Raw genomic sequence first — 70754 nt, forward strand, 5'->3', positions numbered from 1 at the left:
GACATGCTGCCCTGTCCCTACTCCATAGGTGGTATCAGCTGTCCAGCCCTCCTGGTAGGGGCGTTTGGATGTAAAGAAGGAAATACGAATGTTTCCATAGCACACGCTCTTTGCCATGTCTGCCTCTTAGGAAGGTAAGGAGGCTGCACACAAGGCTGTATATACTATATAATGCCCCCCGGTGGCTGCTAGCAGCAGTCCTGGACCTGTGGGTGCCAATGTCTGAGCCATAGGTGATGGCCCTGATGCACTTAAGGGAGACAGTGACAGGATCATCTCCTCAAGCAGCAGCTCCCACTCCGTGGAGCACAGCCCTGCAGAGCCCTGGAGCCTCTGCAGTGGCAATGGGGGTCTGGCCTCCTGTGGGGTAGATCCACGTGTCCACTCATTTTACCTAAGGAAAAATCTCTTCATGTCTAACTTCCCAGGCTGGACTGCTCTCTTGCATTGCTGCTGTCATGGGCACCCCCATCCAGACCTTCAGGAATGGTTGTAGGTCTGGGACACCACAGTCCTCGTACCTTCCTGTTGTCAGAGGCAGCCCACTGAAGCCCACAGCATCCACACCTCACACCTCCCACTATTTCTACCACCACCAGTGAATAGCGCAGCTGCAGTCACCAGCACAAAGCTGTTGTCTCACTAATAAAAACAAATCCTTCCAGCCTTAAAGATAATTGAAAAACAGTGATCTAGGTCCAAGCAGGGGGACAAGTGCTACTGCCCAGCAGGGAGCTCGCTTGTAAAAATGGGAATGCTTGCAAATAAAAAGCCTTCAGAGATGGAGAAAGAGCACGGAAGGTCCCACATGAGAGAAACCTTATTCTGCAGCAAAAGCAGGTGAGTGCTTAAGCAAAGACTGGTTGGAGAGGAGCTGTGGTTGCATTGATTTGCTCATGATATGGAGGATTTTTCAATGTTTTCTCTCATTTTTTACAACGAAAATTGTTTCTGCTTTCGTCACCATTTCAGAAGGTCCCCAAGATGCTGCTCTCTGAGGCCCCTAAGCAACATCTACAGCACCTTTTTGCTTTTAACAATGAGCCTGTATCCATTCTGCACCCTTGTCACCTTCTACCCCATGCTTATGGGCTCTCAGGCCCAATTCCTAACTCATTTCTTGAAGATACTGCTCTCACCACCCGCACAGCTTTTGTTCCTCCTGATCCACGGCAGGGAGGGAAGACATGGATGTCCCCATGGCTCATCACAGCCGCTTGCCACTAATGTGGAGCAAAGAGATTTGCAGCATTGCCCTAGGAGCTTCTGCACTTTATAGGTCTTTTATTTCCTGTCATTACCAAGAAGAGCCTAGTTGTAATAAAAATCTGGGCTCCGATCCTACAAACACTTATGCCTGAGCTTAACTCTAAGCACGTGAGCCGTCAAAGGGGACTATTCAAGTGCTTAAAATTTAAGCATGTGCTTAAGCATCTGTAGGCCTGGAGTCTGTCAGTGTGGGGATTTGTCCCTTAAGCCCATATTCTGGGTCATTATCCTTTTCATGTCTTCTCTGGCATCTCAGAAGATGCTTCAAAGGGGAATTTTCAAGTTCTTCAATAAACTTTGCCTTCCCGAGCAGCCTGGATTCTTGCCTATTCTGTGGGGCAATTCTCCTCCGTTGCCTCCCCTCCCCCTGTTAGTGATAATCCTGTGCTATTTCATGCTTGGCCAGACAATTAAGCCCTCTTGCTGCTTGGCTCTGTCTTTGTTATGTATAATTGTTCCAAATAATTAGCCACTATTGCATGCTATTCTGAAACTACTTTGTACTGCATTTATACTTAGAGGGTGAGCATCAGCTTGGGGAGAATCCAAGCAGCAGACAGCCTGGAAAGAAAGGGCTTCGAGCCAGGGGAAGATGGATACGAGCTTAAACCAACACTGCGAAAAACCTAACAATAAGTAACCAGGCAGGAGTAAATGTTGCTTGGAGGGGGTCTGCGGCTGGCGGGGTCTGGGCAAGAGAGCCGAGGGTGGGCTATGGGGTCTTGGACAGGGTGTCACCTGGCTGCCACCTCGTGGGTGCTGGCTACAGTGCAAGAGGCAAAACCATAAACTTCCATCACTCCCACGGTGACCTGAAGGAGCATCTTGGCCAAGTGGCTGGTTTTGCCATCTCTTGACAATGTAGAGAATGGGGAGATGTGCTGGGAGGTGTTTGGGGTCTGGCAGGAAAACGTTTGCTAATTGTGTCTTTGGGATGGCAAAACTTGCTATTTCTTGAGGGTAAAGGCTCCAAACGATGAGATCAGTTAAGCAGCCTTCTGTTTTCCCACCAACAAACACATCCTTTTCATGGACAAGTGCTGGATGGCATGCTCTAAGGAGTTACAGCTCCATGTAAGCATCTTTTTGAACCTGAAAATCTTGTGGTGTAGCAGAGTCCCCTTAGCACAAACTGCCTCTTGTCTTTCAATCAGGGAACATCTGAAAAGGATATAACCAAGACCTGACCTGCACTGGTGGATTAATTCCTCTGCTGAAACCCATGGCCTTCTCTGAGCAAAGAGCCAGGATGGCCAGAGACAATGTGCTTGGACAATTTTGTGCTTTTTTGAGATCCATTCTCTCCAGCCAGGTTAAGCCACTTGAAGCCTCCTGATATGGATCTACAAGCTCAGCTTGGTTTCTAGCACCTGGTCAGCAGAAGGAGATTTAGAACTGAGATGTCTGTGGTGCAGATGGAAAGCACCCAAAATGCCTGACACAGTTGGGCCCGTCCTTTGCAGATGTTGTACTGCTTCTTTTGACTCAGCAGAGCTGATGCAAATGGAAAATGGACTTTTTCCAAGTGCGTACGTAACACCCCTCCTCTATGCAGCACCCCAATGTGCTACAAGGCAGGCCTGATTGTTAGCATTGGGATGGCACAGCGTGTTCAATACATGCATAAAACCAACTGTTGCAGTGTAACCATTCCAGCAGTCCCAGTGCAAATGCATGGACCGTGGATGCTCTCCTAAGACCCTGTAGGTGTTACTTAGCCAATGCTCAGGCTCTGCCACTTTGCTGCCTGACCACAGCCCTGCTTCTTGGGTGCTGTAAGAGTCAGGCTAGCCCACAGCTCTGCCATTCATATACACAGCACATTTCAAACACAAAGTCAAGCTGCCAATGAGGCTGGCTGCTGCAGACAAGTGTTCCTTCATTACCATCCCCATATCTCACTGGGAATTAAAGGCTCAGATTCTCACTGTGCTTCCACCTGTTTCCATATTTTTCACTCTAGGGAGAAGAACTGCATGGGGGCAGCCAGCATCATCCAGCCCTGTATCCTGTATCCAGCGACAGCCCGCAGTGGGTGCTTAGGGAGAAGGTAAAAGAAGGCATAGCCAGAGAAATCCTTCCTTTCTGAAACCTTCTCAGAGTCAGGAATTGGTGGTTTAGGGATTCCCCAGTCTGGAGGCTGCACCAGCCCACCGTGTTTAATAAAGACCCTCACCCCGCTCTCACTCTGACCATACCCCAGGCCTCCACGACATCCTGCCTCCACGCAGCCATAAACAGGGCAGACCGCAAAAGCCGGGATGCTGCCGGTACATACCGTGATCTACCCCGGGGGCCTGGGCCCATGGCGGGGGCTGGAGCGGCTTCCCAGGGCTTTCCACTGGAGGTCAGTGTTGGCCTGAGCACGGTGCCTGTGCCCCCTTGGGCCATCGAGCCCCGTCGTTCCTCTCCCAGGGCAGGGCTGCTCTGGCCCTGTTCAAACACAGCGGCAGCATCAGCACCTCCTGCCCGAGTATGAAGGACCCACATGTAAACGACCCAGATATAGTGTAGCAGAGGTGGGGACAGAGCCCTCATAGCCCGATACGTAGCTTAGAGCTTGGGCAGTGCTAACCCATGGCTGCTAGTTTATTAAAGCAAATGAGTCCCACTGCACCCACTGCCCATCTCCCCATCACCGCCTGACTTCATTGCCTCAATCTTGACCTCAAACAAACACCACTGGCTGGTTTCAAGCCACATATTTGCAAAGGGCAAAGCATTGCATAGAATAGAAGCTACTTATGGTATAAAATTCCCAACACTGGGACTGCTAGTGGGCAGCTGGCAACATCCCGGCAAAATCTAACACTACCAGAGGGACCGACAAGTTCTTCAGGAAATGTGCTTTGACTAAAATTCCAGTTAATGCTGTGTTTGCTAGCAACAGGATGGAAAAGACTACTTATGGCTTGGGAATATCGGCTCTTTCTTACTGTTTGTTTTAACCCGTGGGGCAGCAGCAGAAAGGTGGTACAAGCATGAGACACACAGAACGCTGTCATGTGCAGACAGACGTGGCAGCTTGGATGGTTCTCCCTGCACAGTCAGTATTTCCTAGAGGAAAAGAGGAGTCTTTTTCCAAGTGGCACCTCATTTTGGTTATTTGTTTCTGATGTGCAGGCTGAGAGATCTGAATTCAACCTGATCTTCCCTGAGTAGTCAGACTGTCTTGGCAATAGCCCAGATCACCACCCAAATCTCTTCAGTGCTCAGGATCAACTTCAACCCCTGCTTCATGGGCTCAAGTTGGAGTGCTGTGTACAGTTCCTGTGTTCTCAATATAAAAAGGATGTGGAGCTGTTGGAACAAGTCCAGAGGAGGCCACGAGGATGATCAGGGGACTGGAGCACCTCCCGTATGAAGACAGGCTGAGGAAGTTGGGGCTGTTCAGCCTGGAGAAGAGAAGGCTGCGTGGAGACCTCATAGCAGCCTGCCAGTACCTGAAGGGGGCCTATAGGGATGCTGGGGAGGGACTCTTCGTCAGGGACTGTAGTGACAGGACAAGGGGCAATGGGTTAAAACTTAAACAGGGGAAGTTTAGATTGGATATAAGGAGGAAGTCCTTTCCTGTTAGGGTGGTGAGGCACTGGAATGGGTTGCCAAGGGAAGCTGTGAATGCTCCATCCCTGGCAGTGTCAGGTTGGACAGAGCGCTGTGTGACATGGTTTAGTGTGAGGTGTCCCTGCCTATGGCAGGGGGGTTGAAACTAGATGGTCTTCAGGTCCTCTCCAATCCAAACTATTCTATGATTCTAAATTGGGGCTCTCCCCACCATGGGATGTCCAGAGGACCCCTTGCCATCATTCTGAAGGGTGACGCTCATTCCACAATCTCTGAGAGTAAAGAAAGTTTTGCTTTTGGCTTTTGTGTAAGATCGAGATAGCTAAGGCTGTCATTACTCAATACTCCCTAAACTCCCCATGTAAAGAGGGGAGGATTTCAAAGGAGCCTTGCCTTCACAGCTGAAATCTGGGTGATAATTACTCCTGTTTCATTCAAATCCCTGTTATTCACTAAACAGGGACATTGAAAAGACGCTAAAACACATGCAGGGTTCAGGTATAAACTTTACAAAGCTTAAAACTACTCTGTCCCAGCAAGGCTCATGCTTTACATGACACTTTAATCCTACTCATTTGCTAGATTCACCCTACCTGTAAACAAAGCTTTGAAATGAAAGCTTAAAAGCCTGGTTGGGATACATTAAGTTAACCAAGAAGACACTCTTAAGGCATTACTTTAATGACAATCACAATACAAGTTGCCAGAGGTTTGTGAGTGTGAGGATTAATATCTACAAGAAAAAGAAGAAAAGGGGTCTATTCCCTGTGCTTTCCACCCTGTTTGGCACCATAAGGCCATGGTGAGGGTGGTTTATTGTTGCTCACATGGGGCTTTGGGCTGGGGCTGTCTGGAAGACAGGGAGACATAGGGGCTCTGGGGAGATAGGGAAACCCAACACTGCACACCAGGGTTTGTGACACACCAGGATATGTTCATCCACTCTCTCCGAACCAGGTTTTCAGGGATCCAGTCCACTGCAGAGACTCCTGCTTCATGCCAGAGCTCCCTTGGCTGAAGAGAGCCCTCTTGCATAGGCACTGGGGTGTGGCATGGGTCTCCTGCAGAACCCCCAGATGTGAAGCTGGGTGCTGCTCTCCAGAGAACCCTGGGGCAAGAGGATGCAGGTGACTGGGGGGCAGGAGCAAGCCCCAGCCCAGCCCTTTAGGCACCCTGATCCCCACGGCTCCACTAGCACTTAACACCCAGAGATGCCAGAAACTTGGAAAGCCATTTCTGACATCGGTTTCCTGCTCCAGCAGGGCTCCAGGGTGACTGGCACAGGCTCAGCCTGGTCTGAGATGTCCCGGCTCAGCCCCCTCTTCACAGTGCATCCCACCTGGGCAGAACCGCAGTATCTCCTGCACACCCCTTCCACCCAACATTGTTTACTTTTCATGCCGGTACGTGATTCTCCTCTACCTCAGCAGCCATCCTGTTTGTGGTGCAAACCCAGCAGAGTCCCAGCCCAACACCCATTGATGCTGGAAAGAAGCTGGCGACCCCAGCAGTTTGGGAATATGTTTGGCTCTGACTGCCTGGATACTTGGACAAGGCTTCAGAAGCGCTTAAGTTTGCAAAACATTGCAGGATCAGGTCCTGGAAATGAATGTGAGCTATGACAAGTGTCCTTTCTACTGTCCTTGCAAGTGACTATTTCAGCATCCCCCCAACATCTATATAGACAGTATGCTACAGAGAGGAATGTCACTCTGTAAACTTTTACTACATAGATCTCTGTCTATGGATGTCATCTGTAAAGACCCAAAGTATTCGAAGGGATGAGTTTTTTCACAACACCCATTCCGAGCAGGGCTATCACTAAGGGAAAAGCACAGAAGCTACTACTGGAAACAGTGTGAAAGCTGAGGTGAAGCTGGAAGGACCAGAGAGGAGACCCAGAGCCCATTGCTCAGCTGAAAGCAGCAGACCGGGGCTAGATCAGTGTTTTAGAGACAGATGAAGCCCCTATTTTAAGAAGGCAAAGAGGAAAAAAACATTTTCTTCCCTCCCCACTCATACTGGCCTCAAACACTCTCAGTTTCTACCGACCGCATAGGAAAAAAGAATGGAAAACCGTAAGCTTCCAAGCTGTGGGCAAAGCTGACTCCTTGGGTACCCGCCTGTACATCCTGCTTTCAGTCATGACCAGCAGACAGGGAATGAGGTGCTCAGTTTGCCCCAAAGCCCAGCTGACATCCAGCTCCCCCTTAAGCAGGAGGAAGATGCAATAAGGACCGCAAACTCCTCTGCTTCAAAGAACACCCTTGAAAAATGGGAAAGAATTCCTAGCAGTCATTTTTACCCAGAGGATGTTTAAATTTGAAAAAGCTAAATCCAGGGATGGGGAATTCTGCCTTCAAAACCTGGCGAGACAGTCTGGCAGGCAGTGCTGTAAATACAGAGCATCAGCCCGGCCAGTGAACAGGTTGGAATGCTGATTGATTTTGTTGCCAGGAAGGAAAGCTATGATCTCCTAACGGGATGTGCTAAACCAGAATTTCACCTGCAAGGGATTCCTTAAGGGAAGATGCATTCCCTGTTGTGCAAATGGAAACCATCAAGTCCAGTAAGAGCTGCACAGGCAAGCTTTGCAGGTGATGGGGAGCTTATTTCAGCCTTTGCATGGCTCAGCAGTGGTTAGTTACCATTCACTTTTTAATAACCCATAATAAAATAGTGTGACTATCAATGTAAGACATACAAAGTGTTACAACAACAGCACGAGCCTGTCTGCCACCAGTTACAAGGTTGAACATTTCCGCTCTCCAAGGTCCAGCCAAAGCCAGAGGAACAGCAGCACTGGGCATGTTGAAAGGAAAAGCTTTATTTTAATAAAGTCTTTTCTAACAATAGAAGTATTTGTTAAAATAGCAAAAAGAAGCAGTCAGTGTTGGGGTTTTTTTCCTACAGGGAAACAAAAATATAAACATCTTAAATATTCGTTTAAAATCCAGTGTATTGGTTTAGTGGTTGTTTTTTCGTCTTTTTAGTAACTTTCATTCCAGTTACACAGGAGGAACCCAGGAAGGAAGCCCGTTTGTGAGATAGTTCCTGTAGTTACACCATGCACCCACCTCCTGGGTGTGCTCCTCCTTGCTCCAGAGTTGTCCCGGGGTGCCTTGCTGCAGACAGCATCCCTGGGGTCAGGCTGTGGGCAATGGACACCCCTCGGGCATGGGGAGCCCTGCCTGGCAGACAAAGCTGGAGAGCATCTTTTCCAAGAGGGGATGGGGCAGGAAAATAGATCACCTTTCCTTCAGCTAAACATAAGCTGAGAAAGAGATGAGTTAGGTCCCCCCATAAGTGCATGTCTGCACACAGCCAGAACTTGGGGACCCCCAACCCTACCCCAGCCGATCCCCATGGCAAGGAGAAGTCCATATGTCCAGAGTTGCCTATAGGAGCTTGGGTTCATCCAGCCAAGCCTCCCCTGACCACAATCACATGTACCGCTCCAGGCCAGCAGGAAAATTGGGCTGCCTCATGTAGGAGTTGCTGGAGCCAAATTGGCCAAGGGATGATGCGGAGAGACCCAGGAGCTGCTCACTGTGCTCGGCGCAAGCTGGGGGCCGCATGGCCGGCAGGGACAGTCTGTTGGGAGCCCCATAGAGCTGCGGGCTGCCTGGTGAGTAGCTGCCCTGTGCCACGGGCAGATGTGGGGGTGAGGCAGCATAGGGGTAAGCCAAGGTGTTAGGGCCAGCCCGGCCCAACAAGCTGGGACTGACAGGCTGCGCCTGGAAGCAGGGAGGCTCGGAGCTGCCGGTGGAGCAGGTAGGAGCCAGCTCAGCCCCAGGCAAGCCCAGTGATGGGTGGCTCAGGTCAGACGGTGGTGAGGGCTGCAGGGCCTGCTGCCCACTGATGAGGCTGTCGATGCTGAACATCCTGGGATGCTGTGCTGGAGGTGCTGCCCCGGCCGCATAGGGGTGGAAGACAGTGCTGGAGAGCTGGGGGCCATAGCCAGGCGAGCAGAGGGTGTTGGGGTAGGGGGCTGCTGGTGCTGCAGGGCGGCCGGCGGGTGGGGGTGTGAAGGCACTGGAGTTTTGCATGTAGCCGGGGTAGGTGGTGATGTCGGTGCGCTTGAAGCGTTTCCTCCGGCGCAGGAAGCTCCCGTTATCAAACATGTCCTCTGCAGCCGGGTCCAGCGTCCAGTAGTTGCCCTTACCGGGGTGGCCAGGCTCCCGGGGGATCTTGACGAAGCAGTCGTTGAGGGTGAGGTTGTGTCGGATGCTGTTCTGCCACTTCTTGGGGTTCTCCCGGTAGAACGGGAAGCGCTCGGTGATGAACTTGTAGATGCCCCCTAAGGTGAGCTTCCTCTCGGCGGCGTTGGCGATGGCCATGGCGATGAGGGCGATGTAGGAGTAGGGGGGTTTGCCCCGCTGCACCGGCCGCTTCCTGCGGCGGCCACCGGCTGGAGGCGGCGGCTCCTCGGGGGGCGGCGGCGGGGGGCTGCTCCCACCTCCCCGCGGCTCCGGCTTCACCGACGGAGACCCCCGGGGCGGCCCGGGGGAGCCGGGACTGGCCGCAGCGGCGGGGCTGGGCGCCGGCAGCGTGCACATGCCTCGCAGGCAGGGGAAGTCGGCCGCGTTCATATACGGCCCTCGCCTTCCTCCTCCTCGGAGAATGGGGGGGGGGCTGCGGGAGAAAAAGCCCCCCCAAGGGAAGGGAAGGGGGGAAAGGGAGGGGACGGGGAGGGGGGCAGGCGCCGCGGCAGCTCCCGGTGATAGGGAGGTCGGTCCTGAGCCGTTTGGCAATATATAGGGTGGCCGCCCCCCCGGAGGGGTGTGCGGTGCCCGGCCCGCCCCGGCCCCTCTCCCCGGCGGGAGGAGGAGGCCCCTGGGGAGGGGTCCTGAATCCCATGGCTACATCCCCCAGCCTCTCCATAAGGCTCTACCCCGCAGCCATGCCCCCGAGCGGTCCCTCCCCGAGGTTCCCGGGTGCCAGCGCTGCTGCCGGCTCCGCTCCCGGGCCGTCTTTTACTTTCTTTCTAACTGGTGTTTTCTCCCAGGGGAAAAACGGAACGAAGCGAGTCCCCACGGCCAGACCGGGGCGAGACTGGTGCGGCAGGCAGCCCCCAGCAGCACAGCAGGTAACCCACCGCCGGGATCCCCCCTCCGCTTGGATTTCGTTGTCTTTCTTACCCTGCGAGACGCGCTCAGAGGCGGGCCCAGCCGGGGGTTTCTCTCCAAAACTAAGCCCCTCAAGTTTAGTTACTTCGCAGCCTGGTGAGACCTCTTGGGTAAGGAAATCCAGAGAAAAGGTTGGTTGGTTTGGTTTTTCTTTTCCCTTAGGAGAAAGGAAAATGGTCCGCAGAGCTTGGGGGTGCCCGCAAGTACCTCCTGCAGGTTGAGCAAGGGATGCAGGACAAGGATGGTATTAGAGGGCAGACAGAAATAGGAATTTCTCTATCACTGCAGAGGGGCTGAACCCAAGGCTGAAGCTGAAGGAAGACACCAGCCTCAGAAAGCCCTGCTGGGTTTCAGGGAAAAGCTCTTTGGATTTCATCCCATACCCCAGAGCTGGCTGGCAGAATCACAGCCTCCCAATCCACAATATAAGCCGATACCAGAACTGGAGTGCTGCTGGCTGCTTTACTGGCACCAAAACAGTCCATGGGCTTTCACACCATCCTCATCCATTGCTGCCACGCATGGCATCACCTCTGAGACAGATGCCCATCCATGGACAGCCCGGCCGGCAGCAGGTAGGGAAGCCGCTGCAGGAGGGTGGGCTGGACAAGCCAGGGGGACTTCCATAGCCAGATCACAACTTTGTATGTAGCTACGTGTCTGTGTTCAGAGAGGACAGATGGAAATGTCTAGACCATTAATGCAGTAGCAGATCCCTCGATATGGAGTAAAAATCACAGCTTTTACCCCTGTAATTTGGTTGAAAGTACTTCCAATTGCAGAGCAGGATAAAAGCCATTTTTCACAGAGGTGAGTAGGTGATCCCACCAGGTCGTAGCATCTCCTCCCTTCATTTTTAAACCGAAAACCAAGCCAGACTTTCAGAAAAGACTCTTCAGCTGTTTAAGCATGTCCTAGTGGTTTTGAATTCACCAACCAGGTTGTTTCCCACCGTCGCTCATTCCCCTGTTTGCATCTGCATGTGGTTTTGTTCTTGCTTCATTTTGCCTGCAGATATTTGTGGTTCTTCTTCCATCCCCAGGTCTCAGGCAGGGAATCGTGGGTCTAACAAAGCTGTGTCGGGTCCAGTCCTGGTCTGCTGTTGGAGTAAACTGCTTCAGATTCCCTTCTGCTAAGTGAGGATAGCAACAGGAGCACAGGCACTGCTTGGAGGACAGAGATCAGGTGACAAAAGATGAAACAAAGCCTTAGAGACACACATTTCCAGGGAGAAAAGTATACCGAGGGCACAGCAGGGACCATTTCTTCACCTTGGGAGAGCTGATGGGAAAATGGATTCATACTTCACACAGAAATTGAGCACGTATCTAAATGTGGCCAGTTAGTTCCAATCAGGGGATCCAACTTTTTCACTCACTACAGAGGGCAGCAGCAAAGATGCCCAAGAAGGGAGTCACTAAATATCATTCCGGGATGCATGAAGAAAATTCCCACCTAAGGGGAGATGGAAGCTTTCAGCTCTGCAGACAGCTGGTGAGATTTTCATGTCAATATAAGGACTTTAATGTGTTCTGATCTTGCAAGAATGGGTTTGGGAAGGAAAAGGCTTATGGGGGATGAAAGGAATAGCTTTTTTCATTCAGTCAAATGAAACAACCCTCGCTTATGCTCACTTTCTCCTTTTTTTATTAGTCTAAACATTAGAAAAAGAGTTGGAAATGAAAATCCAACAGTACGGCTGGGGCTGGAGCTGCCTGCACCTGAGATCACATCTAGCACAGAGACATCTCAGCTGGACAACAGAGTAGGAAGACCCAACTGTGTGAAGTGTTTACAGTCCAAGGCCCTGATCTTATGTCATTTTATACGCAGTGGGAGAAGCCCAGGCCCCATCCAGGGCTGGCTGAGACTCCAGCTGGTGAGTAGTTACTTTAAAGCTGATGGGACCATTCAAATCACTCTCAACTTTACCGGGTTAGGACCCAGATGTCAAAATTAGTTTGACAGGCGGATAAAACAGCGGGACGGAGGCAGGCAGGAAACAAACTGTGTTTTACCATCGAATAAGGAAAGCCAAACCAGACAGACTCAGATTCCCACATATGCTTTCTCACTCAGGGTGCTTTTTCTGGCCCAGATCTTTTATAAAAAAAGACTATAATAAAGACGGCTACCAAACAAACGCAATCTGGATCTCTCTTTAAAATGAGGTGACAAGGAAGAAATAAATCACATTTACTAAGTATGTGTAAGTCTTGCCAGCATCTGCTGCCTTCTGAATAAGTTTGTCCTAACAGAGTAGGCAGAATGATTTTCACTGCTTTTTTACCTCCGGCCCCCAAACCGTTTTGCACTAGAGCTGCACCCTCCTCTAGAAATATCACTTTACAACATGGGTGAACTTGCTTCACTGCAGACTAACAGGGGCTGTGCACCCTCAGAGAGCTGCTGTTCCAAGCACTCCATGCACCCAAGCAGGGATTACATCAGTGGTACCCAGCTCACATTTCCAAGCTGCTCTTTGCAACCACGTGGTTTAGAAAACATGCATTTGCTCAACCAAAATGAAGTAATCTTTTATCAAACTGCATGCAGTATGAGGACAACTTGGTGGGATGTTCACATTCTTCAACGAGGCCATGCTCCGACACCAGTGTTTTTGCCCTGTCTTGGGTGAAACAGTAGCCTAGGTATCTGCACTGGGCAGAGTTGCATTTGGAGCATCCTTGTTTGCAAAGCCATCCCTTTAGTCATGAAGCAGTATCTCAGCCACCCTTGGGATGTGCAAGGAAGAATAGGGGGTGGGAGTCCTGGTTCCTCACCCAAGGACTGTCCCAGTGAGCAGTTCAGAGCATCCTCCAGCCAGCACTGGCCTCTGAGGGATATTTCCATGATAGACAACCTGTTGACGGTGCTCTTAGCGTGACCCTGAAACACCCCAACTAACAACCAAACATGTGGGACATCCAAATGCTGCATGTGTACTGCTGCCTTGAAATAACAGCAGTTGGACCCATTCCCACCATCAGCACATCCCTATCTGAATCCTTCCATGCTCCAAATTCCCAGATGGAGACTGTCAGAAGTAAGCTTGAGAGACCCTCCCACCACAACTACTTAGCTTCACCGCCAGAAGGTGAATTGAGTCACTCACGTAAGAGTTCAGTACCTTAAGATGAGGTGACTACACTTGCAGGGGAGGAAATCCTTTTATCCTGGGAGAATTTCCGCATGTGATTCCAGTTAGAATTGTAGAATCATAGAATAGTTAGGGTTGGAAAGGACCTCAAGATCATCCAGTTCCAACCCCCCTGCCATGGGCAGGGACACCTCACACTAAACCATCCCACGCAAGGCTTCATCCAACCTGGCCTTGAACACTGCCAGGGATGGAGCACTCACAACCTCCCTGGGCAACCCATTCCACTGCCTCACCACCCTAACAGGAAAGAATTTCCTCCTTATATCCAATCGAAACTTCCCCTGTTTAAGTTTGAACTCGTTACCCCTTGTCCTGTCACTACAGTCCCTGATGAAGAGTCCCTCCCCAGCATCCCTATAGGCCCCCTTCAGATACTGGAAGGCTGCTATGAGGTCTCCACGCAGCCTTCTCTTCTCCAGGCTGAACAGCCCCAACTTCCTCAGCCTATCTTCATACGGGAGGTGCTCCAGTCCCCTGATCATCCTCGTGGCCCTCCTCTGGACTTGTTCCAGCAGCTCCATGTCCTTTTTATGTTGAGGACACCAGAACTGCACACAATGCTCCAGGTGAGGTCTCACAAGAGCAGAGTAGAGGGGCAGGATCACCTCCTTCGACCTGTTGGTCACATTCCTTTTGATGCAGCCCAGTTCTCAAGGAGGAACATGTGATGGAGAACAGAAGCAGTAGACTCTGACAACTCGGTGCTTTTAACCACAGCTAGCACACATGCAGGAGCTGGGGCACCATGCTGCTTGGGTACAGGATCAACAGCCATGCAAAAACCAGCCCAGGACACCAGGCAATGACGCCTGGGTCAAAGGAGCCACAATTAAACACCCTTCCCTGAGCTATTCCACTTGTTCAAGGTGCAGGAAGTGGGTAACCTAACCAAATAAATTATTCCTGAAAATTAATTCTTGGAGTCAGTAACAGCTTTGTAGGCGATTGTGCAGCAAGGTCCAGGCAAAATCAGTTCCTCATGGAAAGTAGAGGTAAAGCATACACCAAACTAAGGAACACGAGGGAAAAATTCCTGAAGAAAATCTCGCAAACTATTCTCCACCTTTGCAGGCAAGTGTTTTGTTGGGTTTCCCCCCCCCCCCCCAACCAGTCCAGATTTTCTCCCCCTGTAAAGTTTTCTTTTATTCCCATGGAAATAAAGGAGATGGGAGCAAAAGCAACCCTTTCTTTTTTGGTGCCCAAAAATAATATTCTTAATAGAAATATTTATTTGGTTAAGCTTGGAGGGAAATAAAAAGATAATTCTAAGGGACTTGAGCTATTGAAAGCCATGATTCAGGGGCAAAATTCGGAGTTTTGGTGATTCGGCTTCTATAAACTTTGGTGCTATTTTTGTTCAAAACAAACCTCAATATTTGGCATGAATAATTATTTAATTTTTCCTGGAACAAAAATACCCCAAAATTCCTGCCCTAGGTCCATAACTCGTGGATCCTAGGTCCAAAACCCAAGCCTAAAAGAAAGCACAAGAGCCAGGCTGAGCTGGTCCCTCTCCCTGGTGGCCCAGCTGTCCTACCCAGTGGTTTCAACATATTGAGAAGTGTGGGTCATGCATGTGGTTAGTAAAGAACATTTAAATATCTATTTTTATGAAGCAACATTAAATAGCCTAGAAACCCAAAGACGGTGTAACGTCATTGTAATCCAACCACAACGGGGGTCCAAAAACCCCTCTCAGTGAACCTGGCCAGCCAACAAGCTGCTTTGAGCAGGGGACAATCTTGAGTGTCCTCTGACCATCCTTCTATCCTGGAAGGATTCAGGCTATACATCACACAGAGGCAATAGAAGAAACCACCACACACAAGTACTGAGAACAACACTTGGAAGAGCAAATCTTCACAAGAAACCTGTCTCCTGCCTTCCAGCTGCCTCCAATTCTGCTTAAAGATTCTCCTTAAACTCTCCCAACAAAACACTGAAGCACACTGACCAGGTTTCCTAGGTTTTTGTTCAGAGGATGCGATGTAGGTGGTTAAAGCTTGGTGCCCTGCATGGTTTTTCTACTAGACACATTCATGGCTTCTCCTCAGAAGATTTTGATGCTTTCACCATATAAACTGACAGCAAGGTCCATGGGACAACCTGACCAAAAGCTGCTGCAAATCTATCTGAGGATCATAAGAACAGGACAGGAGCAGGCAGGAAAACTCAGCCTGGACATGAACACTCCCACATGATTTCCCTCTCCCTCACCCTGTATCAGGTTATGCTGGGCCCCCCACACTGGGAATCCGTGCCTCTGCTCGTACTGCCAAGCGAGAGGCATTTCTGCTGCACAGACCCTGTCTACACCACAGCTCCAGCTTAGCCCCCAAACCCACAGAGGCTTGGGGTTTTCAATGAAATCAAGGAACTGATGTCCAAGTGCCAGACACTGAACAGACGAGTGCCAGATGAGGATTTCCCCTTTTCCTTGTCCATTTGCTACTCTTTTACAACTCCCAGACCAACAAGCTGCAAGCCAGGCAGACAGTTAAAATACCACTTTCCTAGCTCACTACCCGCTCCCTCTTTCTTCTGTTTAATGCTCCTGCCAGCAGTAATTTAATTCACTCCAACCATAATAGCCTTTTTCCCTCCCCTTAGGCCAGGAGCACACCTCTGTCATGGAAAATTTCCCTGTGTCTCGTACCTTCAGCCTGATCCGCCTGCAGCCGGGCTGGCAGGCTGGTTTTTTCTCACCGCTTAACATGCTTCTGAAACAAAGGCTCTTTAATCCCCCCAGCCTAGGCAGGCACCTCTGGCAATCCCCTCCTGGTAGTGCAGGGGGAGCACGAACCCCAGCAGGAGGTACAGGGCACCCCATGAGCTGGTGAGTCCAGATGGATGGAGGCTGGGTAGTCAAGCACAGCACCGCTGCTGGCCATCCTAAAGCCTGGTGAGAGAATCAGCAAGCCCAGGAGCAAGACATATAGAGATGGTGGCCTAGCCACTGCCTAGCCCTTCTACCTCAAACAGGGACATCTCGCCACACGTCTATGTTGGTGGAGAAGCCATTTATCTGGAGGGGAGACAACTTAGCTAAGGTTGTGAAGACCTCCTCTGCCTTTAAGATCACTCCACAAATGATCAATTGCATTTCATGCAATGACTTCAAAGAGCATGTGGTGCAGGAAAAAGATCTCCAGCCATGACAGGCCAGGGTTCATCATATCATTTCCTCGTGAGAAGGCAAGATAAATGATTCAGACTCAAATCAGACTGGACAAATATGAATCACAGTTTTTGTCTTGCATTCCTCCCAGCCAAATCATCCCTTCCTGGTGCTACTTTGGGCTGGGAAAATCATCCCAGACATTTCTTTATCCTGGGGGTCCACAGAGATCCAGTCAATTCATTTCCATCTGCCACTTATGAAGTGCTGTGGCCACTGGGGTCCTCCAGCTGAGATAGGAATCTCCATATCAGAGCAGTGTTTGATGCAAGTAGGCAGCTGGCACCAGCATCAGGTCCTGGGCAGCATCTGCCACAGCCAAGTGCTTGGGGAGAGTATTTGTGGTTTATCCATCACCGTTTGCTCTGGAGTAACTGTTCTGGAGGATCACACCGTATCACTTCTCTTTCTGCAGTGGTACCCCAGCTGCATCCTAGCTATTCAAGACATGGGCTTTGGTGAATTGTTTCTGGATGAGAAATAGTTAATGCCAGTCACCAGCGTATTTGGGACAGATGTATGACCTAGGGAGATTGGTTCACCCAAAAGCAGCACTCGTTCCTCCCAGTCCTCCAAGCAGTGGACTCCGGTCTCTCTCCTGGGGCTCCAAGCCCCTCTCACATCTCTTTCTGTTGGCTTTTTGCCTCGGTGCCAGCAGCTCCCAGGGCTGTCCCTGCCCTGCTCATGGTCCTCACCCAGGCACTATGACACCGGTCATTGGTGGAGATGGCTTTAGACTCGAAACCTGGCTTGGATCCTGGGTACTCAACAGGATAAGTGCAAACCAGGATGCTGACCTCCCTTACCAGCTGAGCATGGAAGAGAGCTCAGCTTGCACTACATCTCAGGCTCAAGGAAGGCCCATGAGCATGGACTGGAGACCACATGATGTCAACCTCAAACACCCTTCTTTAAAAACATCCAATACAGTATGTTCTTGGGGAAAGGTCAGAAATAATTTTACCCATTTCCAAATGGGGATAGCAGGTAGAGCATAAAGGACTCATCTGGAGTACAGCAGCAAGCCAGTGGCATAATCAGGATCACAGTCCGAATACTCTCTGATGGAAACAAGAATCTCATTCATGTTGACTTTACAGATGCATCTAATCAGCATCTCTGACAGCTTTTCCCCATACATCTTGTTGTTTTAGTTCCACTGTATATATTGTGTGCATTTAGGTTTTGTTTGCGTTAGATGCATTTTTTACCATGACTCTATAGGATGGAGCTAATGGCTTAACTAGACACATTAGGTTTCCTTTAAACCTTCAAAATTTATCTTTTGAACAGCAATGGGTGAGTAACAGACTGTGATGGAGTTTCCTGGAAGAAAAACCTGTGGTAAAAGAGCACAAGACCCTTCTTTTTCCATTGCAGGCAGAACATCAGTATTTGTCTCACCTTTTCATCCACCTGCTCCATCTGATGGCCTTGAAAGGAGAGGGCTCAGTAGCAAGAAGGCCATCTGTGAAGCATGGCAGGTCTGCTGAGACCCAAGACACCAAGGAAGGGAGGGATTTCTCTCCCAGGGATGACCAAGAGGATGTTTTGTTCTTGCAGAAGAATCGCTGAATGATCTTCAGCAGAGCTTCATGATGGGAGCCAGGCTGGGAGGGAGGTGGTGTCACCCAGTGCTATGGGAAGAAAACCTCTTCAAAATGGCATTAAACCCTTCACTACAATACATCAGTTGAAGACCTCCAGGACATAAGAATGGCAGGCCTGATATAGATTTTGCTTCCTGAAGATGTCAGAAAGCAACACTGAGCATCAAGTGTTTCCTTCCATTTTCTTGGTCAGTGTACTGCATTACATACTACTCTTTGGAAGATGCTCAGATGATTGAATATTACCCATTTTCTTTCCACCAGACTTGGAGGGCACAAGATTTACACACATGTTCCTGCCTTGTATCTCTCTTAGTAGGCATAGCGTATCTTCAAAGACACAAAAGATCAAAAATGGGCAGCTTGTCCCCTACCACACAAGGAGGGAAACACACGGGAAACCTGTAGCAAGCCTGGGAGAGGGGCTAAAAAGAAAAAAAGTCAGGATCTGGTCATCATTTTTCTGTCATTAATTGTCTGGGCAAGGTTTGTAAGAGCAATTTAGGAACCCAGCTCCCATCCAAACCAATGGGAACAGGCATTTGCATCCTGCCATAAAGTTTTTAAGGAAAAGAAAAGACAACGGCAACAAAAAGCAATCCTAAGATGCACAAACATGCTCAGGCAGAGTGGAAGCCAAAAGAACTGCCTCAAGTCACAGATGAAGGGCACACAGAGGTACGAGATACGTACTTAACCGCAGGGCTGAAGGGGTTAAGAGGAGCCCCAGTGAGCAGCCAGCAGCATCCCAGCACCCACCGGAGAGTCAGCAGCTTCCACCACTGAATTATCTGGTTGTAAACAAGTCCTAAGGAAAAAGGGGGGCAGATGCAGCCTCCAGCATCAACAAAATCCCAGCGGATAAAAGATGAGCAAAGGAGGGTGGAAGGCCTTTTCAACAGCCAGGTGTCTGTGCTGTAAGCGTCCCGTGGGACCGAGGTTGGCCTCCTTCCCAGGGCTGCCAACCCTTGTGTTTTCATCACAGGGTTCTCAGGGTGGGAGGAATTTATTCCCATTGAATTGTTTTGTTTTTCCTTACACCACAGCTGAAGAGTCCCGGTTGCAAAGGACGATGTTAAAACCGTGCACACCCCCAGAGGGCAAAGAAACATCCGGCACTGCTGATGGTGATGAAAGCAGGTAGATGGGGGGAAAAGGCTTTTTCTTTTTAAGCCAGCCTCAAGAATTTCGCTGGCCTAAGCACCAAGCCCAAAGTGCTTTGGGTCCGCCATCATCAGCTGCCAGGAACACATCCCAGTGCTCAGCAGACCCCACAGAGAGGATGTCAGCACCAGCTGGGCAACAGTCCTTGGTCTCTGGAGTTAGGAAGTCACTTCTCCAGCAAAGCCAAGACCAACTGAGAATGTCCCTGGAGAGCAAATCACAGCACACACTCTCTGTCAGCAGGAGCCATTGCCAACTGCTCTGATGGAGCCACCAGCCAAGAGCTAGGCTTGGGATAACTGTATTAAAATTCATTAACCTAATTACTGCATGTGTACCCGGGTGGGTGGAGAGTGACTTCAGCAAGCAGAATAAGCATGTCACAATAGCAGGCGGTACCCCTGCACAGCCAGTGCCAGGACTTGTGAGGAGGCTCTGCCTCTTCCTTCACCATTCCCCATACAGACACTCAGATTGCAAACTTGGCAACCCCACACTCAGCAAGCACCACATTCTGCAAACAGAGACTTGGTGCCCCAGAGGGGTTCACAAGCCTTGTTCAGGCTGATGCTTGTGAAGAACACCCCCATTCTGGGGAAAACCAATGGCAATGGTTACTCCAGGCTAAGTCTGCTATAGGATGCTAGACACAGGATCCAGAACAGAGCCCTGCACGCCATATATGCCATGGAGACAGAAGTAGAGAAGCTCCATGCATCCTGGTATCCTTGGCCACCTCCAGAGCATTGCTGCACAAATGCTCCTGCAAAGGAGGAGCTGATGGCAATTTGCCCCCTTTCACAGCTGCCTCCCCAGGATGTCCCATCAGGATGTCCCATCATCACAGCCAGGGTGATTCCCATGAGCTTGATGGGAGCAGGCTATGTCCCATATATCCCATATCCAGACTATGTCTGGATCTCATCTGATCCAGACCAAATGTCCTCCAGATCTTCCACAGAGCAACCAAAATCCCAAACAGAAAGGCAGGACATGCTGGAAACCAGTTTAACAAGGCTGGAACAGGCTAGTTTCACCTTTCTGAATGGAGTGTGGGAGATTGTGGGTGGATTTAACAGTTCTCAGCAGTGCTTAGATCTGGATGGGAGCAGAATCAGACCAGTGCTGAGAACACCCCAACACCCTTCTTCCCAGGATGAGACCGAACCGGAACACAAAGTCATCATTCCCCTCATGTATCTGGGCAGCTCCCACACACACCGTTAGGGGACCAGGACAGGAAAGATTCTTGAGATGTAGGAAACCAACAGAGGGTCATTTTTCAGATGGGACATCTTTGCTCAACTACATATAAGAAACACACCACCAGCCTTAACAATAGGTGGATAGCTGCTGACCGTTGTTCAGCAGACTTATTTGGAGAAGAAGAGTCAAGAAACACAAGAGGAAAGGTTGAATTTACACCATCTTGCTGGAGTCTCCCCACATTGAAAAGAGAGACAACATTCATCACCTGCCTCAGAGGTGTATTGCAAGGGTTAACTCATTAACCTGTCCATCCAAAATGGCACACAGAGCATGAAGAGCATCCGTGCCTGCTGTCAGCACCATTTACTGAATCACACCCAAACTCTTGGACCGGGACTGTGGGAAGCAACATTAAAAACACAGTGAGGTACCACCGCCAGCCTACACCACCAGCAGCAGACCAGAGAGCAGCAGTCACATCACCACTGGCCCGGGCTTCACGTGTCACTGATTGACTCAAGTTTTAATTATGCCCCAATATCTCCACATTTCCCCAAACACAAAGCATTCAGCCAGGCAGTTCCTGCCAGCCAAAATTTCATAAAGAGCAGCTAGTGACTAAGACAGCCCAACCTTCAAGTCAGATGTTAACAGCTTTGGACAAGTGTGGGATTTTTACACCCCTATCTGCAGGAAAATCTGATGTTTAGTGCCCTGACTGTGAGCAGGTCACTCTTAAAGCCCTGAACATCCCAGGCAAAAGAGAAAAAAACAGAAAAAAAAAAAAAGAAAAAAAAAAAAAGGGGAAAAAAAAGCGCCGGAGGGGAATTGTACTGGCTCTAATCCCTTCTGCCATTCTGCATATTCATGGAACATTGTCATAACACATCAGCGGGACAAAAGGTCTGTCGGCACCTCCTCCTCATTCCTTTGATAAACCACGAGACAAATGCTGAGTAAACACTTGGAATCCATTCACAGCACTATTCTCATCGGGATGAGAAAGGGCTCCTCTTTCTTGCAGGCCCAGAGCTGCTCAGCCTAATAAAGTACGGCCCACGGCCCGTGAAAAGAGAGGCCTATGGATGATGAAAACATGGATTATCTCATTTCACCCTCCTTGTATCAGACCCTGCTCACATTCTGAGTGCACTTGGTCTGACACGCAATTACACACACAAAAACATAATAATAATAAAATAACATAAAAAAAGGCAGCCGGGGAAGGGGGTGTTCAGTGAACGGGGGGGACTGTCCATGAGATTTCACAGATGACCTTTCCCTAGTGGGAAAGCAATTTGTTCCTACCCCAGCCATCGCCAGGAGTTCTCTCTTCTATATCAGCATTCCCCTGAATGTTATAGTGGGTGGGAGAAGAAAGAACACTTAAATTTTGCAGATCACTTTACTGGCCTGATTCAAGCTGGTGCTGAGCCCCTGAGAAGTTGATGGGATGTTACTGAGCACCCCATAAACACTCCCAGGCTGAGCTGCTGCCTCAGCTCTCTGCCTCTTGGTTGGCAGTGGGTGTAGGCAAAGCCCCATGCTTCTCGCACAGCTCTAAATCAAGAGACTTGAGGTCAGACAGGCACTTGAAGGAGGAGGAGTGACTCCTGTACCATTGGAGGGATGCAAGCACCTCCATGGTTTGGTATCTCCAGGTGAAAAGCATGATGCAGAATGAGCAGGTCGGGGCATGACATCTCCTGTACTGGAGCACCAGTATGGAGGTTCATCTGGAGATGAAACTGTCCAGTCCCTTCAGTCAGGCTCTAAGCTCTTTAAGACTTCATTGAAACCCCACAGAAAGGCAGAGACACCAGAGAGACATTGTCAGATAAGTAATAATCCCAAAAAAACAAACATAAAAGGCCTCCTTACCATTAGGCGTCCAGTGACTTGACCAAGATTACACAGAACACTGATCCCCAAAGTCTCCCCCAAGCGCTTTCCAACACTTATCGCAGCCTCCTCCATTGGCCAACTTTCTGGAGCTAAAAACGCCTGCAATAAACCCAAAAAAGCTTTAATAACCCGAAACAGGGCAAAAAGAATGGGTTCTTTTGAAAACAATCATCTGAAAGAACTATTTTTCCATTTAAATATAATCCTGTATTTGGAAGAATATGAGTGGTTTTCAAAGTGAAAATTTATTTCAGAGACAGTACATGGGGAATGAGCACACTTAATACAATTGTGCCCATAATAGAAAACAAGGCACAGTTATGAACTGCTGTCAAATGATTAAGAAACAATAAATAGGCTGCTCATTAACTAGGGTCTCTGCTTTTTTTTAAACAAATGGCTCATAAACCTGTCCATTAACTGAGGGATGAGTGTATGTTGCAAACAGCGTATTCAATGCTTTTGTCTCTGGAGCATCCTTAAGTTCATCCTTAAGTTTCAAACAAGATGACAAACACCCTGAGCAGTTGCTGCTCAGCCTGGCACATTGCTCCCGAACGTTGCTACTCAAACACTTGCATTTTACAAGGTGTTTGTTACAAAACCTCCCAGAGGACTTGGCACAGCCTCACAGCAGCTCCAGGCGCTCGCTGGGCTGGAGTGAAACCCACACAAGCCCCCAGCCAAGCAGGCGATGCTGGCTGCTTGTTTCCCCCAAGAGGGTGACTCCTTTCCCTAAGCAACCAAGATGCAAAAGCAAGTGTGAAACTTGCAGGGCTTCCAAGGGGCTGTTTGTTTTGCTGCCTGAAAGCAATTTTCAGGCTAAACTGTATTTGCACGTGTAACGGACACATTTCTCTGCACTGGGATGGGTGACAAGCAGGCTGCTGCCTGCCTCCTACAAACACCTACATCCGACTGCAATGTAGCACAGCACTTCATTAAAATATTAGACTAATGGAGTGATTTCCTTCCTTAGATGATGCTTTTATTTCCCAGTTGCTTCATTATAAAAAAAATAATTAAAAAGAAATATCAGCAATGCTGTTGAACCCAGGCCCTCTGAGATTATTTAAAGCACATAACTCCCATTCAAGTCCAAATGAGCTCAACCGCCTTTGGGATATGAGCCTCAGAGAGCTCATCACTCAATATTTCTCAGGGACACAAGTCTCCATGTAGTTTATCTGCTTGCCCAGCAGCGGCTCCAGCCTGCCGGGCTTTAGGGCTCTAAGTTCAACCCTGTGGGATAAACATTGGTTTTGGGCATGCAGAGATGGAGAGCAAGCTTCCATTGGTACCAGATGCCCTTGGCTCCCTTCTCCATCAGTCAGGATCCAGATCAGTTTTGAAGGGGAGCAGGAACAACGCTCAGCCTGTTCTGGGCAGATTTTTGGGGATTCTCCTATACTTTGCACCAGGTCCCATGGCTCCTGTGTCATTCCTCAGTGTCAGGGTGGAGACAGCTACACTGCAAACATATCGCTCGGTCTCTAAGCCCAAGCCTGGGCTGCTTGGAGGATGCTCAGTGCTCTGCAGGGTAGGAGGCTTCATACATCACATTCCAGCCTGCTGTTCTCCATGGTTGCCTCTGATGCCCTTGAGAGCTGCTGGGTCCTGGGGAAGGGTCAGAATTTGGCTCTGAAGATTAATGGGGAGTTTTTCCTATTGACTCCTGCAGAAGCAGCTTTGTACCTGCTGCATCCTGTCAGCAGCACTCCGGTTGGAGCATCCAGCCTTAAATTGACAACGTTCTCTCAAAACCCGATAAGTAATTGGTGGATCTGCTAATAGGGCTTGTCAAAATCAATTGGGGTTAAACACCTTTAGCTACAATAACAGTCATCTGACCCCAGGCTCCAGAATCTGCCGGGCTCAGAGGAACCCCGGGGGGGTTATTCCTGGCTTCCCATTGCTTTGAGACAGATAAAAGAGCAGACGATGCAGAGCTGGGTAATCCATTCAGCCCATCCCAGCCATGCACTGAAGTGACAGCTCCCAGAGTTTCTGCAGAGCTGGCTCCTCCTGGGAATTGTGTGCAGAGGGGCCAATTTGCTCAACAAAACCTGGGCAACCAGAGTTTTCTTAAATTCAATTGCCTGAAGGAGAAGGCAAATAGTGTTTAAGCGGAGGAAAGTGCATTAAAACCACATCTTTGATACAATGGCTGATACACCCCACGCTGCCAACGCCTGAAATGATAATATTTTGTTTCTTAAATAAATAGCTCAGCAGCAGGATCCCATCCTCCCCCAGCACAGGGAGGCTTCACGCTGCAGCAACCACATTTCCAGCCCTCCAGGCTAAACTGTTTTTAATGCTTCCCCTCTTTGCTGGGCTCATTACAGAAGGTGAATCAGCTCAGGAGGGACCCACAGTGGTGCCCATGTTATGTGGATGATCCACACATCCAGAGAGCACTTTCAGCTTCGCTTTCCCCCACCAGCTCCCAAAAGGAAGGTGTAGGAACATCAGTTAGCATGGGCACCCTTCCCGGGTTGCTACAAAGGGCTTTTCCTGCCCTTGGTAACTTACTGCTTTTAGAGACCTGACAGATCTTGATGCAGAGGAAGGCAAATCAGTGAGTCAGGAAAAAAACAGACATTCCGGATTTGGGGCACTTGTGTAACCCAATGAGCATTTTGCTGCTTCTGCAGTTGTGGGGTGCAGCACCACCTCCTCCTCCTCCTCCCTGGGAGTTTCTAACCGTGCCTTCCTCCCTTCTTCATTTGGGCAGTGCCTGTAACCACAGTGGCAGTGGAGACCTCAGGAGAGGGTCTTCGGGTGTCCCAGGAGAGGCTCCTTGGGGACCTGAGACCCTGAGCCAAACAAAGCAATGCAGGGGAAGGGAGCCCAGCTCTCACCTTGCACCCCAAGCAGGATGCCCACCAGCGTCTGACTGCTTGTTTCCCCTTTGCAGAGCTAGCAGCTAACTTCATCCTGAAGCACAACACGTGATAGTTGAATGACGCCAAGCCTGTAGCGAGGGATTTCACATTGTCCCATCAGGTCTCAGAATTCCAGTGGAAGTGTGAGACAATCAAAGAAAAGCACCTTGCCATTGCCTCTACAGACTGCAGTGAAAGCTGCTTCCAGGCTTTCTCCCATGGAGATTTCAGCTTCTCCTGTTCCTGTCAGGACCCTAACAGGGTTGCCTCTCCCACACTGGTCAGAGCATTTTAACATCTCGCTTTGGCTGGGGCCCTAAAGTCCAGCGTCAAGGTGAAAGTGAACAATACAGAGCAAACAATTACCCCACCACTTCTAAACAGGTACATGTGAGGGGAGAGGGAGGACGGCGGCAAAACCTGAGCAGAAAAGGAAATGAAGGGTGTGATTCCAGGGAATACCAGCATGGAAAAGGGGAAGGAATTAGCTGAATAAAACCTTTCCTTCCACACCAGGGAAGGGCTTCCATCCGTGAGGGATCCCACAGCATGGACATATGTGTTGTGACTAAGAATCAGCTCTAGATTTCCATCAAGCCACCCACTTCCTCTCTTCTGTGAGCCCAGCCCCATCCAGCAGAGACCAGGCATCCACATGTAGGATCCCAGCACATCATTTTTCAGGAGTGAAGACGGTCCCAGGGTGTGAGAAGAGGCGTTTTGGAGGAATCTGGAAAGGGAGGGATTGGTCACAATTCAACACAAAAAGCAGCTGAGAAAAACTTTGGGAAGACCAGCAGCAAAGGTGCTTGCCTGATGTGAGAGAACAGCAATACTTGGTCCTCCCTGAGGATCGACACAGTCAGGACCACCCATGCGGTCATACACATATTGAGAGCCGTTATCTGGCAGCCCAAAAAGAGGGTAAAAATAGTAGTAATCCCAAGGTTTGCTACTGCATCCAGAATTGTCTCCTCTGGAGCCCACAGAAGCTGTAGGAGAGTTTCACAACCTGCCTAGAGCATGTGCATGCTGGTGTAAATCAGAGGTTGTAGATGTCCAGCTACCAGTAGAGACCAGTAACGAGTGGTGTCCCTCAGGGATCGGTGTTGGGACCGGTCTTGTTTAACATCTTCGTCGCTGACATGGACAGTGGGATTGAGTGCGCCCTCAGCAAGTTTGCCGATGACACCAAGCTGTGTGGTCCGGTTGATACGCTGGAGGGAAGGGATGCCATCCAGAGGGACCTTGACACGCTTGTGAGGTGGGCTGATGCCAACCTTATGAAGTTCAACCATGACAAGTGCAAGGTCCTACACCTGGGTCGGAGCAATCCCAGGCACAGCTACAGACTGGGCAAAGAAGAGATTCAGAGCGGCCCTGCAGAGAAGGACTTGGGGGTGCTGGTCGATGAGAAAATGAACATGAGCCGGCTTCAGTGTGCGCTCGCAGCCCAGAAAGCAACCGTATCCTGGGCTGCATCAAAAGGAGCATGACCAGCAGGTCGAAGGAGGTGATCCTGCCCCTCTACTCTGCTCTTGTGAGACCTCACCTGGAGCATTGTGTGCAGTTCTGGTATCCTCAACATAAAAAGGACATGGAACTGCTGGAACAAGTCCAGAGGAGGCCACGAGGATGATCAGGGGACTGGAGCACCTCCCGTATGAAGACAGGCTGAGGAAGTTGGGGCTGTTCAGCCTGGAGAAGAGAAGGCTGCGTGGGGACCTCATAGCAGCCTTCCAGTATCTGAAGGGGGCCTATAGGGATGCTGGGGAGGGACTCTTCGTCAGGGACTGTAGTGACAGGACAAGGGGTAACGGGTTAAAACTTAAACAGGGGAAGTTTCGATTGGATATAAGGAGGAAGATCTTTCCTGTGAGGGTGGTGAGGCACTGGAATGGGTTGCCCAGGGATGTTGTGAATGTTCCATCCCTGGCAGCATCCAAGGCCAGGCTGGACGAAGCCTTGGGTGGGATGGTTTAGTGTGAGGTGTCCCTGCCCATGGCAGGCGGGTTGGAACTGGATGATCTTAAGGTCCTTTCCAACCCTGACTATTCTGTGATTCTGTGAGTCTATGAAATGGTTCTGCTGAAATTACTTCATTCCCTGGGAGACACCAGAAAGGAGGTTTCAGACAGCACCCTTTGGATGCTCCTGACTGTGTGGATAGGGGTAGAGCGCTGGGTGCCCTTCTTTGCCCATCCTCACTGTGCAGGAGGAGGGCAGCTCGGGGGCTTGGTCCTCTTGTTCTGAGCCCACACGAGGGAAGACGAAGAGCTGCTATTCCCTAGCCCTCTCCTGAGTCAGTGCAGTAGGGGAGGCACAACTCCTGCATGAGAATGAAGGGCTTGATGGGTATCAGAGAAAGGGGACATCAGCCACATCGCTGCCTGGGACAGAGGTCAGCTCATCTGTGTCTCATTGCTTAAGTGAAGCCATCCAGTCCAACACACTTCTCCTGGTGCCAGCAGCAAGAACCCTCTGCAGGGACACCAACCTGTACCTTCAGCCTGGCTCTATTCTTACCCAGCCCCCCAAAACATTACATGTGAATGGAAACTCAGAGCAAGTTGAAGGACTTTGCACAGCTCCACTCGAGGGAGACTCCAGTTTCTAAAGGAGGTCTAAACCAACTGTCATCGGCCAAGGGGCTCATTGTCCCTTGGAGCAGTGGCTGGTGCCACATAGGAGGTATTCAGTCTAAATTAACTCTCCCCCTAATACCTGAGCAAACATTTTCAGCTTGAGACTTAATATCCCTGGACATGTCTGCTGTCTGCCAGGTGAATCCCCAGATAAACAAGGTCAGCTCAGCTCTAATGCGGCTGTAAAAAGCTGTCAGTCAGCCCAGGAGGTCTTGGTTGCAAGGTCAAACCAGTTCTGAAGGTTGCTGGGGCCAAACCTGGCCTGTCACTCATTTTAAGTGCAGGAAGGTTTGTTTTCTCATTACAATGTCAGGTATCCCAAATTTAGGATTAGCTGTCGGCCGCCACAACATTGTTCTTTCAAAACCAGGTAAAACAAACACGTGCACGCACACATCCCTGGCCCTGAATAAATCTGTGCACGGAGCCTGCCTGCAGCTGGGAGGTGAAAGGAAACCTGCCCTTCAAGAAAAGAGAAAAGGGATGTTCCCACACACCGTGTGACAGCTTCTGGCACAAAAGAACTCCCAAAAGCAGAGAGCAACATCCCTCTGTTAAAATATGCACTTGAATTGCGATATCTCCACCAGAATAATCCACTGCTGAATAGCCTCTTTGTCCACCCTCCATCTCAAGGGGGACATGTGGAAGCTGTCCTGGGCTAGCTGTGAGCAAGATAGGTTTGCAAAAGATGGATCCTTGGTTCCACATATGAAATGAATGCATCATCTTCCCCAAATCCCACCAGCTATTTAAGCACGGGGACTTGTTTGCCTCTCTGCTTCCTTTCTCCCGTCTACACATCACCTGTGACCAGATGATACTTTGGGAACAAGGACCAAACCAAACAACCCTGCAGAGTCCAATCCAGCCTTGGCTTGGTCCTCCTATTGCCCTTGCAATAACAGCGGCACGTCGCAGGGATAGCATTCACAGTCTGGCCAATGAAAGAGAACGTACAGATGCTGTCCTCAAGAAAAAGGCCTCTATGGTGCTTCTCTAACCACAACAGTTTAAGGATGGATGTAGTCTGTTTGGGGTGGATACTGTGGAAATAAGTACACAGGGAGAGATATATTAAAGGGCCTTTTAGGGCAGCTAATCCCTTTCAGGGATGCACCAACTCCACCATAAAATTCACTTGAGCTTTTTGCTCTCCCACCAGCTCCCATGTTAACTGGCCCCCACGCTTCACTTCTGCTGCTAAAAGTGAAGTGTGGGAGCCTAAAAGCAGCACAAGTTGGTCCATGGCCAGTTTATCCCTTTTGTGGGAATCAACATCATCCCTAAGCAGTCCTCCTCCTCCTTTCTTTTGGTGTTCAGCCACAAAGCTGCTCCTGCCTGTGCTTGGATGTGGTGTTTCTGCTGGTGCAGGGGGCTGGCCAGGGCAGCCCAAGGCATGTGCCAGGGAGCCTGCCTGCAACGGAAGAGGAAGGGAACTTTTCAGCCTGTGTCTGAGGAGGGAAGGATGGGGAGCAGGGACCTGCCCCAGCCCCTCAGAAGGATAAAGAAAAGGCAAACAAGCTCCTTGGAGGAGGAATTATCAGACTGCGCACAAAGAGGCGAACCTGAAGAGACTTGTGCCAGGAATGCATGGAGTGAGACAGGCTGACGACTGACAGCAGTACCCTCCCTCTGCGGCAGGTGTTGCGGTGGGCTTGTGGCAAAGAGCAGGAGAGGCACATTCTTCTCACCCCTTGGTGCTTCCATACACCAGTGGAAGCTTGGTGTCCCAGTCCTCAGCTTGTGCTGTCATTTCCACCTACCTATGGAGGCTAAAGGACTACGTGGAGTTTACTGTGACACCTCAAAGGGACATATCATCCTCCACCCCGCTGCTAAGCAGATACAGCAGAGGTGACTAAAACCCCACCAAGAACCCAGTCAGCATCCCCAGGGCATTAGGGAGGACAGGTAACGATTGCCTCTTTGGGGTAAGCATCTTCACTCTCCAAGGCTGTCAAAAGACCTTACACTGTATCTCTAGGTTTTGCTAGTTAGCTGCTATTTCAGTGCATACATGACTGAGGAAAGCATCTCAGCCACCAGGATGGCTTATGGGGAGAGATCATATGAATGGATGGATATTCATGTATAACTATATAAAGCCTTGGCTCTCAAGGCAAAACTAGGTTAAGAAATTGACATCCTTGATGCTAGGCTATATACTAGAGTTCACTGCCACACCTCCAGCAGGGATTAGATTTTAACCTGGACCACTTGGTTATCGAGCTAACCGCTCAGCCCTATAAAACAGTTACACCTGCATAGCATAAGGGATAGGGAACTGTGGCATAGCTGGAAGAGCAGTTTGGCCAGGAAAAGCTCATTTTTCAGCCCACATCTGTAACTTCACCAAAATTCAGTTGACACCATCAGCTGCCCATCCTGCAGCAAACTTCTAAAGTGATATCTCATGTTGAAAGAAACCTGCACAAAGCAAGTAAACTGTAGAATGTTAAGGATGCTCACCATCTGTCACCTGCAGGGCTACAGCATTTCCTCTGGAAGCTTCTCCTCCATTATGTCCACCAAGAGAACATCCCACAGTCAGTTGACAATATCCAAAGTCATTTTGTCCTTTCAGCTTTGAAGGCATGTTAACAATTTGAAAACAAAGAAACAAGACACTGTGCTGAAACATCCCCAATATTTCAAGTTCAACTTTGTTTCAAGCTCTACTTAGTTTCAACATCCTTAGAACAGCCCCTTTTCAACAATTAAACCATTAATCTTTTTCAGATCCACTCAGGACCTTATCTAGATACAACATTTCCTGATCTCAAAGCCAAAGAGAAAATAGGCATTTCTTTCTCCTGCCCCTATGAGACAATACTGTTGCAACATTCATTGACGCTTCCAACCCAGGCTATCATACATTCAGACATTAGGCTTTCCTCACATTGCAACACAGGCTAAAATATCTGATTCTCAGTTTCATCCCATTCCATCATGCTCTCAAGATCCTAAAAGAAACCCAAAAGCCCAACAAATACACCAAAACCCCAGCCACGTCACAAAAAATCCCCTTCTTGATGAGGGCTGTGAGAAACTCTCCCAAGACTGCCCCAAAGAGGTCTCACAAGCTGCTGCCACCAGCTCCTTGTGCCACTGCAAATAGCTGCAGCCACTGGAGAAGGGGAATGACCCCCCAAATACCCACTCTTTAGCCTAACCCATCATCACTTGACCATCAGAGCCCTTACTCAGTCCTAAAGCAGCTTACGTGTAGGTGCTGCTCTATCTTCTCCCCTCTCCACTCTTCATGAGTTTCGGTTGAATCAAGATCCACTCTCCAACAAAGGCTCTGGAGTTAGTCCTGATATATTACAGTGATAGAGAAACTCTGGCCAAACACCAGTTCCCTTCCCTTTCCCAATAGATATTCCCCCTTCTGGAGCATAGCTTGATGGATGTTTTCACCACTATCAACAAACACAACACACGACGCAAAACACATGCTCTTACAGTTTACAAAAGAGAATCCCCCCCTCTCCTCCTGCCTTGCCTGCTCGAATTCAGAGATGACCAACAACTATTAAACACGGCAATGTAAATGTTAGTCGATTGCTTCTAATAGGAAACAAAAATGTTTTGAGCAAAGCTAATTGCCGGGAAATAAGGTCGTTCCAATATTTCAGCGGGGGGTTATAAATCTCTTGGTGCCTGCCTCCTTCCAGCGTTAAGGTTTTACAGATGTTGCTTGTCAGAATGAGAAGAATGATTTCAGACGCTTGTTTCCACTTTATGTTTAAAAAAAAAAAGGCATAAATGCAAGGAGCAAATTGCTGGGTGAGGTTTCTGTCTACAAGAAAGCACAAATCTCAACAAAAAAAAATACATAAAATCTGCATTGGGGCTCCTAAAATCTTATAATAGTACAAAATACTTAACACATCGACAACTGACAAATGTTAATGTGTAATTCGAGTTGGCTTTGCTGCACTGACTGCCAAAATGCTTGTTCCAGTCCTCTGTTCCTTTTTACTCTTCTCCACCACCAAATGTTCAGTGTACATGGAGGGGTACTCCAGCACCACAGTCAGGATGACGAAGAAAAGGGGCTGGAGCAGGCGTGGGGGAGAGAGCTGCTCTCTGCAAAAGCTAGGCTTCAACCCAGATCCTAATGTTAAAAGGACAGGGAGAGTGAAGAAAGCCTGTAGTAAGTACGAGGGGATAGTTAGGGAAGAGATCTGGTGGCTGCCTCTGAGTTGGCTGGACAGAGAAATTCATTCACCCTTTGACTGGGAAATACTCCTCAGCAAAAGGACTGGCTCAGCCCCTTTCCCCTTACACAGAATGGCTGTTGAGCTCCTGGGACTGGGATGAAGCTCCCCTCACAGCCCTGTGCCAACACGCCATGGTACATGCTGCTCATGGACACACAGCGTGCTCTTGTTGGAAACCATTCTTAGTGAACGAAAATCTCGTTAAGAAAAATGTGAGCAATGCCTACCAAAATAAAGCACCCAGCTGCACAGTTCTGTCCCTGGGGAAGCAGAGGAAGCATGGAGAGGACCAAAGGCAGACTGTTGCAGAGCTGGGGTTAGTCCCTGCAGGAAGGTGTCCATCAAGTTTCTCATCATTGTACTGATCGGGATAACGTATGCATTAAACAGGAGGGTTACACTAGGGCTCCTGCTTAGCATCACCACAAGCTCTGTCACCTTCCCAGCCAAGCTGATGTCCACGCTGTTGGCAGTGTCTGCACTCAGGCACCAGTCACAACGGAGGACCTAAGCAGGCTTCAGATGCCCATATCCAGAATCGCCACCACAGAAGCCAAGGTAGCTCAAATCGTGATGGGGACACGTACATAGGAGCACACCGATTTGCTCAGCTTTAACTCAATGAGCTGGTTTAACACTCACAGATGTCTCTGTCACACACTGCAGCCTGTTAACGTGACCATTTTTTTCCAGCATAGCATAATCTATTCATTCACCTTCAACTTCACTCACCCTTAACGCCATCCGAAAGAGCGGAGGGCTCTGCTTCCCTCATACCCACCACCCCCAGAGACCTCATTGAGGCTTAGTGGCATCCTTCCCAAGGCACCAGGCTTGCTCCAAACGCGCCTGATACAAGCCAAGGGGCCAGGACCTCTCACAAGAGACATTTGGGCTGCTTTATTTTTCCAATCCAGCAGGAGCTGTGCCTCTCCTGCCGAGAAGCCTGGAGCCAGCTCTGAAGATGATGGGTCTGTTCCAGATTTACATTATTTTTCCTTAAGCTCAGAGATCACCACTGAGCTGTCTCTCATCCCGTTTTTGGCACTTTCTTGCCTTTTAAACTGTAATCATACCCCCTCCACCCTTCCCACTCCCCAAAAAACCCCAAGCAAACCCAAAACCAAGCATATCCAGGCAAGGGAGCATCCAATTCAGCTCCTCTTACATTCCCAGGACAGCAGTGCCACTTCAGCCATGGTGGGGTTACACGTTGGATCAGATTTCCACAAGACCCAAATGGCACCCCTAAAACCTAAGCCAAGCCAGAAGTAAGCCACGGGACAGCAAAGCTTAAGTCCAAAATCTCCCTTATTCAAGTAGAGCGACTCATATCTCAGAAACCAGACAACCACCACATATGAAGAAACAGGTAAATATCCATCTTAAATCTCCTGATACTCATACCCAGATGGATGCTGGCAAAGAGGGGGCTGTATTCGTGCAGCCCTTGTGCTGTGCTTCTCGTTTCCCAACACGTGGGCTACTCTGCAGGACCCAAAAGTGGGGATTATATTTAGGCCACCTGGAGCTGGGACCGATACCTACATTTGGAGAAGACAAAAAATGCTTGGATGGCCCATTTCAGGATGTTAAATCACAGAGGTGAGTGTGGCATCCCCCTACATCGCTCAGCACCTCCGGAGCCTTGGGCTCAGGAAACCCACCAGGAAGGACAAGCCCCACCACCTCCACACATGGGACCGTGCCAGCTCCTTGCAGGAGGGGTTGCACAGCTTCCAGGTGTGCACCCTGGGGTGCCCATTTCAGGAAGGCTCCTCCACCCCAGCTATAAATACCAGCCCGAACCACACGTTCCCCAGCAGCTCGCTGCGTTCTTCCAGCAGATATGCCAAAACAAGCCAACGTGAGGCTCCGTAATCAGCAGTTTGTTGGTCTCCAGGGGCCATTGAAAGCCCAGATTAGACTTTACAGCTGACTCGAACGCACAAGCAACCAAGCTCTGTCAGGGCCACAAGCAACTGTGAGATGATTTAAGAGATGGGCCCTTGAAGTTGCCAATTATTTATCTAGCTGATGACTCAGACAAGCAGTTTTACTGTCCAAAACCTTGGGGGAAAACATGTGGAACTAATCAGGCTACACTGAAAAAAACTGAAGATCAAATTAATACAAAACAAATTGAACAACACACACCACACCAAACCTGGATTTTCCTTCCAAATAGGCACCGTATCTAACCGAGATGCTTTTTCTTGCTCATTTATTATTCTCTTGCTTTTAAAGGGCAACACATGGCAGTAGAAGTCATTTCTGCAAGCACAACAAAGCATAATCTCTTCCCAAGGAAAGGCAATAGCTGTTTATTCAGCAGGTCCCTTCTACTCGCGACATTGTCATCCGAAAATAAGAATGTCATTGAAAACACTAATAAACCAGTGCATTTTTGTGATTATCATAGAAATACACCAATTTCAGTGCTAAATCAATGATTGCAGACAGAATTTTACCCTAACAGGTACTATGAGCGTGTTGTCTGTTAATGTAAACTAAAGAGGGAGACAAGGTGCTTTGGTAGTCTTAACAGTGGCTGGGAGATTTGGGGTCCTTTTTATTTCATGCCCCAAGACTCTTGGGAAAGCCACTTCAGCTCAGCTCATCAGGAGTTGGATGCCTAACTCCCAGAGACACACATTTTGGGATCTTGTGGGATTTGGGACCACCACATGGCAATGTTACCCTTGCCCAGCTAGGATCCGCGTCACATTAATCTCTAGTCTCAAAGGTGATCCTATGGATAAAACCTGAAACTTCTCTTAAAAACTAAAGATTTTGCTGAAATTTCATTCTTGGAGAGTGAGACTCGAGTACCAACCCCATTAAAACTATATGCTTAGAAAATCGTTACACCCAGTGTCACAAAGGACATGGATAAAGCTGAATCAGCACATCAACCAAGCCAGCACTCAGCCTCATGCGAGCTCTCCTCTGACCCCTTGCATCCCATTCCAGCACCAGCAAAGCACATCCCCTCTTCCACCAGGCACCACCTCTCCTTAGGACCCCAGGGCTTCACTCTGAGCCAGAGCCTCCTGCTTGCCTGCCCATTTCACTGCCTCCTCCTCTACATGCAGCCTCCCAGATAACATCAAGCCAGGGCGATTATGTCCTCCCTGGGCCAGCAAACCTGATTTTCTGACTGACCTGCCCAGATCACTTCTCATCAGGCTCACGCATTGGTTGGTGCCAGGGCTCTTCCTTTACACAAGTCACCAAGTATTGTCCTGGAGCCAGACTGTTTCCCCCTCCTTGTGTTCACTGAAAGACTATGTCATTGCTGGAGCCATTCATTTCATGCACGCTCTAGCGATTCATATCCCCATGGTAGCATCACGTCACTCTGAAACTTCCCCTTCCACCATGCCCTTCCTGTTTGCCTTCTCTTCACCTGACTTAAAGACATTCCCATCGAGTAGACCGTGATCTGGGGCCAAAAAGGGAGAAGACTACAGGTTAGCAGGAAAGGTACCTGTTGAGAGAGCTTATTTTGTCCCTGGAAGATGTATTATGTCTCATCTGAGATGTAAGTCTCCCCATTTGATCAGTCCTATGCTCTTCAGCCAGGGCTCAGCAGTGACCGTCCCACTGCTGTTCATCCCCAGCAGCTTCCTGGCAGCTGCTGGTGGGTTTGTGTTACTTCCAGTGGGTATTTCAAGCAGTTTCATGGGTATGTTCTCTGATAGAGAGCAGCAAGAGCCTGATTTCTGCCTCATCCAGCTCATAGCCGTGTTATCACCCAGGAGGCAAGGGGGAACCTTCAGGGGCTCCTTTCACCCACAGAGCGAGGGGAACCTGCAGCCATCCTAGATGCCTATTGCTCCTTTTGCCCAACAAGACGCAAGTAGCCTCAACAGCAGCTCTATTCACAGCCCTGCAGACCCTGCTATCTCCCGCACTTTCACCAAAACAAACCTATTGTTGGGCGGGGAGAAACTTGATGAAATTTAACAAGGGCAAGTGTAGAGTCTTGCATCTGGGGAAGAACAACCCCATGTACCAGTACAGGTTGGGGGTTGACCTGCTGGAAAGTAGTGAAGGGGAAAGGGACCTGGGGGTCCTGGTGGATAGGAGGATGACCATGAGCCAGCAATGTGCTCTTGTGGCCAAGAAGGCAAATGGCATCTTAGGGTGCATTAGAAAGGGAGTGGTTAGTAGGTCAAGAGAGGTTCTCCTCCCCCTCTACTCAGCCTTGGTGAGGCCGCATCTGGAATATTGCGTCCAGTTCTGGGCCCCTCTGTTCAAGAAGGACAGGGAATTGCTTGAAGGAGTCCAGCGCAGAGCCACAAAGATGATTAAGGGAGTGGAACATCTCCCTTATGAGGAGAGGCTGAGGGAGCTGGGTCTCTTTAGCTTGGAGAAGAGGAGACTGAGGGGTGACCTCATCAATGTTTACAAATATGTAAAGGGTAGGTGTCAGGATGATGGAGCTAGGCTTTTTTCAGTGATATCCAGTGATAGGACAAGGGGCAATGGGTGTAAACTGGAGCATAGGAAGTTCCACGTTAACATCAGGAAGAACTTCTTTACTGTAAGAGTGACAGAGCACTGGAACAGGCTGCCCAGGGGGGTTGTGGAGTCTCCTACACTGGAGATATTCAAGGCCCGCCTGGACAAGTTCCTGTGTGATGTACTGTAGGTTACCCTGCTCTTGCAGGGGGGTTGGACTAGATGATCTTTTTAGGTCCCTTCCAACCCTTGGGATTCTGTGATTCTGTGATTCTGTGATTGTCAGAAATGCACCTTCACTCAAGTCACAAGGCAGAGGAGACCTGGCAAACACTAAAGAGCAAGTGAAAGCACACCTTAAAACAGAGCAATGGCCCCATGCATCGTTCCAGAGACTTTTTGTTTTTACTAAAGGAGAGGGATGATTGGCATTCAGGCTGACTTGAAAGACTGAGCAGTATGATGACAGCTCCCATTTCAGGGGAGAAAGGCAGAGGGAGAAGGGATTTGGAATCAGACTAAACCTTTGCTGCAGGTACCCATCAACACGCACCCCAGGGTCACACATGGCAGGCAGCTTATTTAAAATAATAGGACAGCTTGGGGTTTTATTTACCTCCAGAAAGGCTTTTTAATTCTGCTGATGGTGGCTTCACCCCCAGGGACCTCACAGGATGCTGGTAGCATCACCCCTAAAGCAGCAGGGTTTGGGGATTGCCAATGCCTGTGTGTGGAGAGATGGGGTGTGCAAAGCCCAGACAGGGGTCCCATGTCTCCATCACACACACCATTACAGGCTTAAAAGAACAAAGGATCAAGCCCAGGACTGCAAGTTTGCTGGGGAATGCAGGCTCTCCAGCAGCAAGGTAGGGATCCAGTAGGTCTACAGCAGCAGCTCAGAACCATGGCGAAGTGTTCTCATTTCTATCATGCCTCTCAGGTGTTAAAAACACCTTTTTTGAAGAAAAAAAAGCCATAATGGCATCACCTGCACGAGACAGAGAGCAGGGCTGTGCTGCTAAGGGCAGGAGACAATGTGGGGTCACGGTCTTTCTTTCTCACCTCCATCACTTGCAGAGGAGGGGTCAGGGTTTACTCACAGAGCTCACTTGCCCATTGCTTAGAGCTTGCTTTGACTCACAACCAGACCAAGTATCCTGGCTCCTCGGCATCACACATATGGATCTGCAGGCTGAACTTGCCCCCAGCCTGATAAACCAGGGCAGCTCCTCCAGCAAGTGAGGCTCACTGACGTGCTACAGGTGCATACAACTCATTTAACCTTCAACATTTCTCTTTCATCTCTCATCCTTTCCTCATTTCCCAGTTTAAGTCTGCAGTACAGCAACAGCATGGGCAATTTTCCCAGTACTACACAGTGAGCGGAGCTAGCATCACTTCTTTAAGGCTCACAGTATGGGAGTTAGAGTATGTTGCATAGGATTTCTTATTTTCCTTTAAATAAAGCTCCAAGAGATTATCTAGAAATCTGAGTCTGCTCTAAGAAGGAAAAGCAACTTCCCAGCTCCTTGTGGTTATGGGACAGAAACAAACAGACCAAAGAAAGGAAAATCAGAAGGGAAATAGTACAAGCTTCAGATAGTTTCTAACCAAACATAAAGCTCTCCAAGTGCCTGGCAGGCTTTCCAGTCACACAGGCTTGGAATACCAAACTCCCCCTGAGTAACACCAAACTCCTTGGCAGCTTGGAAGCTTTGGGCAATTGGTGGTGGTGAAAGGTACCAGCAGCACAGGAAAGACCTGTGCCTGATGGAGACCTCCTCCCAGGGCATCCCAAGGTTTTGTACTCAGGTCCCCACAGTGACACCAGATGAAATACAAGAAAATTACACAGCCACACGTGCTTGGCACTGCTCAAAAACACCTCCAGCAACTTCCAGTCACCCAGTCCCTCTCAGACAGTCCAAGGAACCAGCCCTGGTTTGCCATAATAACTACACCCCAAATTCTCACCTCTGTTCCTTCCCTGGACCCTAAAGCAGGAGCTGCAGAACCGGTGCTTCCCATCCTGGACTCCCATCAGCAAATCCACACTAGCTTCCAGGGACCAGCAGAAACCCAGTTAGCAAGCACCTGTTCTCACCCACCTGGGCTTGGTTTCTTAATTAGACCAGTTAGTAGCACATGAGGGTTACTCTGTGTTTGTACTAAGGACTGTCGCATGTAGGTGTTTGCCAAGGACCTCAGCCATTTCTGTGACCTTCAGCATCCCCTTGGCTGTTTGGGGAGGTCTAATCTCCCCAAATTTATCTTTTTCCCCCCAGAGCTCATGTTTTCATGGGACTGTGCAGTTCAGATTGGGGACAGCAGGGTAGATAAGGCAGGAGTTAATGAATGGCCTGTGATGGGAGAATAACAACAAAGCTAATTAAAGCTCTTCATATGCCTCCTGTCATTAGCTACTGTGGTGACCCTCTGCCTTCTCAGACGGTAGAAATCTACCTGCTCTCCAAAGGGACTCAAAATCTCCCTTCTCCAGAGTAATCCTCATCACAGTGTCAGTTAATGGAAGAGTAATTTTTTCACTAATTTTCCAAATTAAGGTTATCACTTTTTATTATTATTATTCTTATTAAGGTCACTTGTGCTTTATCATTTTAATTAACTGACCTTCTTAACTTTTAAAAACACATGTTATCTGAAGCATAATTATCTACTCTTTTATTCTGCAGCGGAGATGGACATTAGCAGGTTGGACGCGACTGCTGAGAGATGTCACATCCTCCACAGAGGTCCAGGCTCCCAAACTGCTTTTGGTTCTTAGGCTCTGCCCACAACTGTGTTAACTTGTTATTTGAGCACTTCTCTACGGGTGCCCTAAAATACTGCACTGATGAATTTCCCTGAAGAAATACCTCCTCTCAATACTTCGGACAAACAGAACTTGTTTAAGACCCTGACCGAAACACCTACAATAACTCTGGGGGTAAATGACTCTTGATTCATTGAGCTGATGCGGTGAATACTCCCAAGTCTGTCCTTCCTAAGGCACTTTGTCCTGTTAACTGCACTGAGTTAGGGTCTAGTTGGGTCAAATAAGAGTAGCTGCTCTTTGCAAGCAAAGGCTACTTCTCCAAACATGGGGCTGGAGATGGGATGCCAACCTCCTCCTGCTTCTTCCCATTCCCCTACCATAAAGTCATTTTGGGAAGCATGAGGCTGTTATTGCTGAAGGATGCCCAGGTAGTATCTGCACAGCTGTGGCTGAAGGAGTAAACTAAGTCCATGCTTTTCCATCAGAGTCCTTTGGAAGGAATAATAGGATGGAAGGGCAACTAGGAGATTTTGTCTGTCAATCGACAGACAAAGCAATATAGGTTTTGACCGTGTAGCTACAGTGTTTTCCCTCTAAAATTCCTGTGAAAGGGAATCAGGTGTTTACCACTCATCTTTTCCCAGCAGCTTTGCTTTTAGTGCTCCCTCTGCCAGCACAGGACAGATCTCACTTCTGAGGCACTCTGGGATGGAAAGACACCAGGAATGCTTCTCTGCTGTGGTGCCAGGTATGTGAGTCCTTTGCTAATGGAAAGTTTTCATCCAAGCCAACCTCAGAAAGTTGCCTAGTTGGTCCAGGATGGGACTGACAAACCCATCATGACTGTAGCGGCACAGAACAGCCACAATAATAAGTCAGTTGGCTCCATCTAGTTGTTCTCATTAGATGCAATTAAATAAACTGACAAAAAAGTGCTATGTTGCCAAGTCACCAACACAGCGGATATTAGTCCAAGAAAAAAAAAAAAAAAAAGTCCAAAAATATCTTTTTTCTTTAAGGGGAATTTGATTTTTTAAGTTACACAATTTTAAAAAAATGCAGACTTTTAAAGTAAAAACGAGGTTTTTTCAACGTATGGGCACTGGCGTACAGCCTATGAATGACATTTCCAAGCTGCATCCTCCTCTCTGCGAGCCTTGCACCCCTCCTTGTGGTAGATTGAAGCAATTGTCGTGTGAGCAAACACGTTCAGCGGGGCTTCGGCTTCCAAGAAGAGCCGATCTAAACGCCCAAGACATGCTCTGAGCTCTGGCACCGAGCATCGTCTCTGCCAGGTCGTGAACGTCTCCCAGCTAGAGATATAAACAACTTCACCCTCTCACTTCAAGTCAACTGTAAGCACGAGTTTCAAACATAATTAAACTGGAGGGTGTAGACGTGTGTGACACATTGGAACCGTTACACTACCCAATCTTAATGTTTGTTTAAAGGTTACTTTTGGATGAAAGCTGGTTAGAGAATAAATAACAGATGCTGGAGGCATCCATTATGTATTTTTGCAATTAGCAGAAAATCCTGGTACTTTTCTTAAAGAACATACATAATTTTGTGGGATGTTTATTGCTGGAAGCAATCTGCTCTCGCTGGCAAGAACAGCATCCAAAAGCCCAGGGAAGCTCCACAAGAAGTCACACATGGTAATCCAAATGCAATGCTTGCTTCAGGAACAGCACTTAAAATCCTGAGCTCTCTGTCGCAAGGAAGTGGTCAAATGCACTTTCTTTCCGCAGAAAATTTTAAATTAGAAAGAACATGGTAAAATTATCCCTGTTCCTATTTTCCATGGACATTTTCATTATCCGACAAAAATGTGGCTCCGGATTATACTTTCATTTGAAAAATGCATCCAGGATGCTTCATGCCATTGTTGTGTCCTGTGCCCAAGGGCTTCTCCCATGATCCAGCTACCATCTCCCTTCTTGGAATAGGGAGACGCTACGATACCTTGGGAAATCTTGCCCATGCAAAATGCATGGCCTGGAAAGGAAAATGGAAGTAAGGAAGCCACTACAGCTCCCAGGGAGCATCTCCCTCACAGAAGTTCATGTATGTGGAATATGTGGGGCAGCAGCTTGAGGCTGTGCCAGTCCTCCCCCTGAAACAAAGGCACAAATCATTTCCATCATAGCCAAAAGAAACTGGAGGAGGTATTCACACAAGGACAGAGGTATGTGGGTTAGAACATAACGTGGACTTCAAGGTACTTTTTGACCACATCTGTGGACTCCAGAGGGTTCTGGTTTAAGAAGAAAACAGTAGTAACATCCCAAACAGCAATCCAAAGAGATAGCTCCATGCTCAGTTTGGAAAGGGGACCAGCCCATGTTACATCATCCAAATACCTTCCTTGACAGATCCTGATAGTCCTCGAAAACCTCCATGATACATTAAGCTTCACTCTTAAGACTTGATCCAATTGAGAATCTATCCTAAAATCTCTTTCCACACCTCATGGCACTAAAATTCATGCTGAGTACAAAAGTTGTACAAGATACTATTCCCACATCCCATCCACGTACCATTACACGTATCGTGTGTGGTATTGCACAGCAATCTTTGCCATTTCTTACACAAAGAAACTGCATTGTGCTAAAAAGCCCTCCAGAATAAAGCAGATAATATCTTTTGGGATGGCGCCTTGTATTTTCCTTGTCCCACTGCAGCAGCTATTACAAGAAACTAACCCAAACCCTCCTGTTTGTAAATTGGACAGAAAAAGCACAACTCAAACTGGTATTTGGTTTAGGACTGAATGGTTTGCAGTGCTTAAGACGCATTTTAGACAAAAGCAAGCTTTCTGCCAAACACTTGAGGGAAAAGAGAAGATTTCTGCTTTGCTGTCTGAATGTAGTTATAAACCAGGGTGACAAAATAGCCTGGCACTGCTGCCTGCAGAGAAATACACTGTGCATCTTGTCCTTCTCAAGCACAGCCCAATTTGTCTTCATCCTGCCCAGTTTTACCTTCTTGCTTTATCCTAAAGACAAATGCCTGTCTACACATTCCCTGGAATTCAAGGTGGCAGAGTCAGTGAGGAGAGACAGGCAACTTCCAGGCAAGGGAATGCTTTCGCAAGAATTTCTATACAGCCTAATCATGAAATAGCGAGACTAAATGCAAGCATTGCTGCTGTGAGGAACAGATACGTATCTAAAGCTGAAGCTTCACTAGTGAAGCAGAATTGACTAAGCCTCTTTAAGCGTCTTTCCTCCCATCCTCAATCATCTCACTTGCATCCATTGAAGCATAACAGGTCAGTGCTAGTCTAACATCCAGTGCTTGAGGAGTTTGTTCATGCGACTGCTGCTAAGCACTGTGCTGAAGCAAGACAGACACAGCTGATCTCACTCGGGGGAGAAGGAGCAGAGGTACTACATTGAGACTTTGGGGGGGGGGGGGGGGGGAAGGAAAAAGCACAAGATGCATTACATCAGTTTCATAACAAATTATGTACTAAGCTCATTGGCAGAAATAGGTTCTGATTGCTCCAGTTGAAGGTATTTAAAGATTTTGTTTCTTTTGCAAGGCACAGACTGTTACAAGCACCCCCTTCTCCATCCCAGAGTATCTGGCAACTCAGAAAGGTAAGGAAAAGACATTAAAAGGCAGAAAGAGGATAGAGCATCAGCTGAGCAGATTAGAAGACTCAATAAAGATGCCTATTGTTACCAACAGAAATACTCCACAGACCACAGGCTGATACCCACCATCTTAAACTAAGCAATCCATGAAAAATAGCCGAGAGCTGCAAGATTAAATTCCTCTATACCCCCATATCTCTACTGGAAGATTTATGAGGGTCTGCAGATCAAAAGAGCGTAAGAACTGTTGCTATACGAAACCGATGTTCTTAGTATTTTTGTTGCTGTCTCCTTTGTTACCTGATCAGGTGAATCCTCTTTGTGGTGTCTTGCAGTTTTCATTATTAGCTGTTAACCCCATGATCTTTGAACTGTGGCAAGCACCCAGCCCAGTCTCCAAGTCCTCCTGTGTTGTGTCTTGAAGAAATAACCTGGTTGAGGCAAGGGGGCAAGTGCTGGACTCTGAGCAAGCAGCCAGCTGCATAGTCACACACCATAGCTTTCAGAGACATCGGTATCGCAGCAGGGACCAAACTGGTACTGAACTTCAAACTAAGCAGAAAAGTAATCCCCTAAGCTGCAACTTTCCTAAATGCTGGCAGCTAAGAACTGCCAACCGGTAACGACAGTTGGCAGCTCCAGTCTGAACCGAGGGCTTTTTCCATTTAACTCACCCATTCTCCCCAGTTCAGCCGGGGCAGCAGCACACAGATGTCCCCATTGTTGTAAGACACAGCATTTTCCACAAGACCTTGGAACTCCCTTGTGAACCATCTCTCCTTATTACGGAGCAATGTTCCTAGTGGGGAATATCTTGCATGGAGGCAATCCTCAAGCGCATGCTTATGGTCTTCTCCGCCTGTCCCTATTCCATCAAATTGGCACCTTTGGGGCAGGGATTTTCCATTCAAGTTTCCCACTTGCAGGAGTGGCAAGTTTGCTTTAGGGCCAGCTCCCAGAGCCTTGACCCTGTCAGTCAGTCCCTGAGGAGACACTGCAACCTCAGGGTGAGGTTTGGTTTATGTAGTTTTAGCAGCAGAAAGATACCCCCTACTGCCCTGCTTTTCCCACCCCTTTCAAGGCCAGCTGGGCAAATCTTTCCAGGGTAAACATTTCAAGTTCAACGTGTTGTTTAGTAGAAACCTACACATGAATAAACAACCCATTTAGTGACAAACTTTAACACAAAATGTGAAGCCCCATTTTAAAATAAACCTGGCAACCTCTCAGTTTCACTTATAAAGAACATTATGCTGTGCTAATCTTTAAGGGCACAGTCTTGAGTACAGCACGTAGGCATGTGCTGTAAAGCAGCAGAATGGCATTCGGGAAATCAGCTGGTGATTGAGCAAGGAAGCATGAGAAAGCAAGACCAAAAAACATCTCCAACAGCAGCTGTGCAATAGGTTTGTGTTTCCAAGCCTGCTTCAAGACCCCTTTCTTTTATAGATGTGCCAAACGAATTATCACTGTACAACTATACAATTAATTTAATAAACCTATATAATCACGAAAAGGTACCAATTCCTCAGGCATTTGCTTGATCTTATCCTGTGCCTAACAGGGTCTTCAGTTTTGATGGTGAAAACTGAACTTTTATAAACCTACCTGTGCATACGTGGCCATGAAAAGTATCTAACACTAATAAATACCCATTTTACATACACATATATATATATGAAAAATATCCCTCGTGACAGGTAACTGTAAGTCAAGCACTCATCTGAAGCCACAGAACGAAGTTTATTGGATCTCCTCAAATTCTTTGTACAGTTTTGCTGCTAAACAGACACAACACGTTGGCATATTGCCTTTAATCTTTATTTCAATCGGAAGACCAACTTGAAAGAATTGGTAACACATTTAATGGCATTTTCAATAAATAAAATGACAAAAAAAATCTAGTCTTTGCACAGACACATTACAATCCACTCCAAATATTGCCAAAACCATTGGGTTTTTCCTAAAAACTTGCTCCAAAGGGTTTTTTTTTTTCCCCTTTGTTTCACCACTTAAATAAACAGAAAAGTATATGATGAGAGAAAACAGATACTCTATTCTGAACAGAACTTGTAAAACCCAGTAACTTGGAAACAAAAGATAATTAAATCTCTCTTATTAGATTAAAGAATCCTGTTTGAAGTCTTTCAGGGAAAACCCTGATTCTAACTTTTGTATCACAACATGTAGTTTCACTGGATCCTACCCTATGTCAGCATACATATATGGTAGGAATTAAATTCCATGATTTCTTGGGGTTTTTAAAGGGGAAATTCATAAAGCAAAAGCTTTATCCTCCCACACTCACAAAAGCAGTCATGGTCCATATATTCTGCAGTAGTAAACAGTTATTTGTGCTCAGTCCATTGTTTGAACTCCTACCATACTGGGAAGGATGCCACAGTTTACCCTTTGTTTCTGTACCCATCTTTTCCCCAGTCCAGTAGCCTCAAGAACCTCACCGAGATGAGAATTCATGCAAATGCAAATCTGCCTGCACAGATCAGATTGCAGGATGAGGACCACCACGTCTGATTCCAATTAGAAGCTAGGCTTAATTTAAAGCTTTTCCTAAACACAGAGAAAGTCATCAGTAAGGAAAAGCTGAACCCCAAGTTTTCCAAATTGTGATTCCCTGTAATTTACAACATCCATTAGTGTATCACAAACCAATTACAGTGTCAGTTAACGTAAAAAGAACCACTCTATCACTAGAATTAGTTAAAACACTCATCTTCAAGCCTCTGGAGCCTTCTTCAGTGAAAGCTTAGGGCATGCAAGGAATGCATGTCTGGGCCCCCACAGACCTATGCATACTATACAGGGGAGAGAAAAGGTTACTTTAAACAAAAGGCAGAATTACATCACATCTGTGCAAACATTTAAACCAGTTTGTTTCAACTACTTATCTGCTTATCCCAACTATAGCTACTGACCATACTTGGCTAATTCAAGAGAACACAATGAAAGCAGGACCCAATTTATTTAAGGGGAAGGAACATTTTCGGCAGGTATCTTCCCTTCCGCTGACCACATCATAACAGAAGTGCAATAATTTATAATCTTTCCAAACAAACAGCTATTAAAATTATACAATTTTAGGGAAAAAAAAAAAAAATCACTAGTTTAACCATAAAAATATTTCCCCAGGTAACAAACCTTAAAGCATTCAGTAACACAGTATTTCAATAATAATAATAATACAGAAAATCCCTTCCATTTGTTACAAAAGAAAGAACTGTTAGAAGATTCTGCTTATTGTACACTATTTAATAAGAGTTTTGCTGCCTTCTGAAGACCATGCTGTAATTAAGAATGTAACTATAATTTAAAATAAGTGAGTACAGAAATACTGACCTGACTTAGAAATTATATTCTTAACTTTCTGCTAATGAAGACAAGGTTAAGCCCAGGGCCATATCATCCATGTACTCAGGAACTTAAAAGACAGTTTACATCCAGAGTCATAAGAAAGCACCACTTTCCATAAAGTACTTTGTATGTCTGTTGCTGAACAGCATATTAAATAAGACAGATTCTCATACTAACTGTAGCCTGACTTACAGAATTCAGGTTTGGGTATAACAGGGAACTTTGTGACGAAATTATACTCTGAAAAAAATACCTGCTAGATTTGGTCCAAGCATCCAAAAAACAAACAAGGGCACAGTTCTCTCGTTACTTAATGCTGCTGTTTGGTTGATCCTTAAAATAAATAAATAGGTGTATGGCAATAAGGAATAAGGGATGCCCATGATAGACACAGAACTGTGACAATAAATAGTCTCTTCAGAGAGATGTTTTAACTGTGGTTTTACTGTGTAACTGAACTTGTACTAATGGAGAACCCTGAAATTTATGGACTATAGCCACCAGAAATGATTTCCTATTTAAAAAACATTTGTAATTAACTGCTTTTCCAATCATCAGTAGATATGTGGAAAACAATTAAAAAGAAAAGAATCTTTTAAAACAATTACAAAGAGTGGACTGCAGTAGCAGCTATCCAAGCAAGATTCAAGCACAAGTTGAAGTGAACTCTCAAGCTGGGAATTAGCCTTCTTTGTCGAAAATTTGTACAACTTTTTCAAAAACCTAAAAAGAGAAGGAAGAATATTAATTTTCTCACATGCCAGTTAAACAGTTACTTTAAGTTAAACCAGTGCACACAGTAATTGGGAATACTTTTAAAAATATACAGGTTTGTCTTAGAACATTCACAATAATCCTTTAATAGTGAAATTAGCATCAGTTCTGAGAAACTGAGACTGAAGAGCAATACTACTTCAGAAAAGCAAAAGCTCATGGAAGGGAAAAAGATAAGACATTGTCAAACACAGAAAGTGTGTTTAGTCCAGCTCATGCTCAAGCAGAACTAATTGATTTCTTAAAGTTATTCACATTTTAATCAGTTCTTCAAGAGTCAAAATGAGAGTTCCACAACCTCCCTCAGTAACACCCATCAGAAGAATGCCAAAAATACACACCCTGCCACTGTCATCCCCATGCTTTTTGGCTTATGTACTTACTTCATCAACAGATTTAGAGGCATCCACTTTTCTGACTTTTCCCATTCTCTCATACAAATCTATTATAGGCTTAGTAGACTGCAGATATGTATGAATTCTAGGAAAAAGCACAGGGGAAAAAAAGCATTACACAGTAAAACATAAACAGAAGGGAATGGAAAAGTTTTGAAGATAGTACCTCTTTTCCAGACTCTCCCGATTATCATCACTCCTACCGCTGCTCTTGCCCCTTTCAAGACAGCGGCCAATACATATCTATAAAAGACATCAAAAGGATTATCACAACCAGGAACACAAGGTGCAATCTTGAAAGCAGGAGTAAAACGAATCCTGAAAAATCCAAATAGGCCTGACACACAAAATACTGCCCAGATCTGGTGCATGTAACCAGAATTCACATGGAATGTTAGATTCTGACAGAGAAAAAGGAAGGCTTTACACTTCATCATTATTAAAATGGGGACTCTTAAGATAGGATTGAGATCAGTGGAAGTAAAAACATCAAACTCAGTGGTTTGACTGGGTCTCCAATTTGAGACATTTAAAGAAAATCACCTGACTTTCAAGGATGTGTTAAGGCTTTCTGAAAAGCAGAATGTCAAATTAGACTACTAATACATGCCTGCACTGGAAGAAAGTCACTGTATGTTCCCCCAACAATTTCATAAGGCTATATACTAAATTACTATAAGTTAAAATGTTCTTATTTGACACTGCTATAATGAAAACTTCAAAATCAAAGTAAAAACTGAAGAACTAACCAGAGTTAAAAGCTGCTCAATGAACGTTTTGAAACCTAAAGTTAAGTAAGCAACACTGACACATGTACACTTCATGAATACATTTATCCTACTCATGCACGAGGACAATGGTTAAAAATTAGTGTTTCCTATAAAGTGCATTCACAGTAAAAAACATCCAGAAGATCATGTAATCACTGTTGCCTATCATTAGATCTAGTAAAAGCGTTAGAACCCCAAAATTAATACTCCAAGTGAAAAAATTCATTTAATCTTGACTTGTTGAGATTAAGAAAAAACTGTGATTAAGCAAAAAAAAAAAAGTAACAAAATTTCTCAGGAAACTGGGGAAAAGGGTAAAAGGAAGAAAGCTTAAGGTGCTGGGATTTGCGTTATCAGTTTTTATGTCTCAAGGGCACTGACATATTAAAAAGACAGCATATCATGGCACTTGTTAAATGAATATAATGTATCACTGTCAAAATGTCCTTGTAATCTAATGACTTGCTGAATAACATGCTGATTACTGGCTATCCTATAGCACAGCTCACAACTGAAAATGAAGTTGGCTCCTACCCGCACACTAGAATTAAAGCAGGCCTTGCTAGGAAGTTAATTTTGGACTAACCAGTTACTAAGAATAAACAGTGTAATGCTTTCTGAAAATTAACCAAGTAATTTTGTACGATGTATTTAAAGATTTTATAGATTTTCCTTAAGAATGCAACTGCCTGAAGAACTTCAATATAATTTATTAGCACATGATTATACCAGGCACAATGAGCTGCCATTTCAAAACCATAGTTTTTCATCCACAAAAACGAGTTGCCAAGAAACATATCCTCAAAACTCATATACCAAGTTTCCCTTCTACTCTTACACTTGTCCATTCACTACCTGACAGCTTTCTTGTTCTTGAATGATTCCAACAATATAGCAAGAAAGGAAGTTACAGAATAACACATTTCATTACCTCATTGTCACAATCAAAAAAGAGAACAAAAGAAACATCCGCCTTTCCATCCATAGTCTTATTCCAGCCTTGAAGATTATCTTCATTCCTGGGAAATCCATCAATTAAGAACTTGTTCTTCTGGGAATTGGCAGCCATTGTTTGATCCATGGCCTGATAAAAGAGAATCCAATTCATGATCTCCTGCACATACAACCATTAATCTAATTATTAAATTACCCCCAAAATGTTGGCATGGTGAATTGAGCAGCATTTATTTTAGGATTATTGCAGAATTACAAAATGTATTTTTGGTTCACCTTCAATACATGATAATTAATTCACCAACACACCAATATTACTTTCTTTCAAACTCAATTTACTGTTTGATAAAGCTCAATCTCATAACACCCAACTCCAGTTTTAAAGGCAATTTTCTACAAGATACCGGAAAGTACTGTTACACAGTAAGATGCCAAAACATCCTTGATCTAGACTTAATTTTAATAGGAAAACTACGGATAAATTTAGTGCAACAGAAGCCTTTTCTGTCTTCAAGAAGATACTCCGGTTGTTTTCTTGGACATGTAATAAGGATAAGGCTGGAGTTATTACTGACACAGGAATACTAGGAGGTGCTCTCCCTCCACCTGGCCATCACTTTTGATAAAACTTACAGAAACGCACTGCCTTTAAGGCCTCCACTGTCAAGTCAAATACAACTGAGCTGACCAAGAGGTGTACAAGCTAGTTAAGGGAAACGAAAAATACAGAGTCTCCCTGATTTCCCTAGAGCTACTTAAAATAATAAAATTAAATTAAAATTACCCATTCTCACAGATCCCCAGGTATCAGAAGCCACCACCTACTGCCCTCCAACCAGTCAGAAAGAAACATGAGTAATTGCTAAGAAAAGCCCAGTACATGATGTGCACCTATATGTCTGCCTTTTCATATTACTCACACAGAGGAAACACAATTCTTCTAGAATGCAGCCACTGCTTTGTTGCTTAGTCTGCAAGAGTGAATCAGTAGGAAATAGCCTTTTCCTTACCCTCTTGATTAAGCTGATTGTTATTTCAACCGGTACAATTTCCCCCTCCTTAATGTAGTTCTCAATGAGTTCTCCATACTGTGAGCCTGGCCTTTTTCGTTCATCTCGAAGGAGGTCACCAGCAGAAAGGTGCGTGTAGCCGTATTTCTGAAATGTGCAAAACAGGAATAGACTCCTTTGAATGAGTACACATGCAAAGTTAACATCAGTCGTCAGCGTCAGCCACGTTTATCTTGCATTACAACAGAAAAAAAAATACAGCAAATAGCATTCTGCTGGTGACAGATCTACTCCATCCTTAATATGTAACTTGACAAGACAGCACCCTCTGCATTCACAACAAGCACAGCACTAGAGAAGATTCTTGGGGAAAATGCTCAATGTGGCTCTGGTCAGGCATTTGTGGACTGTTTTCAAAGGTAATTTTGTCATGTTTGGAAATGAAACCCTGAAATCTTACATTGTGCAATTAAACATTTAACTATAACCAAATTAGATATAAGCTATACCCCATCCAAACAGTTTAACTACTTTAAAAAGGTATTATCAGTAACTGGGTCAAGTCTCGATTTACAAAGTAAAAGAGTTGAGATGGTGCTTTTACTTGCTACGTTTATGGAACAGGTTTATAATTTTATCTAATTGCCTACTTAGAGAAAACACATGAGGTGATTCCAGGTCCTTTGGAGCTGGAGTAATGTTTCAAGCACAGCAATAGTCAGAAATCCTGTGGTGAATAACCACATTGGTGCCACCCTATGTCACACCAGGTACAGTAAACAGAAAGAACAGAGAAATCGGGTCCAAATCCATCTGGTACCAGTATGCAGGAAAACCACAAACATCATTACTCTTTTATTTCACCTCAAACTACATCTAGAGAAATGTTGCTAATACAAAATATCAACGAAGAACATTTATTGCACTTGAATTTCTCAGGCATTTATCATCATAAAGAGGCACCTTGTGAGAAATGAACCGTTATGAACGAAATTTCAGAGCACAAAGCAATAATTTTCTCAGCTCTTTTAACACCACGAGAAAACTAACCAAGTATACCGTGCTTCTTGAACCAAATTTAGTCCATAGGAATAAGCAATAAAGACATCTTCTTGGTGACTACCTAAGCTAGCTATACATCCAAACCAGAGTGCATCTATATATACTCATCCTAAAGTTTTAATACAAAACAAAGGGAGCTGCAAAAAGCTTCAGGGTTATCAGCCTGGCTGCAGCAACATCCAAAGCAAATTTCAAAAAGGTGCCTGAGCAGCATAGTAATGTGACTACACACTTTTCAAGGCTGTGAACTTGGGATTTAAAAACTTGGCTACTGGGCTAAGTACAACAGAAATATTACACAACCCACTAAGTGATGTTAAAAACATTTCAGTTGCTTTCCAATTTCATCCACAAAAGCGTGGAAAAGTCAGTTCTGCCACAGTCATAATTTCAGAAGGGATATAATTACCTAAATCTCCAAAACTCTACACAGCTGGCAAAAAAAAGAGGAAGCAAGATTTTTCTCTAAATAACTGTGAAGAAAAAGCTCCACAGACATCCTCTGTAAGCTCACTGTACTCCTGCTTTAAAGTACATTGCATATGGATATGCCTATTTAATTGCAAATCTAAATATTAACTATCAACTACAGAAGCCATAAACCAGAATAAATCTTCCTTATAAGCAAAAAACCTTACTCTGCTGAACACTAAATTAACGTGTAGTCCTTGCTAAAGTTAAGGAAGGATGGTATTTTTAACATCAAGTTTCTACAAAGGAGAAAACAGGAGGAAAATATAATCCCTTCGGTTTTAGAGGATTACCAAACCATTTAACTTTCCTTGGCATTTCCCTTTCATGCATGAAAACAAAATTGAGTTGACAAGTTTTGGAATTCTCTGTCTTTTACAACATCAAACTCAAATAGTTCTCAACGGCTGAACAGGAAAGTAAAAGATAGAAGTGTTTTAAAGTGCTGTTGTATAAATAGACTTGTTTTAGATAACAGTAAGTTGTATTCTTCAGTAACTTTCAGACTGGATTAACCAGGCAGTAAGAAAAACAAACCTCTCCTTCAGGGGCAAAACATTTATTTGTTAACTGTACTGAGTCAAGAGCCAAAGAAAACATGTCGGTTTAAACAATGCAAACAAGCACAGAGAAAGGCTTGGCTGCTGCTCCACACACAGAAGGCTTCAGAGATGCGTTGTTTTCATTACTCTTGCCAGTTTTAACCAGTGCATACAGGACACAAAGTTTTCTTTCATCTTAGGTGAGATAAACCCTCAGTAAGCATCCTGAATTGGAGAAAATCATCACATTCCCCAAGAGCTTGCTAAAGAGACTGTGATGCAACTGCACAAAAACCAAGGCAAAACACTCTTGCATCTTGCCAAGGTTTGCATCGCGCCAGCATGACTTCCCAGCAGTGCCAGGAACATCTTGATGCAATCCCCAGAACATGACTTGTTGCAACTGTTGCCTAATTCTTCTCCTCATCAATCAGAAAGGGACCAGGACTGTGGCGGCCAAAGAGTGAAAAAGCAGTTTCTCCAGGTCCTGAAGGAAGCCTATATGGCAGATTCATAACATCTGACTGAAAGGAAGACTTGAAACAGAAACTAGGTTAAATAAAATTTTTAAATACTTGAATGCCAAGCACCTAAAATCTGGACAGATTTTTAGATTACAGAGAAGAAAAAAGAAAATACAGAATTAACTGTTCTAAAACTTATTTCAGAGATAATGTTTTCTGCTATGCTAGTGGACTGGCATGCTGTTCTATGAGAAAAAAGATTAAATCATAAGTTGCTATTACACAGTTCTCATGATTTTTAAAACTATTTTCGTATTTGGAGAACCACAATTCAAAGTACAAGTACAAAAATTAACCATGAATGAAGAAAATAAAAATCAGCTGTCTTCAGCACCACTGTAGGCATCTTTCTTTATTGCTTTCAAAAAGAAGAAAACCCCACAGTGATGTGGACAGGCAAGCTCAAGTGTCCATCAATCCTACCATGGCAGTGTCACTCACAACAGCACTTTGCAATACTGTGTAAGAAGAGCAAAATACTGCTTACTCACTTGTCTCGCAGTGGTCTGATAAATCAGTGCCATTCAGCAGGACACACTGGGACATGCAAACTTTGTGATCCACATCTCCAAATTACTATCAGAGACTGCAGCCTTCCCGCAATGCCCTTTGCTCCCCTGTTCTAGAGCCACTTGTAGTTTTCTTCTGTCAGCCAGGATTTGCAACTTCCACTCTGCAGACAGAACTTGCTTTGTTTTCAGTAAATACAACAAACGGATGAATACAACTGAAAACACATGAGTCATATCTGTGTCACACTTGAATAAGGCAGAATCTGCCCTAGCAATCTTCTCAAGGCAGTAAAATCAGTGGTGTGCAACAGCTGCTGCAGGGACTCCTTACACAGACAGCTTTTGAGGGGCACAAGTTTTATTTCTGATTCAGCCCTGTGTGGTCCAGCAACACATCTCTCCACTAAACACACAGCTTGAGACTTCCTTAAGCGAGCAGAAGCCAAGAAAAAGCAAGAGAAACACAAATTACCGCTTTGACCTTGACTCCTATCTTGGCTTATCACTGTTACTCTCAAACTGAAAGTTACAGGGCTTAAGATACAAACAAATCAAATACAAACTTTTATTGCCCTAGTTCTGACCTTTCATATCTTGGGCAACCTTAATAAATAACTAAAATCTGCTACGTACATCAGTCAAGAACTACTTAAAAATAGAACCATGTAAAGTTTCTTCTTTTTTTATTTTTTTTTTCAACCTAAAAAGCTTTTGTCTGTCCTATAGTAATCAGCCCATGGAATTAAAACTCTGGGATATAAACTATAACGGAGAAACAGACCTTTTGTCTACTTATTCCAAATAAAAAAAAGAAAAGAAAAAGATATTTTATTTGTTTGAAAGATGTCCTTGCCTCTGGGGGAGGAAAACCAAACAAAAAGCCACATTAACAAAGCAAAACACACAAAGAAGATCCCACTGGCTGTGCCCCCAGGGAAGAGGGGGCAAACAGAGCACCCCAGTGCTCCAGGAACACCGAGCTCAATAAAAGGCACCCAGTATGCTTGGGAAAGTCCAAAATTCAATGCCCAGTGTTCTCCAAAATGGAAGCATACAGGGCTAAAGCTTCAGGGGGCAGATTTAAATGATCACTCACCATGTTTTTAAAGAAGCTCCAACGTTCAGAAATATAAACATATTCCAAAAAACAACTATGGGAACTTAAGGCCAAGTAGAATATTAATACTTGGCACTCCTGAAAGATTTCAGAAGTTGAGTTTAAAGAAAACAATTTTAAAACCATTTTATTTCAGAAGGAAGCTACAGCTGCTTCTTCTCTCAGTGGACTTCCAGAAGACAATTAACACATGACAGCAAAATACAAATCCACTGCCACTTTCAGCAGTGTTTCTGATACAATGAGTTCTTCTTTGCATTGTTTTCTTTACCCGAGGAAATCTCCTTATCATATATCCCAAAGCAACTTAACAGCTTATTCCATTTGGATTTTAACTTATGCTCTTATAAAAGGAGAAGGCTCAGCGTCCCACCTTGTGGAATTAATTTGAGATTTAACCACAAACATACAGGATAGGGCTGTGGTAGAGGTGAACTATATTTTAGGTGCACAGAGAAGGATGTCCTGCATATCCCAAGTACCAACAGATCACCTTGCCAAAACAAAACAACCAACAAACTAAAAGTATAACTTGCATCTTGCTTGGAATAAAGACAACTTACTTAGTTATTATTCTTCCCATCAACCAAACAGCTTCGCATTTCAGGCAGTGGTTGTAAGGATTTAAAATTTAAGTACTTGAAAGCATATTGTGTGCAGATTTGAAGAACGTATTTTTCTCCTTGACTTTACCATAACCATGTTATAAGCAAAGCTCAGAAGTCAGCAATAAAGCACACTCATTTTGTCCTACACACACATAATAATCTCACATTCACAGAAGATACAATGTGGAAAGCATGAAGGTTATTGCAAGAACCTGCTCCAATATTCTGCCTCACTCAACAGCTACACAACAGTCCCAGATGATAGCAAGCTGCATCTAACAGAGCTCTGGCACGTTTCCGGAGTTAATCTACAGAGCTAGAAGGGAAAGGATAAAAACTTAGAGTGAATTCTGCTTCATCCCATCCTATATAGGAGGAACTGGCCCAGAGCAGCAGTTCTGCTGCATTTGCATTTCAGTGACAATTCTGTGAGTTTTTAGAATGTACATGAGTCTTTCCCCTCTATCAGAGAAACCCAGCCTAGTTCAGCTGTCTCCTCCAACCTTATCTGCAAAGATAAAGTAACCTAATCGCTTACCTGCTGTTCCCTTTCATACACTGTGTCAATACCTATTTCCGCTGGTTATTGCATTTTCTTCCCTCAAATAATTTCTCCATTTTGGTCCAAATTTGACATGAATACATGCCTTCTCTGGAATGAGGGACTCCAGCACACACATAATGAGTAGTTATGATTTAGCCTAGCACTTAAATACATATTTCACCTACAACATGTGATAGCCATCTCCTTTTACTGGGAATGTAAAGCATAGTAGGCAAAACAATTACAACACTTCTTTGAAGAATCAATTCTAGGTAGCATATAATACCCCCTTTACTGTACAAAACACAACTACTCTTGGTTTGTTAATCAAATAATTTAATGCTAAAATAATACAAGATCTCACCTCAGCAAAGTGAGACTTCTCTCACATGTGATGTGCTCTGTCCCAGATCTCTAGTATGAATAGCAACTGAGAAGTATTTATAGCTCATACTGACTTTCTGTTCAGGACAAACTTCAGATTTACAGCAAGATACTGGGTCAGATTCATTCCAAATGTAAACCAATATTATTAAGACCATTTACAACAAGGATGAATGAGGCTTATTATTAGTCAGCTACAGCCCCTTTCCTCCGTGGCAAGCTGCCAAGAGGGTTTAAAATCCAAACGAAAATACACCTTCAACCCAAATGCAGCAATGACTGCATACAAGCTATTCGACTGCCTGCATCAAGGCTCTCTGGGGGGCTGTTGGGGGCCAGGCCAAGGATGCGCACTTAGAAAAGGTGCTGCTCTGCAGTACCTCTGCTGCATTTCATCCCATTTCCCTGTTCATGTCCCCCTTTGCTAAAGTTTTCCAGCAGGCTTCAGCCCAACTCTCCCTTCAACTACCTTAGACCTTCTCTCCTTCAAAGTTTCGTCAGAGGCTCCTGTAGAAGTGTCGAAGTGAGCAGAGCCATTCACTGCAGTCAGCAGGTCTGAGTGCTTTCTGCTGTCAGCCCACTGACTTCAATAAACTTCTTCCCACACAGTGAACAGGATTAGCAGAATCAAAGCAAATTTACATTTATTAGTATCTGGACTTCCCTTTCTAGGCTTAGAAAAGAAAATAAACACAGTACTAGCAAAGTTAGCATTCTTCTTTCAGTTTTAGCTGCAAATACAATTTCAGTAAGAATGACTCATTTGAACTCCTCCTAATAAAGTGGTCTTTATCCAATTATACTAGTCTATCAAGCCAAAGGTATTTATACTTCTACACACAAGCCAGCGGCCACACAAGGTACTTCAGCCCTAAGGCTGCATTAACAGTTTGGTGAAAGCCATTAATGACAGCCTACAAGATTCCCCTACAGTTTAAACTCATTTGTTTGCTATGTGCCAGGGGCAGAATCTGACCTTACCAAAAAGGCTTTATGAGCACTATGAACCTTTCATTCCACAATTTAATGAATAAGCCAGTTTGAATGAGAGTCTATAATTTGAGGTTAAAATCCTTCAGGACCAAAGTCATAACAGCATTTTTCAGTCTGGACCAAATCCACATAACTTAGCTATACAATACCAAGGGCTGGGATATAATGGCAGCGTGGATAAACTGTAACAGCACTGCCAGGGCACCACCAGAATAGACAACACACATAACGTGCCTGCACCAGAAGCTGTAAGGTTCCCCCTCCAGCAGTTAGATTCAGGAACGTGGGCATTGCAACAGATCTTAGTCTTTTCTTTCAGTCCAGGTATGAGTAAACTTCAATTCTACATGGCCCTCAACAAGAAAAATATATACAGCTGCTCAGAAAGGGAAGAAAAAAAAAAAAAGAAAGACAAGCTGTTTCAAATCCAACAGGCACACATGTTTGGAAGCATTCAGCCTTAACTACTTCCGTAATTATCCACCTCAATACAGTGCAATTATCCCTGTGTTTGTGGCTTTTAAAAGGACTGTACTACACCACATAGCAGTCACCGTTCTCTCTTACATAATTGTTCTATCTCAAAGGGGTGTAAAAATGTATTTGGAAAGCTGAAAATGTGAAAAATATAGCAGAGTCTTTACAAGCTATATCATAAGGGTTAGGCTTTTTGAAAGAGAGAACAAGATTAACCATCTGTGGGTCAGGACATCCTCTGATCTCTACCATTGAACAAAATTTTAGTTCTATTTGTAACATTTTACTTCCATGTCTCACAGAGATGGTGTCAGGTCAGAAAGCCAACACCCTGCAACGTCTACTGTATGTTTATGGGACAGGCTTCAGAATACATGGACCTTGATCCTGCACATTTGAAGTCAATGTATTCCCAAGTACTGCAAGCCACCTCCAATCCAGGCCACAAAACAAGCAGCCTGAGGCATGTGGGTGGCAGCCCCACAGTCACCTACGTGGCCATGCAGATGCGTACAGAGCCACCCAGTTGGGCTGGGCTGCATGACAGGCTGGACAACGTGTCACCATCCAGGAAAGCAGGAACTTCAGGCCCAATGTGTGACCGGTGTTCCCAAAGAAAACACTGCCACTAACCCTAAGCGGGTGTCCTACTGCCCGGGGGGGTCCAGAAAAGGTAGACCCACCGGTGGAGTGGGATCCCTAGAGCTGAGGGAAGGCAGAAGAAGGAAAAAGGCCGACAGCGGCTGGAAGGGAATGGAGGGGCTGGAGAGGCTGCTGCCTCCGCTACTTCATCGGGTAAACGGGGGATGCGGACCATCCATGCGCCCTCCAAGGGGCGGATCTGGGCCAGGCAAGAGCCCAGGCCGCAAGGGTGATGCGGGGCCTCACGCCGGACACGCTCCCCCAAGCGACCACACCGAGGAGAAGCGCGGACCCCCCGGGGAGCCTACAACCCCCAGCGTGCCCCGCGGCCGCGCCCGCACAGCCTCCCGCCGCCGGAGCCCCGCGGCACGATGGGACGCGTAGTCTCCTATCCCCCCACACCCCTCACCCCGGCGGCGGGTGCGCTGCCCTCACCTCCACGATGCGAGCGCACTGCGTCCCCTTGCCCGCCCCGGGCCCGCCGAGGACGAAGACGACGACGGGCTTCATGAGGAGAAGGAGGCGGCGGCGGAGCAGCAGCAGGACAGCGGCGACGGGGCGGCGGCCGGAGGGCGGCCGTGGAGGGGGCGGCGAGCGGCGGGCACCGAGGCCAGGACTGAAACCGGGAGAAGGACCGAGCCAGAGCCGACGCAGCGCACCCGCTGCTGAGCTGTCCCCGCCGATAGGAAAGTGCTTCCGGGTCCCCGGCGGGGCGGGGCGGGGCCGGCACGTGCGCACGGGGCCCGCGGCGGCGGCAGCGGCGGCGGCTCTTCCGTCCGGTGCGCACCGGGGCTGCCCGGTGAGGGAGCTGCCGCATCCCGGACCGGCCACTGGGCCCCTACAGGCGCCACAGGCGTGTGCCTGGGTGCAGGCCCCGACTAAGCCACGGGCGCTGTTGGGCAGCTCACGGCCCGGGACACCGGCTGGGAAAGGCTGAAGCCGGAGCCATGCTTCCCCCGGAGCGGGCACCGGGTCGGTTGTACCGGTTCACTTTGGAACCTCTGTCAATCTACAAGCCCGATCCAGCGGCGGCGGCGCCCCGCGCTGCCATGGCAACCGCACTGCGCCTGCGCGTTCCCCGCCCTCCCGCTGACCGTTTATTCAGACCGCCGGTGTTTTTAAATCCCCCCTTACTCGCGCGCTGGCGGTTGTTTCCCCCCAGGGCGAGCTCTCATTGGTCAAGCTGAGCTGTTTCCCTCCCACGCCGTGCGCCGATTGGGTGGGAGCAGGTAGTAGGGGGTGGGATCGCAGCCGGTTGTGTTTTCTGATTGGCTGGCGGGCGTTGGCGGCGGGGAGTGAGGGGTCGGGCGTGGGGTTTGAAGGCGCTGGAGTCGGGCGGGACGGGTCGTGCCGTGCTGTGCCGCGGCGGGAGCCTGGGCGGTCCCCGGGGCCTCTCCTCAGGGACTGCGGCGGTAGCGAGGCCTCGGGGCTGGGGTGCCACTGCTCGTTCCCCCCTTCCCTCGGGGGACGCTGGCACGGCCCCTCTGGTGCTCGGCTGAGGCGGGGGCTGTTGTGGGCAGGCCCCTCGCCGGAGCCCCGTGGCAGGGACAGGAGGAGGAGGAGGGGGCAGAGGTGCGGCCGGTGTGCATGGACCCTGTACTTCCCGGCCCGGATCTGAGGTACCCGGTCTGGGAGGGAGGGTGCGCTGTACCCTTCCTGGGGAGGGGGATAGGTGGTGCCCGTTGTGGCACACGCTGGGTCCGGTGCCGCCCCGCGAGTGGTTATAAGGAGCTCTGGGGGCGTGTATCTGAGCCGTGCTTGCCCAAAGCTAGTGAAAAGAGCTGGTCTTTAAAATGTTTGCCCTTTTAACATGTTAAATGGGACTTGTATTGAGGGGTGTTGGCTTTTAATGGGATTCAGCGGTTACGTGAGAGGTAGGCGAGTTGCTTAGAGCACCGCCTTGAAAACACTTCTTTCCTGGGAATTTGAGGAAATGCAAAGGGAGCAGCTTGGCAAAGTCTGATGCTTCAGTTAACTATGAAGGAAGTTCTTGCGTATTTGTTTAAGTGTTAAGATATTTACTGAATGTTGTAGACCATCGAACGTCTTGTATTTTATATAACATAGTTTAGGCAACTCTTAAAAATGTAATCTCGCTTGTGTAGGTTGGTTTATGTGGCTACATAATAATTTCTTTAGGCCTTTTTGAAGTGTTTTCTTCAATTTTTGCACTATATTACTTGAGTTAAGGCTTTTTTTTTTCAGAATCTTCAAAGCTGAAGTGGAGTGAATGCTGACTTGAAAAAGTGACTAAAACAGGGCTTTTGGAAGCAGTTGTTATATCAAGATTTTCTGTGTGCCATTGAAGTTTAATGACTGATAGGCTTTTACTTTCATATAGTATATCCAGAGCAGCTTCTTATTGAGCTTTATCTGCAGACTTGTATTTTGGCTTACACATCTTCTAAGATTCCATGCAGGAACTGTTAGGTGGAAAACAAAAGATTTGTGTTGACTTTGTAGTTCATATGCTTGACATCTTCATAAGATAAAGTTTCTGCTTCATTGGCCTGGTCTTGAAACAAAAAGTACCAACAGCTTATGCATGCTATTTGTTGATTTTCTTAGTGTTACTCATTTGTTTCTTCTTATAAGTGATGTTTGAAAGCTTATTCAGTTTTCATTGTTTATCTCTGTGATTTTTTTCCCAGATTTGTTCCCGAAAGGATGGTCCCTTTCAGCTTCCCTCTGTCAAAGTGTGCACTTTGGGACCCAGGCCCTACGGGCGATGTTATTGGCTCTCATATTACCTATTACAGGTATGAATAACTTTTTTTTAAGCAGCTAAAGGTTAAAATCAATCAAGAATTACATAATTCAGAGCCTCATTTATCTTTTGAGCCTAGTGTGTGACAAGACACAAAGGAAAAAGAAACAACTGGTTTGTGAATTATAAATATATAGGGATTTTAATTGGAAAGATTTGAGAGTTTCTGTCTGTGCTGTAATACAGTCAAATGGGTTTGAGGTCCCTCATCCTAAAGTAAGTTACAATTTCTGTTCGTTTCCTTCTCATATGGAAAGCTGTAAAGGTAACTGTATATTTGTCATTTTCTTTAACACATTTTTGCTTGTCTCTAAATATTTACAGAGAAACAAATATTTCTGATAAACTGGATACAGATACGGTGCTTCAAGTAAAACTTGAATATTTTGCTTGCCTCAGGAATCTCCTTTAGAATGTCGAAAGTTCTGATGTTTGGGAATTTCTAGGGCAGGATATTCCAAATTTGACTTGCAAAACAAATGGACAGTAAAAATTGATCCTTATTATTTAAATGTGTAATTTTATACAGATGTTACAAAAATCTTACTGTAATTATTAGAGCAAGTATATGCATATATGTGCTTATAAGGGTGGACAACCCTTGCAGGTCAGAGGGGCCTCCACTTGTGCTTGCCACATAATGTTCTTTGAGTTAATATTAGGACCTCAAAGTGTTAACCAAGTTTAAAATAAATTATTTTTATTTTTATGAAGGCATTTCAATTTAGTTCATCTTGATCAGGTATGATATGAGCCATCATCACAGTATTTGCATAAACCAGTAGCTTCACTTTAAAGTCTGACCTCTTTCCAAGTCAAAGTCGGATAAGCTGTCTCAGGCTAATGTAATGTTGATGTATTTACGGCCCTAGATTCAGAACTTGAGCCCAGTCTGCTGCTGCTTTAAGCATCCACACTAAATGTTGTGCTAAAATGAGAGAACACCGTGTCAAAATTAATTAAGCCTTTTGGCCAGTTCTAGTCTTTAAATTTCAGAGACTTTCGTGTTTTGGTCTTAGTGTTCCTAACTTTTCCCACCTTCTGTTAAAATGATTCATTTGTATTCACAGAATACATCTATAGTTCTTGTGACTATGTGGGCCAGCAGAAGAAAAAGCTTTTCCCTCTCCTTGTTACTCATTCTCCATATTAAAAAAAGCTCTTCCCTCTCTTTGCTATTTATTCTCCATAGAAAATATTGTTTCCCCTCTGTTATTGGTTTGCTGGACCAGTCAAGCCAAAATATTGTTGAGATGGTCTTACAGAGCATCCTGCGGAGCTACTCTAGTTAAAATATGGCTTTCTTGAAGATGAATGTTCGGGATGATGCACAGAGCAGGAGCTAAAATTCCATTGACATTTTATACAATGTTGTTAATTCTTACCTTTTTGTTGTTTAGGGCTTTGGTATATTTCTCTATACTTTCTTTTTAAAGGACAAAAAAAAACCTCATGGAAGCTATTGCAATATAATAAATACTTCTTCAAACAAGCATGAAATATGATTGGGTCTTAAGCTTGCTTATTGTCTCTTTTTAGAAACCCAAAGTTATCTATGATGGAGAAAACCTTGCGACTTGCCTATCGCCATGCTAAGCAGAATGAAAAGAGATTATTTTCTTGTTTTTTGCTTGGGACTCTTGCAGTCGATGAAGGTAACTTTAAACGTCAGGTAGACAGACAATATCAGTTGGTTGAATAAGTTGTCATCAAGGAGCCTGAGTTGCTTTTGTACTCTAATTTTATGTATTTATTTATTTTAAAGATGGGGAAGGCATTACCGTAACAATAGACCGCTTTGATCCTGGTCGAGAAGTTGCTGGTGGATCAGGCAAAATTCCAACTGCGTCTCTTCCTGGAGACTTTCTGATTCCATGTACAGTTAATGCCTGGGGACCTTCTTCAGATATTATAGTGCATGGTGCTGAAGATATCAGCTTGGCTTTCCAGGTAGGCACCTCTTGGCAACTTCTGGGTCTCCTAAACAATAAACTGTCTTCTAGGCAGACGACTGGACTATGCACACAGCTTGATTTCCAAGTGCCATCAATTTCAAACACGGCAAAGTTGTGTCTGAGGCAAGATGATGTAGTTGGCTATGTGAAATGACCTGCTTGAGAGTCATTGAAAAGTGTTTCAGAAACTATTAAAATCAGTTAGTCTTCATGGGTTTTTAAGGATCACAACGTATTTTATCTTGGACTAAAATCTTGTTCTTCGACCAAAAGTCTTTCAGCTGGTCTGACCACCAAAACCAGCAAGAGAACAATGACTGCAACTTATTTAAACAAGAAAAAACAGGTTTTTCTTTCAAATCTATCAAGAATGAATTTCAGTATTCACACTACTGTAGATAAACTATTGCTAGGCAAGTGACTTGCAAGAAAGCACGTAAAGTCTACGTAGGTTAGTACTTAAAACTGAAATGTGTGCCTGACACTTCTGTGCTCTGCTGTAGACATCTAATTTAGCAAATACCCCTTCAATTCCTGAAAACGTGTGCCTGTGGTTATTGTTGTGTGTATTTTATGATACAAATAATGCTTACTTCACATCTAAATTTCCTCATGATGATACATCCAAATATTAAAATAGAAATTTCTTTAATGTAAGAAAGCCTAGATCACTGAGCCTTCTAGTTACCTGCTATTTTATTAACTTTCATACAGTGTAAGTAACCCCAGAGTTTTTAATGTCATAAAATGATGCTAAGATATTCATAGCTTAATTTCAGGTATATTTTACCTCACTGATTATATTCGTTATAGCAATGAGTTTTGGAAACCTGGATTAATGGCTTTCTATACAGTGCCTACTGCTGTAGTAGTAGCTATAGTGAATGATTTGAGTTCCTGGTATAATACAACTTGAATCATGGTAGTGATATGAAGACAATGTAGTGTATTTACCTTTTTTCTGGTTTCCCCACTTCTAGGGTCTGCAGCACAGTCTGTGCAGTAAAGAATCCCTGGACCTTTCTAAACTGCTCACTGTGAGAGCTCACATTATTTTCACAGAAAACCTCGATAATCTACATTTTCATTTTTACTGGGCTTCAATTACTGCAGCAAATATCTTGGAATACACCCCTGTGAAGTCTGTCCCAATCATTCCCACAGCCCTAGCAAGAAATTTGAACAGTCCAATGAATATTGCACAAGTTCAAGGAACATGTAAATGTGGGTGAGTAAATGGTGATGATAAAGCTATCAAAGTTGCCTGGCAGTTTAGTGCATTTCCTAAAGTAGGCAGGTAAGCAAGATCTCAGCCAGTGCTTTGCTTTTTGTGAAATAACTGGCATAAAAATAACATAAATTCTTGGACTTGGAAAAAAATTGAAAGATTATAAAGGAGAAACAAGAAATGGGGTGGGGTGAAAATTGTAGCTGGTTCAGTAGGAGTTCTTGCTTTTGACATCAGTAGAAGCATCCTCTTGCTGGGGCATAGGTGTATGCCTCTAGTTAACACAGTAAATACAAACAGCACCCAGCTTCTTAAATAATATCAGTGCTAGCCTTAGAATGAAAATCAGATGAATGTGAAACATCTTTTTTCTGTTGATCGTGCTCTTAAGATGGTATTGGGGAATCATCCTTCTGACTGATAGCTAATTTAGTAGGGTGAAGTTAAGATAGACCAGGGAAATAATTTGAAGCAACTGAATATTATTTTATTTGGAAAGAGACTTTGTGAATGCATCTCTGAAAGTTCCTCTTCAAATTTAACATGACTTGCACTTCTGGATTTGTTTGAATACTATAATACTAAGCAAATTTTGTCCTTGATAATTCTTTAATACACAGGAAATTGGTGGAAAGCTGAGGAGTTGCTTCAAGTGTGAAGGAAGGATGGGTTTGATTATTTTCCTCTCCCCCTCCCAACTTTTTTCTTAGTGTTTTCTAAACATGTATTTGTCTTTTCAGGATTCTTTTCTGAAATACTGCCTTCCATAATACTAAAGAAAACCCCAACTTCTGCTTTCTTTCAGCTACCTTACTATGGACCAGACACGAAAACTGCTTTTGCTGCTTGAGTCTGATCCCAAGGCTTATGCTCTGCCGTTAGTTGGAGTGTAAGTGTTTGCCTCTGTTTTTACAGATTGATATACATATTGATTTGAGATGTATTTGAGGGACTATGTGGTGGAAACTTGGTAATGAAATGATCTCTAATTGGATATTTCTTCTTGCTTCTAGTTGGCTGAGTGGTGTTACCCACATCTGTACTCCTCAAGTCTGGGCCTGTTGCTTGCGATATTTATTCAGTTCTTCAATTCAGGAAAGGCAAGTCACTTTTATCTATAAATCAAGGAAGCTACTGGCTGCCTAAAAATGCATTCCATAGAAATGCATGGCAACATGGGCTCCGTTCAAATATATTTAAGGGAATTCTGTGATTTATACGTTATATAGGAGGTAAGGCTGTTTTCTTTGTACTTTCTGGTTTTGACTTCTGCCTCACAAATTTTTTATGACTGAAGTGTTAGAAAGCTAGGCTGATATCTCAAACACAGAACCTTAATATCATTAAGGTCACTGCATTTTACTTTAATGAAGAAGCAGCAAGCAGGAAACAGCAGTTTAAACAGTGATGTGTTTCAGGTTTGAACTTTTCTTATGGGTTTTTTCCTTGACATAAGCTTACTCTCTGGTTGTATCTGACTAACACATTGAAGCATATTGATTTGCAGCTAATGCTGTCTTGACTTCCTGCTAAATATTCTGCGTTTTTTTTTTTCCTTTTCCATTCTGATTATTTTTATTTTCATTTTCATTATGATGTTGGTAGATAATCATCCCTCATCCGCTACATCTTTTCACTTGTAATATTTGTCAGGTTCTACTTACGTGGAAGCTGGGAGGGAGTGCAGATATTTATAGTTTAAAACTGCTCTTCAGGCAAATGAAACTTTTAAATGTGCTGTATGGATAAATATTTCTTCTGCTTCATCACATTTACTTTTAAATTCTGAAATGAAACTACATTTGGTGAACAGATGTGTCTGTAATTATAGAAATTACTTTTTCCCCTTAACAATTTAAATATGCCCAAATACAGATAAGAGCCCAATTAGATTATTAGATGCTTGACTCTCATTAACTTTCACTGATTCCATCTTGGAAGTGGATTAGGCAGAGTTGATGAACCATGCAAACAGAATTAACCTCTGCAGACTAACTGCTTAATCTGTGCATCATTTGTTTTTAACTCTTGAAGTTGTAAGTATCATTTTAAAGTTGTGCGTGAATACGTCTTTCAAATACCTTGTTTGTACTGCTTTCTCCATCATATATCCTATTTAAAAATAATCAGCCCTGCTCTATAAGTAAGCATATTGCAAGCGATAAGAAAAATTATTCTGAAAGTAGTACTACCACTTCATGGAAACGCACATTATTTTCATTATTCTTGATCTTTTGTGTTACATGTTGACTGTTGTTACTGTACTCAACCTGTAAGAAAAAAAAAACATTATTTTTCTTCAAAAAAAAAAAAAAGTAAAATAAATTCCAGATCCATTTTGGTTTTAGTATTTAGGGGTAGCTGAAACACTTGAAGTGTCTTTATAAAACATCTTCAATTGAGTTATTAAAAAAACCCACAATATCATTTTTATAGATGCTTTCTTCTATGCTATGATTAAAGTTTTCCAGGAATTCATTTAAAGTACCAAGTGATCCTAGAGGTTTGAGCTAGAAAGTAGATTAATTATTCCTACTTCCCTACTTTGCTTTGATACTTGCGTGTGGCATCACTCATGAATCCATCTGCTCTATTTATAGCTCAGTACCACTCAAAGTGCAGTGACTCACCAGTTTGCTAAACGGTGTGATAGTTTGTTCAGTATATTGAGAAACTAAGGGCCTTCTTCCTGTTTCGCAAGTCTTTTTTAAGAAGTGTGTTTTTTTTCTATTTTAGGGTTTTTTCAGAATCTGGGAGTTTTCTTGTTGTGCTTTATTCATTGACACACAAGGAACCAGAGTTTTATGAATGCATCCCATGCAGTGGACAGACTGAACTAGGGTTTCAGATCTTAACTTGCAATGAAACAGTACACCTCTTCAAAGTAAGTGGCTTGGTTTCCTGCTACATTGTGGTACTTCCAAATTTGACTTTTAGTTTAAGTACTAAAGGAAGAGTCACTGCAGTGTGACTCAAATGGAGCTGCAGTGTTTGAAAATGACATAGCTCTATAAAACTACCTTTTTTAGTGATTACTGTAAATTCAGTTTGTGTCTCAAATTGAGAGATGACCTCCAAAAGTCAGCAACTGCTCACTTTTCTGATAACAATCAGAAATCTGTCTCTTAAAATGTACTGTACTGTCTTGGACTCAGTGCTCCTTCTAGTGCCCTTTTGGCTTTATGAGCAGAGATTCTGATTTCCCATAGCATTTGTTAATCTGGTGTGCTGTGTATGTGCTGGAGACATCGAACTGTGGCGGGCGATGTACATTGGTGCTTTCTGGGGAGCAGGGCTAGGTGCTGGTGCTTGTGCTTTGCTTGAAGTCAAATGCAAAAGGGAATTCAGTAATCTGCATACCTCTTGTGCTACAGTAAGAAAGCAGGAACGATTTCATCTTTGTGCAGAGTAACTCTTTGAAATAGTTTGCAGGGTCTGAGACATAACTAACCAGGTTTGAGGAAATTCAATGAAATCTCATTTCCTTACATGTTTTCCTGCGCGTGTACAGAACCTGAAGCTGATGCGTAGTCTGCTCGATAAATGCACCTATACTCTGGCAGAGAAGCAGCTAGTATAACATGTGTCCTGTATGTTTACTTTTCTCTTTCCAGTTTACTTTTCTCTTCCACCTTTTCCCTAGGTACAGCTTAGCTTCCTGAAGATGACAAGCCTCTTAACAGAGGCTCACTTCTGTTGTTTCCAGCTGTGGTGCGTGAAACAGTGTAAGGAGCAGTTGCTGTTTCCTATAGTGGTGAAGGCTTGTTTAAGAGCATCTAGGCAGTTACCACGAGGAAGCATCTGCTCATGGCTATAATTAGGCCAACTACTTTACTGAGTAGCAGGGGGAACAGTGTTAAACAGGAAGGGAAGTTGCCTGCCTCCTTGTAGTGGTGAAAGAATTGAGAATTGAAAGTCAAGGACAAGCAGCAAGTGATCAGATATGAGCATCCTTAGAACTGTTTCTTTAGGAGTAGTTCTTCAGTGGCTAAAGGTTATAAGTTTCATGCTTCACACATACAAAAAATTTCATTCCAGAATGTTGAACCTTCAGACAAAAGCCCTATCCAGTTTGAGCTGAGTGCAGAAAACCAAAATGCAGAAACTGAGTTCTTCAGCAGAGTTTGCAAGAAACTTCCTCTCAGAAGGTAAATCTTTTAGATGTCACATGTATGCAAAAATATTTATTGGATGAGGGCTTTTTGACCTCCTGTGCCAGGTGTCAGTTTAGCTGTGAATAATGATCTCGCATTAAAATCTATGTATGTGCTTTTGTTTATTCCTAGAGTTAATATTCCTCAAGTAAGATGGTCAAGCTGACTGTATTCCAAAAGAAACTATTTGTAGTTCTACTCTTGATACTGGTGGTTTTAACTTGTACAGTCTGTAGTGATGGAGCTTAGTTTACTGTATTAAGCCTTCTGAGAGATCTGTCCTTTTGAAGCAAATCTCCAAATTTAAGTTGGTAAAAATTCCTTTTTCCTTCCCACTTTTCAGAGCTGGAGACCTGGATAGGTTGAAACTTAAGGGTTTTGAAGAACCTGACTTATCCATCAAATTTTTATCTATGACTATAAGATGGCCTTTATAATCCTTTAAGCGATGTTACAGTCTTCACTGTAGCAGTCCTGATCTTTCTAATATAAATCAGTGCTTTGCTCTTAGGATGCCACTTAGAGGGTGTGTGTGTCTGAGGGTGGGTTGAGGGTGAGTTAGTTTCTTTTTGTCCAAAAGCAGCATTTGTATTATCACTGTTAGAGCTGTTTGCTCCCTCCCTAGCTAAGAGGGGAGGAGATGCATAGCAGCTACTACTTAAAAAAATGGTGCTGATATTGTACCGTAGATGGCACAGTGAAAAATGTGAAGATTCATGTTACTGCTGCCAGATTTGACAAGCAAACGTTTTTAGTTTGATTTGTGTTGGCTGTAGTCCTTCCCAAGGCTGTTCACCCAGCAAGTTGTCAGCAAGCGATCATGACTCTGGTGTAGAAGATGAGGATTTATCACCCAGACCAATTCCAAGTCCTCATCCAGTGAGTCAACAGGTAACTAAGTAAATAATTGTTATCATCTCTATGTGAAACTTAGAGCAGAAACACTCATTGTAAGGGGACAGGAAACAGAGTTGAAGAAATGGACCAAGAGTCCCAACTCCTGTTCTAGGGAACCTGCCTTTTTCCCAGTATTATGGACGCTTTAATTCCTGTATATACTACGATTTGGGAACAGAGAAAAGTAGGTTCTACTCTGGGAATCTTGCTACCATTAAATGGAAGAGCTGTGGTATCTGAGGTAAAGATAGAGGCAGCAAAGTCTGTCTTGTATACTTCTGGGTAAATGAAGTAAAGATCTGCTGGTCTGTCCTCTTTTACTGCAGCATATACAAATGCAATGAAATAGCAGCCCTCAAACAGCATAGGTCTAGAAGGATGTGAGAGGTGCAACAGTACATTATACAGTAAACAACTATCTGCTGGGTCTAAAAATAGTAATAGAGAACATGTAGTCCGCTTCCTGAAGGGGAAGGAGCCATACTCCAAAATGCCCTTCAGGATGACCTGGAGCATTCATTTAATAGACATGGTTGTTATGCCATATGACAGTAATTTTGTCTAAGAATGATCAGAGAGATCTTGCTGCTTTTTCTGTATCTGGATTTTCCAATCTTCAGAAAAGTATTCAGTGTGTAGCTGATTTGGAGCTGGTAGTGGTCATATATTGATTTTTAAATTGAAACATTTTCTTCTAAGAAATTCTGCATCTGAAAAGATGAAAGACAGTATTTTAAAATAACCTTAAACTTGCTTGTATAATTGTCACTTCAGGTTACCAGGATCTTTCCTTCAGTTCCTGAACTGTCACTTGTTTTGGATGGGAGTTTCATAGAACCAGGACAGTCGTCTAACCCTATGGGGACTTCAAATGCTAAAAGTCAACCCACAGCACTACATCAGCCTATTAAAAAGAAATGGTGCTTGGAATCTACATATTACCCCAGCCAGCACTCTGAAGACAAGCAAAACTTTTCTGCTAATATGGGAGATCCCTCTTTAAGGCAACTACCAAATCATTTAAACCAGAAAATTCCAGCCTCAAGGCCTTCCAGAGGAAAGCAGGCTCTACTACAGCAACCCTTTCACTCTAAGAAAGCTTGCCCTCAATCAAGAAAAAGTTCAGGATCATCTTCTCCTTCAACCCCTTGTAGTGGGCCTTCCCCAGATGCATCTGCACATCACCCCAGAAAACCATCAGAGAGACTTGTGTTAAATCCCAATGGAGTACCTCATCAAGGAGAGCCTCCAATTAGAACATCAATACCCAATTCTAAGCAGCTTCCTGCTGCTACGCAGCCAGTCCTCTGCAACTCCATGTTTTCACCACAGATCTGCAGAAGACCACCAGACCTGCAGGTGTCAGCTCAAGTGCCACCTTGCTGTCCAGCCGGTGCATGTGCCTGTCAGTGTCCTGCTTCCCTTCAGTATCACCCGATAAACTCATGGCAAGGAGTTGGTAAAATGAGCCCCCAACATGGAGCAGAAATCCAATCAGAGATGGCTCAGCAGAATCCATGTACAGTGCTGCATCAAAATATCATTTGCCCAAATGTTTGCTGCAATCCAGGATATACCACAAGCAGCCCTATAAGCATGAGATATGGGAGAACAGGGAGCTGTTCTCTTGACAATAGCTTATCGCCTGGAATAAGACTGCCTTCAAGTGCAAGCCCCTCTAGTCCACAGTTTTGTGCAGCCCACTCACCGTGCCTGCACATGTCTGCTTCTAAAGCAGGATCAGATAATGGAATGATGGGATTATCTCCAGATGCATACCGGGTTCTTACAGAGCAAGATAGAC

The 70754-nt window shown here is 45.5% G+C and overlaps 3 protein-coding genes and 1 long non-coding RNA gene across 7 annotated transcripts in view; 1 reads left to right on the forward strand and 3 right to left on the reverse strand.

The window, feature by feature from the left end:
- Window positions 1-7727: 7727 nt before the first annotated feature.
- On the reverse strand, window positions 7728-9425 carry FOXE3 (forkhead box E3). Its single transcript, XM_065672556.1, has one exon. The coding sequence runs from the start codon at window positions 9423-9425 to the stop codon at window positions 8277-8279; it is 1149 nt and encodes a 382-aa protein (XP_065528628.1). The 3' UTR covers window positions 7728-8276.
- Window positions 9426-9992: 567 nt separating this feature from the next.
- Window positions 9993-38469, reverse strand: LOC136010838 (uncharacterized). The gene is made up of 3 exons (XR_010611025.1): window positions 38395-38469; window positions 22168-22290; window positions 9993-11125 (listed from the first exon to the last, which is right to left on the reverse strand). It is a non-coding gene; the product is annotated as an uncharacterized LOC136010838 (long non-coding RNA).
- Window positions 38470-44522: 6053 nt separating this feature from the next.
- On the reverse strand, window positions 44523-58734 carry CMPK1 (cytidine/uridine monophosphate kinase 1). Of its 2 annotated transcripts, none has more exons than XM_065673397.1 (6): window positions 58385-58734; window positions 50074-50220; window positions 49041-49193; window positions 47506-47582; window positions 47328-47424; window positions 44523-46893 (listed from the first exon to the last, which is right to left on the reverse strand). In XM_065673397.1, exons 1-6 carry the CDS (start codon window positions 58457-58459, stop codon window positions 46852-46854), a joined length of 591 nt encoding a protein of 196 aa, XP_065529469.1. In that variant the 5' UTR covers window positions 58460-58734; the 3' UTR covers window positions 44523-46851. The 2 variants fall into 2 exon arrangements, with proteins under 2 accessions (XP_065529469.1, XP_065529470.1); XM_065673398.1 differs by lacking the exon at window positions 58385-58734 and adding an exon at window positions 53164-53400.
- A 563-nt stretch (window positions 58735-59297) lies between these two features.
- The window catches only part of STIL (STIL centriolar assembly protein), a 20206-nt gene continuing 8749 nt past the window's right edge, over window positions 59298-70754 (forward strand). The window contains exons 1-11 of one of the 3 annotated variants that reach the window (XM_065673399.1): window positions 59298-59568; window positions 60601-60708; window positions 62256-62371; window positions 62482-62666; window positions 63652-63899; window positions 64705-64788; window positions 64913-64999; window positions 66636-66783; window positions 67938-68047; window positions 68809-68944; window positions 69725-70754. The exon at window positions 69725-70754 is cut by the window's right edge and continues 23 nt beyond it. In XM_065673399.1, the coding sequence (XP_065529471.1) occupies window positions 59537-59568; window positions 60601-60708; window positions 62256-62371; window positions 62482-62666; window positions 63652-63899; window positions 64705-64788; window positions 64913-64999; window positions 66636-66783; window positions 67938-68047; window positions 68809-68944; window positions 69725-70754 (2284 nt within the window). In that variant the 5' untranslated portion in view covers window positions 59298-59536. Of the gene's footprint in view, window positions 59569-59596; window positions 59824-60600; window positions 60709-62255; window positions 62372-62481; window positions 62667-63651; window positions 63900-64704; window positions 64789-64912; window positions 65000-66635; window positions 66784-67937; window positions 68048-68808; window positions 68945-69724 lie in introns of those variants that run through there. The other 2 variants (XM_065673400.1, XM_065673401.1) reach the window with 2 other exon arrangements.

This window comes from Lathamus discolor, chromosome 3, assembly GCF_037157495.1.
Source record: "Lathamus discolor isolate bLatDis1 chromosome 3, bLatDis1.hap1, whole genome shotgun sequence".
Classification (NCBI taxonomy): Eukaryota; Metazoa; Chordata; class Aves; order Psittaciformes; family Psittacidae; genus Lathamus; species Lathamus discolor.

Excerpts from the sequence above, each read along its gene's own strand:
- FOXE3 (XM_065672556.1), bottom strand. The coding sequence starts at position 9,425 with ATGAACGCGGCCGACTTCCCCTGCCTGCGAGGCATGTGCACGCTGCCG.
- CMPK1 (XM_065673397.1), bottom strand. The coding sequence starts at position 58,459 with ATGAAGCCCGTCGTCGTCTTCGTCCTCGGCGGGCCCGGGGCGGGCAAG. Across the intron at positions 47,583-49,040 it reads TTTTTGATTGTGACAATGAG|ATATGTATTGGCCGCTGTCT; the intron begins GTAATGAAATGT and ends TGTCTTTTATAG. Across the intron at positions 46,894-47,327 it reads CCTCTAAATCTGTTGATGAA|GTTTTTGAAAAAGTTGTACA; the intron begins GTAAGTACATAA and ends TTCTCTTTTTAG.